The sequence below is a fragment of the Lygodium microphyllum genome, chromosome 12 (assembly GCF_053477565.2).
Source record: "Lygodium microphyllum isolate KBCC chromosome 12, Lygodium_microphyllum_v1.1.10, whole genome shotgun sequence".
Classification (NCBI taxonomy): domain Eukaryota; kingdom Viridiplantae; phylum Streptophyta; class Polypodiopsida; order Schizaeales; family Lygodiaceae; genus Lygodium; species Lygodium microphyllum.
This window is the reverse complement of record NC_141146.1, coordinates 76,571,522-76,643,610: the sequence shown is the minus strand read 5'-3', so window position 1 is coordinate 76,643,610 and position 72,089 is coordinate 76,571,522.

Below are 72,089 nucleotides of genomic sequence, written 5' to 3'. Positions count from 1 at the left end.
GGATTGCAATTTGAAGACTGCACAAACTAAGTTTATGACAAGTTTGAATCATCATGGAGGATTGATCACTTGGGAACAAGGAAGTACAACTTCATCTTCAATGGACAAGTGGTATGTGGAAGGGCATGGTATGAGATTCATGGAATCCCAAAGACATATTTTTACATGTACAAAACACAATTTGAGCATGGCGTGAGGAGAGCAATGCATAGAAACAGGGGGTAATAAGAGCAGCTTGGAATCACATAGAGATGGGAAGAGCTATCCTTAGAGAATTTGTCAAGAAGAATGCAGAGAAAATGCCACACGAGAGTAGAACAATACAAGATGGATCAAGGGAGACACAATTGGTCATCCTAAAATGGACTAGCAAAAGGCATCTATCCCTAGGTTAAGGCTTTGATCAGAAGAGACTGAAAGATCTACTCAACTACCATTATCTTTAACAGGAATGATTACACATGGACATGGAGAAGGAAGATATGGACATTTCTCACTTGATCTACAAGTAGATGGAATGCCAAGACCAACCTCTGTGATACTAAATGCCCTCAACTCGAAAAAAGCATTGGACCACCATTAAGGTGTTGCACAAAATAAATCATGCATGGAAGATAATACACCACATGATGGCCATCATCATTTCAAACGATTGACAAAGAACTTACTACTTCAACTTGATAATTGTGGATCAGAAAATAAAAATCACTATCTCTTCGCATATCTATCATTGGTTGTTGCACGAGGAACATTCAAGATGATCCAGCTTGGGTTTGTCATGTTGGGTCATACATATGAAGACATTGATGCAATGTTTAGCAAATTTTCAAAGAAACTAAGGATGAGCATGACCTTCACTTTTTCTCATCTTATGCAACATTTTCAATCATGCCAGATGATAAGTCCTACACCTTTCTTATTGACACATGTGCCTAGCTTTAAGAGATACATTGGGGGATACTTGTGTGATTCCAAAGATACACTTTTTGGTCACTCAAAACCTCTTCAATTTTGGTTTTATATGCAAGGAGATACACCTGTCATGCAATACAAGACACATCCAAAGTCCCCAAACTGATTACCAAGAGAATGCATCATTGAATTATGGAAGAGAGACTTTTCAGGAAAGCCTACTCTTCCAAAGGGTGTTCCAATATTGTTGCCCATGTTCGAGTACGTTAAGGATCATCAAGAAGTAGTAAGTGGAGTTAAAGATTATTTGCAGTATTGGAAAAGATGGTTACATGTACAAGGACCTGAAGTAGAGTTCACAAAGTTTATAACACCAATGGTTGATTATTAGAAACATATTATCTATGCTCTTCAAACTCCAAATGTCCAAGAGGATTTATTTTTCATAGATTTTTGGCCAAGAACACAAAGTGATGTAACCCATATAGTTGTAGATAATGCAGATGACTCTATTGGATTGGAAGATTTGAATGATCACTATTGTGGTCCTCTCAGTAAATGACTCAAACATGCATTTGAACCAATGCTTGATGTTAAGAAAGATGACTTTGTGCTTGTTATACCTTCAGATCTAGTATATCCAATATGGCTTGGTGTTGCACAAAGTGAGGAGGATACAAATAGAAATCCAAAAACTTCAACAAGGTACATATACAATATTGGGCACCAGTTTATAGTCATCAAAATGCTACAGATGCAGAGGTGTATTTTAATTGTTGAGATGAATATTGGATGTGCAACAAAAAAGATCCTGAACGATGGGAAACAATAGATAGCATTGTCTTCTCTTGGATGAAGAAAGGTATAAAATATCCCAAAATTTTTAAAATTCCCCCAAAGGTTGTATTGAAGGCCAAACAAAGTCTACAAGAATCCATCAACTAAAGATTTTCCTTGAAGATTTTCAAGGATATTGAAACTAAGGTATTTATTAACACCACCTTTTTGAGTTTTTTTCAATCTCTTGGAAACAACCATAAGCAATAATATGTTCCATTGCACCAAGTTCCAAATTAATGAAAATTCCAAAATTCTTGAAATCCATTTTTATTTGGAACTCCCATATTGATGGGAAATTCCCAAATTCCTGAATGTGGAGTTGTTATATCATTTTTGTGCCTCATGACAGGTTATGACTTGAAGTCCTATGAAGGTTTTGTAATAGTGGGTATCAAAGCAACTCTAGCACAAAGCATACTAGCTCAAGAGGGGAGTAAGATCATAGACACATGGAAGATCTTACCATGATACAATGCACAATGTGACATGACAACCTTGACATGAAATGATATGATGTGACATAATACACTGTTGGGACATACAAATGGCACGTGCAAATTGGTGAGAAAACAGGCGAGGGACAAGTAAGATTGTACTTGTAGACATTTTTTACACTTATAGTTTTGTTGAGAAACTACAAAGTATACATAAAACTATGATCATATCTATACAAGTAAATAGCGAGAATATGCAAAAGATAAATAGAGTCCAATAAATGACATCTATAAAAGGAAGTCAAAAAGCTTGCTTAAAATAAAAAAGAAAGCATTCACAGTGACTCCATATAGATGAGCCTTCAATGAATCCAGGGGCCAAGATTTTTGTTTAAGAAAAAAAGAAGATGTGGATTATCTTTTTCAAGTTTCTTTGAACAAAAAAGACAACATCCAAGATGTTCATGGTCTAGTAGATTGCAACTTGAGAGGTACATCAAAGGCATGCAGATAGCTACTTAAGAGCTTGATATAGTTCCCATGTAGTAAATGCAAATAGATGTATGAATTTATGCACTCCTACATCAAGTTCCAATACCTTTGTGAATAGTATAGGTGTTTACATGGCATGTACTTTCTTCCTCACTCCACTCAAATTTTGAAGTTTGTGCAAGTGCATGATGGAAATCTTGATACAACAACTTTGTATGTCTCTCCCCTTCTTTGGATACCTTTAGAAGATATAATGTACTCCATGTGCTCATATTTGGTAATCACTTTTTTGCTATGCACAACACATTTCATTTGACTAGCAGAGTTCATTCTTGTAGTCATTTTGTTTTTCATAGCCTTTGTCAAAACAATAGGTTTATTCCCACAATGCGAGGGTCTCACATCTAAGCTTGTAGTAGTTGATCCCAAACTCTCCACTCTAGCAAGCCATACTCTTTTGCTGGCTTCTTATTTAAACTTAAATCCCCCTTGCTCAAAATCTTGTATTTCTTGTGCTGTCAAATTAGTGCCCCTTGCAATTGACCACTCTTGACGAGACCTCCTAGGATGACCTTCAACAATATTGGATAGTGTCCATGTATAATGTACATTATCACCACAAAACCCTACCATATGCCTCCTAGAACCATGCACATTGACTTTTCCCCAAAAGTTGAGAGTTGGGACACATCAAACCAATCTTGCCCTTTTTATCAATTATCTTATTACACTTTTTTCCTGTGTCCTCAAGGTAGCCTTGACATCTCACCTCACTGCCAACATTGGTTCTACGAATCACCCACATTGTTTTGTGAACATCCTCCTCAATGATAAGGAAGGGATCCACCCTATGGATGCTTCTTTTACAATTTTTGACTAGCTGATCAGTTACATGCTCATGCTTTGATAGATGGCAATTATTGTCTCCTATTGCACATTGTATATGAGCAAGAGGATTCTTAATGGATGCTCTTCTTTTTTAAGGCATTCAATACCAAAGCCACTACCAATATGTTCACCCTTCAAGAAGGAAACATGTATTGCACTTTGAAGCAAGGCCATTGTCAAATCAAAGGTGCATGCATTGTAAAGAAGTAACATATTTAACACCATCATGGGAGACCATCCAACTTCCATGCATAAACTCTAAAATATTTGTACATGGAACAAGGTATTTGTCATCACCATCGAGTGCCTACATTAGGACAAAGTCAAAAGGTTAGAAGGATATAAAAAACCAAGAGTGATACCAATGAAGTTGGTTTATAGTTATGCATTACCTTGATCATATATTCACCTCAATGCCCAACTCTTGCATGCCACCACATGAGCCAAGATTCAAGCATTGGCAATTGCGAATTATCTGCATGGCCATCTTTCAACCAACTACTCAAAGAGCCTGCAGCTCAAACATAGTAGCTTGCTCCGAGGGAGCATTTTTCCAAATTCTACACTTTAATTTGAACTCTCCTTGATTATGAGCTAGAATCCACTTTTGGGCATGATGACAAAGACTTTTCTTCCAATGGAAGGAACATTATCTTTCTCTCTCAACAATAATCTTGTTGGGATCACCACTGAAAACAACCCTAACTGCATGCTAGTTAGCCTAAGCCTCATCATCCATAAATCCTCTAAAGTTTGTTTTCTCATAGTCTTCCTTCTCCATGACCCTATTGAGAAATTCCCAAAACAAAGTTTGGGCCTCTTTGTCCTCCACCTTAAAATTCCCAATGGCTATTGTTTGGAGCTCATATATATGTGGATTGTAAACATGGTAGGCCATAATGTTTCAACACTTCATTCTTTTCACAAAACATTAGGGGAGTTTTGAGGTCTCAAAAATGCCTTTTAGGAGATAAAAAGAGAGTGCTCTAGACCAATAGGAGCAAAGCCTCTGTAATGGAACTTCTATTTCTAAAAAGGAAAAAATTTATTTTACAAAAAGATACATATATAATAATATTACGAATTTGTATTATCAATATCTATTTTTAACCTCTTATATTCATGATTATGACATTCTTTGCATTAATGATATACAATCCTAACCTCTTTTATTTAATGATATGTCTAAATTAATGATAATGACATGTTTACTCTAAATTCAAATTAGTAAGAAGCTTGGCACATATTTTTTTCCCTCCTTTCTTTTGTCCCTCTCGTGGTAGCCTAGTCTTCTTTCTCTCTCTCTCTCTCTCTCTCTCTCTCTCTCTCTCTCTCTCTCTCTCTCTCTCTCTCTCTCTCTCTCTCTCTCTCTCTTTGTGTGTGTGTGTGTGTGTGCGCTATGGATACAAAAATTCGACCTTTAACAAGGCATCCAAGCTTCCAAATCACATCCATATCAGTATTTAACTCATTCCAAAAAGATGGAATATGAATTCTTACAATCATTAGCAAAGGCAGTTGGATCACCATGCAACAGGCAAAACATGGGAAAAGGAAAAGATATGAGAGCTCATTCATCTCTGCTTGGAGGGTAGAATCCGAGATTTTAAGCTTGGAGTAAATAAGAATAGCATAAAAGAGGTTTTGGTGCAACATGTGTTTATGCATAGAGAGCTATATTTGGAACCTGAAAGTTCAAATCTTCCAATGCATAAACCAAATTGTAAGGATTTCATTCTTAAAGTCTTTCTTTTTGGTGCACAAATCGGATGATATATGCGTATATAGCGAGCGCCGAAAGGTCCCCAAGAACAAAGAACTCTACTTTTTGCTCAAAATCCAAGAGAATAGACTTGCACGGCATGAAGCAAAAAGACCAATTGGGTACAATCCCCCCCCATGCCTTGTGTGAGTGCTCCACAAAGCATGTATTTAATATTTTATTCATCTCCAAGCTCAATTAAAATAGCCCAAATTTACAATTAGCATGCTTTAGCTTTTGTTTTTGCTTTTGTCCAAATAAAGAATAAAGCGGTTGGGCGTCCTAAGAGTCGAGAAGTACTCAAATACAAGGACCAATATTCAATATTTAAATCATGCGCCTATGTGCATACAAAATAATAAATATATGTCAAGCGCTTCAAAAAATAAGTGCGTCAAAATAAATATTGGCGCCACGACTAAGACGCACGCCCATAAAAAATGATAATTTCTTCTAAATAGCTTGGATACACATTATCGCCCAGTGCTTCCCAGTGCCACCGCTGCCTACTCTACACATCAATTGAAGCATTCACAATTGTTAAAAAATAATAGAATTAAACCAAAAAAAGTGAATACCTAGTAGTCTTCAGCTACAAAATAAATAAATAGGTTGAAACTTTCTCCTAACCTTAATTTAATACAAGTGCACACTCTAAACTCATAAATGTCTATTAATTTAAATATGTATTTTGTGGAATCACCCGCTATGGAATCACCCACTTGCACATTAAATTAACATGACGCCCAAAAAGGACAGGTGTCACCATCAACTTTTTGCACAAGGAATCCTCCTTGTGTACGAGCCCCGGGCAAATAAATATAATTTTACAGAATCCAGTGTGGAATATGCATCATCGCATCATACCCCCATGGTGGGATAGCAATTGTTCTCAATTGCTATTAGCTTAATGTGGAACGGGCAGTGAGGGGTAAGCACTTGGGTCGTGAGTGTGCAACCATTGGGCCTCTTCAACAGGATGATTTTGAAATTTCACCAAATATCTAGAATATATACGGCCAGTTCTAGTGGTCATAAAGCCGGTATCTAGAATAGTCTCAAGTTCAAGGATTTCAGTTTCTTCTTTTAACAAAGGAGGATTTTCATAGACAAGGTGGACAGGTAATTGGCCTTTGAAAGGTTATAACAAACTGATATGAAAATTATTGTGGATTTTCCAGTATTTGGGGTAGTTCTAATTTAAAGGCATTGTCATTGATTTTGTGAATGATTTTGAAAGGTCCATAAAATCTAGGAGCTAACTTTACAACAAGGTGTTTCTCAACACTTTGTAGTCTTTGCTTTTTAGTTCGTAACCAAACATAATCATCAATTGTGAAATTCATAGCTTGTCTTTTCTTGTTTGCTTGTTTAGTATATGATTGCTAGGCTTTCGCAATCATATCTTTAACTTCATAAAAAATAGTAGTATGCATATTGGCAATATCATTAGTAGCTTTAACTTTGTTTAACAATGAAGTAATAGGTGTAGGCAATCTATATCCATAAATGATTTCAAAAGGTGCTTTTCATATAGCTGTATGTGGAGTGTTATTGTATGCAAACTGAAGTAAATGCAAGTGTGTATCCCATGTTTGTGGTTTTGAAATTGTGTATGCACGTAAAAGATCCAAGATTGTACTGTTTGTAGCTTCTGTTTGTCCATTTGTTTCAGGATGAAATGCAAATGAAAAATCAATCTTTGTTTCCAAGTTTGCAAACAAAGTAGTCCAAAAATTATTGAGAATCTAGAATCATGATCAGAAATAATAACTTTTGGTAAACTGTGGTTAGTGAAAACAATTTTCAGAAACAATTGAGTAGCTTGAGATGTAGTTAATGTTTTCTTGCATGGAATGAAATATGCATGTTTGCTAAACCGATCCACAATAGTCCGAATCATATTATGTTTAGCTTGAGTGTTAGGAAAACCAGTAATAAGATCCATTGAAATATGTTCCCATGGTCTTTCAGGAATTGGTAAAGGCATTAACAAACCATATTGCTTACCATGGTGTCACTTAACTCTTTGAAAAATTAAACACTCAAATACAAAGTTAGAAACATTAGATTCCATCTATGGCCATTAAAAAATCTTTAATTAATATACGTAAAGTGGAAATAATGTTGAGATATCGAGCTCCACTCGTGATATGCCAGGGTGACCGTTGTGCATTTATGTCACCGACTTGTCAGTTGTAGATGCGGTTGGTACACCGCCCATGAATAATAGCTACATGATAGCTATCCTTATCTACTCTAGTTCGTGGCTCAGTTAGTATGCCACCTTAGTTAGTTGAGTTTGGTTTTGAGACCCATATATAGGGTTCTTCTATTTCTTTGTATGAGAGTTCTTTTGGCTTACACAACTAAGAAGAGAAAAATTGTTTTCAGCCTCCACCTCTGTGTGTATTCCCCCATTGTGCAAGCAAGAAAGCTACAAGTGAGACTCCTTCCTTCTCTCCCAAAATCTTGACATGGTATCAGAGCCTTGTTCGTGATAAGGAGCTCAAGAAAGCAAGCCAAGCTCGCGGTGTTCTGGTAAGAGGAGCAGTGTTGCTTTCATTTTCTATTTTGGGAGCAGATCTCTGCACCAGGTAGCACAGTCGAAAATTGCAAGAGTGCATTGTCTCAGGTTGAGACGCCCTTCACGGTGAAGCAGTATTTGAGGCCATTTCGGGGCCTGTTTTGGAGGTGGAAGTTTTCTGCACGCACTCAGGAAAAGACCCAGTTTTATGCTGTGCGACCACTGTTCTACAGGTCGATAAAAAGTTACTGTAGAAATTGCATCGTCTGCCTGTGTGCAGAGACATTGGAAGTTACAAAATCATCCTTGTTGCTTGTTGATGGAAAATCGTCACTAGGAAGTGACTGTGTGGTCAAATACCACTTTCGTCAGTTTTGCAGATTTGCCCTTGTGAGGCTGAAGCTGTGTTTTTTGCACTGACAGAATTTTTTACAGTATTCTGTAATGGCGTCTGATTCTCTCTCACAGATTGTCACTGAAAAGCTTGACAAGAACAACTTCCAAGCATGGAAGTTTAGAATGACGAATTTCCTTATGGAAAAAGGATATTGGGAATTTGTTGCAGGAAATGAAGAAGAACCAGTTCTTCCTGATGTTCCCAATCAACAGCAAATGCAGGCATTTAAAGCATGGTATGAGAGAGCCAGGAAAGTTATGTACTGGCTATCTATCAGTATTTCAGACTCTATGATTGTGCATATTCAGGATGCTAGTACGCCAAAGGAGGCATGGGATCCTTTGTCAAAAATGTATAGCACAAATACGCAAGCCAGGAAAATGCAGCTCAAGCAAGAGTTGCATAATATGCAAAGAGAAAATATGAGCATCAATGACTACCACATGAAGGTGAAGAAGATTACAGATGCACTTGCTTCCATTGGGTCGCCAGTGGAAGATGATGATTTAGTTTCTGTGACCTTGAATGGTCTAGGAAAGGATTATGCACAGTTACAAACATCCATTTCCGTCCGTGAAAGATTTTCTGATTTTGAGGAATTGATTGCTCTTTTAATTTCTGAGGAGCAGAGAAATGGTGGTGCATCTTCTTCAGGAGAAACTTCAAAAGAAATTGTCTTCTACTCAAATGCTGGAAGAGGTAGAGGCAGAGGTAGAGGAGGCCGATCTGGAGGCCGTGCTAGAAATCAGAATATGCAGCCAACTCAAGAAAACCAGTCTTATGGAGGAGGACGTGGTAACTCTAGAGGCAGGGGGAGCCAAAGAGGTCGTGGTGGATGGCAAAGAGGTCAAAATGCAAACAGCAATGTTGAATGCTACTACTGTGGTAAAATGGGTCATATGGCTAAAGACTGCTATAAAAAGCAGAATGACATCATGAATGGGAAATTGCAACAAGGGAATTATGCATCTTCTAGTAGACAGGGTGAAGATAGAAATGAGCACTTGTTTATGGTGCAGCACATGAACAATTCTGTGACAAGTGCAGAAGAAAGCAATGATGTATGGTATGTTGACTTAAGTGCATCAAACCACATGACAGGTCATGCAGAATGGATGGAGGATGCAAGGAAAATGGAAAAACCAGAATTTGTGGAGACTGGTGATGATACTGCACATCCTATTGTGCAGATTGGAAAAATTCTTTTGTCTATGCAGGATGGGAAAAAGAAATACATGTCCGATGTATTTCATGTCCCGAATATCACCAAGAATCTGGTTTCTGTTGGTCAAATGGTTGAGCAGGACTTGCAGGTCAGATTTAATCCTCATGGATGCTTGTTGAGGATATAAAAAATAAAGGTCGCTTGATAGCAAAAGGAAAGAAGAAGGGTAGAATGTTTACGTTGGATGCAGACATGTCTGAATTGAGTGCAGCAATGTTTGCACATGGGACCGGTGTAGTTGCAGATATTGATATCTGGCATAAACGCATTGGTCATGTTAATGTACATCGACTTAAATCAATGCAGGCCCAAAATATTGTTGTAGGATTTCCAAAATTCAAGGTTGCAGAAATGCATAAGATATGTGAAGCCTGTCAATTTGGAAAATAGACAAGGAAACCATTTCCTAGACATGTTCAAGAGAGTAAGAAGCCATTGGAATTAATCCACTCTGATGTGTGGACTACTAAAGCTGCATCTCTTAGAGGCTATCATTATTTTGTCACTTTTATTGATGACTATAGCAGAAAAGTTTGGATGTATTTTATGAAAAAGAAAAGTGAAGTTTTTGGGCATTTCAAAACTCTTAAAGCTATGGTTGAAAAAGAAACAGGCTTGCAAATAAAATGCCTAAGGTCAGATGGAGGGGGAGAGTACCTCTCAAATGAGTTTGCAAGGTTCCTGCAGGAGCATGGCATAAAGTAACAATATTCATGCAGTCATACCCCACAACAAAATGGAATTGCAGAAAGGAAAAACAGGCATATTGGAGAGGTATCTCGTGCCATGCTCAACGAAAAAGACTTGCCAGATTTTTACTGGGCTGAAGCAGTTGCTACAGCAGTCTATATAATGAACAGGACTCCCACTGCAGCAATACATGGGATGACTCCAGAGGAGAGGTATACTGGTAGGAAACCAGATGTTTCTCATTTGAAAATTTTTGGTTGCATTGTCTATGTACATGTGCCAGATGAGTTGAGATCCAAGTTGGATCCAAAAGCTGAAAAGTGCATCTTTATTGGTTACTCTCTGCAGCAGAAAGGGTATAGATGCTATAATCCTTCTACTCGTAAGTTTACAGTGAGCAGAGATGTTGTTTTTTATGAGATGAGTAGCTGGTATAAACCAGTAAATGTGATTGATGATGTAGATGCACAAAATGGTAATGCTGCACAGAATTCACAGCAGCAGTCACAAAATATTAGTGGACCTGGAGTGTCCTCTAGCAGTGGTTCATATTCTTTGCCATGGACAGGCAGATTGAGATCAGGAGAATCTCCTCAAAACAATGCAGATAGTGGTATGCAGGTTTCACGAAAAGGAAAAGAGAAGGTAGATCAGCCCATGTTTGATGTGAATGCAGGTCACTCTTATGTGGATGGTGAATCCAGTGGCTCAGAACAGAGCATTGATGATGAGTTGGGTATTCCTTATATTGTTACACCTGGAGTAAGGAAGACCAGGGATGTTTTGAGAGCACCTGGGAGTGAACCTACTTTGCGCAGGTCTACCAGAGCTAGGTATCCTATGGATAGGCTGAAATATGATGGATTTACAGCCATTCACTATGCATATATGGTCAAAGTGATACAGGAACCAGAACCCACTTCTTTTGAGCAAGCCATGGGAAAAGAAAAATGGGAGAAAGCCATGGATGAAGAAATGGATGCCTTAGAAGCAAATGCTACATGGGAGTTAGTAGCTTTGCCTAAAGGTAAGAATGCAATTGGCTGTAAGTGGATTTATAAGGTGAAGCACAATGCAGATGGTTCTGTGAACAGATACAAGGCAATATTAGTAGTCAAGGGGTATGCACAAGCATATGGCATTGACTACGAAGAAACATTCAGTCCGATTGCAAGGATGGCAACCGTAAGAGCAGTCATTGCTATGGCTGCATCAAAGGGATGGTCTTTACATCAGATGGATGTAAAGAATGCCTTCTTGCATGGTGATTTGCAAGAAGAGGTCTATATGGAGCAGCCACCAGGTTATGTGTATGCTGTTCATCCTGAGTTTGTTTGCAGGCTGAAGAAAGCCTTGTATGGCTTGAAGCAAGCACCTAGAGCATGGTCTGACAAGATAGGACAGTATCTTGTCACTATTGGCTTTCAGATTTCCAAGGCAGATTTCTCACTTTATGTGAGAAAAACAGAGAAAGGTATTATGCTACTTGTCATTTATGTTGATGATTTGATTATGACAGGTGACAGTGATGAAGATATCCTTCATGTGAAAATGCTATTGAAGCAGAAGTTTGAGATGAAGGATTTGGGAGAGCTGCGTTATTTCTTGGACATTGAGGTGATTAGATCACCAAGTGGGATACAGCTCTTGCAGAGGCAGTATGGATTGGAAATGCTGTCTAAATATGGGATGACAGGCTGTAAGCCTATTTCAGTTCCTTTGGAGCAGAATGTGAAGCTGAGCACAGATGCAGATGAGCTTCTGGAAGACCCTACTATGTACAGATGCATAGTAGGAAGTTTGATTTATATGACTATTACCAGGCCAGATTTGAGCTATGCTGTTGGATTGGTAAGTCAGTTTATGCAGGCTCCAAGGAAACCGCATTTGGATGCGGCTAGACACATACTCAGGTATGTGAAGTCCACATTGCAATATGGACTGTTTTATGAGACTGGGGTTCAGATACAGTTGCATGGATACACTGATGCTGATTGGGCTGGTAGTATTTCTGATAGACGATCTACCAGTGGATATGTGTTCTCTTTTGGGAGTGCTGCAGTCACTTGGAGCAGCAAGAAACAACCTACAGTTGCCTTGTTGAGCACAGAGGCTGAGTATAGGGGTGCAGCAATGGCTGCATGTGAGGTAGCTTGGTTGCATAAGCTACTTTATGATATGCATTAGCCTACAGATGGGCCAGTTGTCATTTATTGTGACAACATGAGCAGTATACACTTGGCAAATAACCCAGTCTATCATGCTAGAATAAAGCACATTGAGGTGCATTATCACTATGTGCGGGAGAGGGTTTTACTAGGTCTTATTGATCTAGTTTATGTCAGCATAGAGGATCAGGTAGCAGACATATTTACGAAGGCATTGGGCGCAGAGAAGCTGCGCAAGTTCAGAGACCTGCTTGGTGTGCAGGAATTGGGATTGAGCTCGAGGGGGAGTGTTGAGATATCGAGCTCCACTCGTGATATGCCAGGGTGACCGTTGTGCATTTATGTCACCGACTTGTCAGTTGTAGATGCGGTTGGTACACCGCCCATGAATAATAGCTACATGATAGCTATCCTTATCTACTCTAGTTCGTGGCTCAGTTAGTATGCCACCTTAGTTAGTTGAGTTTGGTTTTGAGACCCATATATAGGGTTCTTCTATTTCTTTGTATGAGAGTTCTTTTGGCTTACACAACTAAGAAGAGAAAAATTGTTTTCAGCCTCCACCTCTGTGTGTATTCCCCCATTGTGCAAGCAAGAAAGCTACAAGTGAGACTCCTTCCTTCTCTCCCAAAATCTTGACAAATAATACCTCTATGGCCTTGATATGGGGGACAATGAATTTCATGCAACACAAATGATCTAAATGGAACAGTTACACATAACCTTTTCTCATAAAACATAAATCCATCAGCATAAGACAATGAATAAATTGGAACCCAGTTATTAGAAATTAATTTATTTCAATCAGCTTGAAAACTAGATTCTTGTTCATAGGTATCTTTCATAGGGATAAATCAAAAGATATCACAGAGATATTATAAATAGTTGGTCTTCTACTCAAGGCATCGGCAACAACATTTTCTTTTTCGGTTTGATATTGGATAAGTGGATGAAAACTTTGAATAAAAGCAGCCCATTTAATATCTCGGTCAAAGATTTGTGGCTGACTAAGGAGATGTTTTATACTTTGTTGGTCAGTTTTAATCATGAATTCAGATCCCATTAGATAGTGTTTCCATTGACGTAAAGCTTGTACTACAACTAGCAATTCCTTATCATAGGTAGAATACTTAATTTTAGAGGGTTCAAGCTTACAACTAGAGATCCAGATCCACTAGCGTCAATGACTACTAGGAAAAATGGTCTATTACAGTTATGGAGTTGCAATATAGGCGCATGTGTTAAGGCATGTTTCAGTAACTTAAAAGACTTTTTTTTTATTTTCAGACCAATGATACACAATACATTTCTTTAATAATTTTGTCAAAATTAATGCAAGCAATGAAAAATTTCTGACAATTTTTTTTATAAAAGCTAGCAAGACCTAGGAAAGAACGTAATTCATGCACATTTTTAGGTATCGGCCAATTCAAAATTGCTTCTATCTTTTTAAGGTCACCTTTAATACCTTCAGATGAAACAATATATCCTAAGTATTCAATGTGAGTTTGGAAAAATTCACTCTTTTCAGGGTTTGCATATAATTGATGCTCTTTCAATAATTTGAAAACCAAATATAAATGTTCATAATGCTTGTTCTCATTCTTACTGAGAAACAATGTGTCATCAAAGAAAACAATGACACAATGCTGATGCTTCAAAAATATGTGATTTATCATATGAATAAATGTGATTGGTGCATTAGTTAAACCAAATGGCCTAACAAGGAATAGATATGTCCAAATTGAGTTCTAAATGCAGTTTTGAAAATGTCAGATGTGTCGGTCGTACTTGATGGTATCCAGATTTAAGATCTATTTTGCTAAATATTGCAGTCCCTTGTAGTTTATCCATGAGATCATCTACCCTAGGGATCTGATATCTATTATTGATAGTGATCTTATTTAGGGCAGGATAATCAATGCACATCCTATAGGTGTTGTTTTTCTTTTTAACTAATAGGACAGGTGTACCAAATGGAGAACTAATGGGCCTAATGAGTCCTTAGGTTAACAATTCTTCAACTTGAGTTTGAATTTCTTTCTGTTCAATTTGATTATATCGATAAGGTGCTTTACATAGTGGTTGAGAACATGGAATTAAGTCTATTTTATGATCTTCAGGACGTGTGGGTGGTAAACCAGGTGGTAAGTCAGTAGCAAAATAGTCTTTAAATTGTGAAAAAATTTGTATGTGCCTAGGATGCATCTTATTTTCCTTAACTTCAATTTCATTCACCCAGATTAAGTAGGATTTGCTACCTTGTCTTAATGCACGTTGTTTAGCCTATGTATGACTAAGCAATGGAAAATTATCAAAAGTGTGCATACCATGCAATGTGATTTGTTTTCCATGAGAATGAATCTTCATTAAATGCATGGAATAATCTATATTGGGATTATACTGATGACGCCAAGGCATTCCTAAGATAATATCACTAGATTGCAAAGGCATAACTAAGAAATTTCTACGTTCAACATAATCACCAATTTTAATTTCTAAGTCATGCATTTCTTGTGTTCCATTGTATCTAGTGCCTAAGAATGCAGCCTTGATGCGATAATGAGTGGAAATAGTATGTAAATTCAATTCTTTGACCAACTTGGGAGAAATAAAATCGTGTGTGCTCCCATCATCATGTAAAACAATCTTTTCTTTACCATGCACAATATATTTCATCGTTAATAAAAAATGAGGATTTGGTATACCTGGTAAAGTATCTGAAGTAGTGTCGTTATCGTCATCATCTTCCATAAAATATGGCATTTCTTCATATTCATCTTCAGTTGCTCCCAAATAGTTGATGTGAACAGTTGTCTTTTTGGATTGAGAATTCACCACTAGATGTCCAGGTTGATGGCATTTATAATAGACTATGGATTTGGCTTTAGAAACATTATTGGTAATAGTGGGAAGTTTAGGAATGTTGGGATTCGGCTAAAGAGACGGCTTAGGATTTGGATTTGTGTTTGATGGTAAAGCAAGTGGTTGTGTCCAAGATTTACGGAATGAAGATGGAACAAACCAATTTTTATTGAATCTTTGAAAGTTAGGATTGAATTGCTTTGTACCGAAGTTACCATTGTTTGAGAATTGTTGTGGTCACTTCTCTCGTCCTCGAATTTTGTCTTCAGCATCATGGGCCAAGGAAAATCGCATCCTCGAGAGTCGTTGGCTTGAACATGTTCATTTCCGCATAGAAGTGACCAAGCAAACCAGACATAGACTTGCACTTATGGGTCGCCTTAGGTACATCTTCAAGCATTCGAAGTTGCAATAAAGCATTCCAAAAACGCTTGATATATTGTGAAATAGGCTCGTGATCTCTTTCTTGCAGAAGATCCCAATGTTTGATTGCTTTTTCGTGGAATTGGGGTGGAAGAAAATTCTGCAAAAATTTCTTTTAGAAAGTCTCCCAAGTAATAGGACAATCAATGCTTTTACGGACAATAGTCCACCATAGCGATGCTCTGTCCACTAAATGATTAGTGACACACTTAATTTTGCCTTTTTCGACATACTATTCTTCATGAAAATAATCATCACATTGACTAATAAAAGCAAGTATAGTATTTCCATTGCGTAACCCATTGAAAGTACAAAATTTGAAAATTCTTTTACTTATCTTGGCTTGTTTTCGAATAGATTGTGCTTCAAGTGTCGCATCAATCATACGTCGTATAATATCTTCAGGTTGCGGTCCATCTTGATCGGCACTAGATTGTTGAAGACTGGTCAATTGAGCTTGCAAAGTTTGTTGTGCTCTTCATTCCTCTTGAAGCTGCATCATAATTAGGTCCAGTTTTTGCTCCATCGTTGGTTTCGGTAAATCACATTCGGCCATAAAATCTTCCATATTTTGATCGGTCATCCTACAAAATTTTAAACAACCTCACACACTCGAAATCCTGTTAACGGGATGAGCGTAGCTCAAGGTCGGGTTTACAAGGCTTGCTTTTTTTTTATAGTGCCTTTTTAGCAATCTTTCTTATTCACAGTTACAGAAATTGATGTCGGCCTTCTTCCAAGCGGATACGTCTTCCATATAGTGCGCGTGTGATTCTCTGATTACTGGAATTCGTCTCTGTCGCAACGCAGGTGTGAACAGGGGCTTGCAGAGAGGTTAAAAACTGGTTTGGGAGTTGTTGTGCGTGAACTCTTGCTATGGGAGAAATTGGAGTTTTGAAAGTTTAAGCTTAAAAGCTTAAAGAGTTTTAAGCTTTATCTTTTAAAGCTTAATTAAAACGTTTTTTTTTCTGAATCAACACAACCAAGACAAGAGGACGTCGGCGCTGAATTCGGCATCGTTTAGCACATCCTGCCACCGCCATTCATCGAATTAGTGGAGCTTAGGCTTATTTTAAGCTTTTGTTAAAGCTTAAACTCAAACTTAATAAAATTCTCATCTATTCTCTGTTTTACTAAGAGACTAACAAAGGATCTTCCATCAGTAGAGAATGGTTCTTCGCGATCCGATTGCATAGCAGGGGGTTCTTCACCGCCAGGAATGCGCTAGTATTGACGGATTGTTGTGAGACTGACTGTAGAGCCTATTCATTCCAGGAGCTTTGCCTTTGCGCGAGATGGTAAGCGATCGGAAGCCCTCAATCTTAGCTTCGCTTTGATACCACTGATGTACAAATCGGATGTTGTATGCGTACGTAGCGAGCGTTGGAAGATCCCCAAGAACAAAGAACTCTACTTTTTGCTCAAAATCCAAGAGTGATGGGACCTAAAATGGGCCGGCACTAGCTATAGCACTAGCCAGACCTCTGACATGCATAAGACAACCCCACTGCCTCACGGTCAGGAGCGTCTATAGGACACATTGCCCTGCCATCGTATGTATATTTTGTGTTTTATATCGTGTTTTGTAGTCCAACCCTTAACCTTCTCAGACTCCTCAAAGGGAGACCCTACACATTTTGGTGTAATTCACCACGTAGAACAACATAGGAGGCACCCCTCGGCTGATTGCCGTGGCCCCATTGCAACCCTCCTACACCTTGGGGATTGGCCCCTCGATGAGTCGCTAATACATATAACACATATGAAACAAACTCCACTCTTGGTACCAATATTATATCATTCCAGGAATGTACCACTCCTCATTTACTTGCCCCCTTGGACCCACAGTCTAGACCTATAGCTTGGGTGCCTTACTCTCTCTCCAGCGTGGGTCATTTATGCTTCAACCAATTGCTATGTATGCCAGGAATAGATACCATGTGTATGATTCATGCAATGGTGGATGCCTTATTGTGCACAACCAATTATGGTTTGAAATCAGCCTATGTGTTGTGCAAAACAGCCCTTTTAATGAATTTCTGCTAATTCGCAGTGCTTTGTTGCAGGTACTTAGCACCAAGGTGAACCTCGTAATGCTAGATCCATTATTTTTAAATAAACCGCATCCTAAATGTTATGCATAAAGAGAATAATCAAACTTTTTATTATTTCACCGCTTAAACTATTGTATAACATCATCCTTCACCTCATCGTTTTAATTTTGCTGCAGTGCATAGGTGTAGAGGTTTTTTAATGTCATTTTTTGTATATAAAAGCAATAAATACACACTTTAACACAAAGAACAAGGGCTAAACTGAGGCTTAACATAATGCTTCAGCCCTATTAGACATTCACATACATAGATCTCATTTTTTCATTTTTTTTTAAACGTAAGAAACCCATTTTTTTCCAATTTTCTCTATTTTTCTTATTTTTTAAATAGAAAATAGGTATTTTCTGGTTTATTTCTTATGACTGATCATTGGAACTAAAACTCAGTAATTTTTCAAATTTTATTCCATGTCCACTCATTTTTTTCCACTCAAAATCAAAGAAACTATTAATTTCCATCAAAATTAGTATTTTTTGGGTTTTGAAAATTTATAATTACTGCAAATCAATACGGGTTCTACATAACAGTGATTGCAACCCTCAAACATAATGCAAGGAACTTTCAAATAAAATTTCAGCTCATGCGCACACCATTTAGACCATGAATGATAAAAAACAAGCAAAATTCTTTCATAAAATAGAGCATACTACCTTTCTGTGTGTTTCGGGTTTTTAAAACGACCAATCAGCCATGGATTTCAGCATATATCTTCAGCCTTCAGCCTCCTCAACCTCTTGGAACAATCCAGTGCCCCCCGGACAAGCATCCTTCTCCCAGTTCTCTTCCTGATTCTTGCTACATGAAGTATCTCTATGTAGAAGAGAGAAAGAGGAGAGAGAAAGACTGAAACTGCATCTCCACAACCGGGTAGCCATCTTTGAAGCCGAAGGTGGCGATGGAGAGCAAAGACACTAGGAGAATCAACCATGTAATCAGAAGGGGGGGTTGTTTGTAAGTGCCATAGCCCCCCTCCTCCACCAAATAGAATAATGGCGCCTTCTTCTGCCTGCGCCAAAAAAAATGGACGTCCCCCCCTCCCCCACATTTTTGATTTTTTGGGAGCCCCCAAAAGGCACATATTTTGGGCTCTCTTAAGTCCTTTCCCACTTGCCCTTTGGCCTTGGTCTCCCGAGCACTCCCATTTCTATGTCCGATACCCGATTCGAAGTGTGAAAAAACTTGGCAGTCCACCTTGAAGTTTCGCACTGTTGGGCATCTCCTAGGGTCTCGTCTGACATGCCAAAAATTTATGAAAATTCACCAACTGTCGTCCACTAGGTCTTTTAAGCACTTTCAAGCATTACCGCTTAAAATCGTACTAATTGCAACCACCGCCTTCGACGAAGTCTATTTTTTCCCTGAAATTCAAAAAAATTTGCTATTTTTAAGCACTTCTTCGCATCAAAAATCATCCGTCAAAGAAAATAGACTTATACGACATGAAGCAAAAAGACCAATTGGATACAATCTCTCCCCATGCCTTGTGTGAGCACTCCACAAAGCTTGTATTTAATATTTTATTCATCTCTAAGCTCAAAAATAGGCCAAATTTACAATTAGCATGCTTTAGCTTTTGTCTTTACTTTTTTCCAAATAAAGAATAAAGCGGTTGGATGCCCCAAGAGTGGGGATGTGCCCAAATACAATGACGATATTGAATATTTAAATTGTGCACCCATACACATACAAAATAATAAATATATGTCAAACATTTCAATAAATAAGCATGCCAAAATAAATATTGATGCCACGCCTAAGACACGCACCCATTAAAAATGGTAATTTCTTCTAAATAACTTGAATACACGCTATCGCCTAGTGCTTCCCAGCACCAGCGCCGCCTGCTCTACACATCAACTAAAGTATTCATAATTGTTAGAAAATAATAAAATTAAACCGACAAAAGTGAATACCTAGCAGTCTTCAACTACAAAATAAATAAATAGGTTGGAACTCTGTCCTAACCTTAAATTAATACGAATGCGCACTCTAAACTCATAAATGTCCATTAATTTAAATATGTATTTACGGAATCACCCACTTGCACATTAAATTAACATGATGCCCAAAAAGGATAGGCATACCTATCAACTTTTGCACAAAGAATCCACCTTGTGTACAAGCCCCAACAAATAAATATAATTTTATAAAATCCACCGCAAAATCTCACAGAATCCACCGTGGAATATGCCTCCTAGCATCACTTTTCTTGAACTTGGTTTAAGGTTTTCCATTATAACATTTGTTCATTTGTCTTGTAGATGTCTATTCCTCTAATCTTGAGGAATGGAAACCGGTTAAGTCTATTGTTGATTGATTGATGTGGTGCATGGCTTGATTGGAGAATAGATGTATAAAGGTAGAAAGAAGAAAGAGCTTGCAGAGAGAATGGAATATTCTTCTATGACCATTCTTATATTTTTCCCATGAAGCATAGCCAATGGGGATCAATATCCTCCCTTCCTTTGCCAGATTTTTCAAGCTTTGAGTGGTCTTTGCCAAGTACAGCTACTAGTGAGGGCTATAGATGTAAAATATTTTCTGAGATATAGAGAGCATTAAGACATAGTATCTCAAGTAGGCTAAGAAAAGTTACTTTGTTCATGCCTATTAATATATTTGCTGACTTCTTTTCTAATGCTGAGATAAGAAAATCAAAGGCTATGCTTTCAATGAAGAGACTAACACATGATCATGTTATGCAATTTGTTGATGAGGGATGGGACACTACGACAGAAGGGAAAATTATATGTAAGATAGATCAAGACTCTATATCTTGTAAATATATGATTGCTACTCAAAATTTCATCATTAGCTTTTATTACAGTAGATGGCATTATGTTGGCGGTAGTCTGGTTTTTAGACCAAAATCTTCATAATTTTAGCAAAGTTCCTATAGTGGATCTTGATGTTTAGTACAATGAGGACATTATTGCAATCCTAAAGGTTAGATCATCATGTATACTACATCAAGTGAGGATGGATTTATAGAATGAAGATATTGAACTACCATACTCATTTGTGTTCCAACTTAATAACAAACGAGAAACTTTTTATTTCATATTATATTCATTTAGGTGTATATTTGATTTCATTTCCTGATTAATAAACATTTGTAACTTTTTTTTTTACAGATATCAACCAGGAGAGAGAAGAATTATATACAATGCAATGATATTGAAGAAAATATCTCTTTACTATCAATATAAAATACATGTACAAATTTTTGTCAGCCATCTCCATGACTTATACACAAGGGCTTACAATCTGAGGCAAAAGCTACTTTTTTTTAGAAGGAACATCCTTTCTAGGAGTCCTTTTGCCTATCTTTGATACTTTGGTTTGTTGAAGGCATAGCTTCACCTACTGTAGCTACATGCACCTCCTCTCCTTCAATGTCCAAGCCCTTACTTGTCAATTGTATACAATTGGTCAGTATGTACTTCAAGAGCTTTGCTCTTACATTCCAAATGTGCTCACTTGTATAGCAATCCCTTGTAAACTTTCATACATTTGTAAAAACATATTTTTAGTCATTTTGATTTTTTACAATGGACTATTTTGCAATAAAACTCTATCTTAAAGTTTAGTATGTTTCACATTACCTTTATAAGTTTATCATCATTGAGATAAATCTCGGGGGGGTCCACTAGGGTTTACCACATGGTACCACCACGTGAGTGTAAGGGAGGGGGGTTTTTTAAGGGAAGGTATGTACATTTTATAAGGTAAGGTTCCATAAATAGGGGTAGATAAGGGGTATTTTCATATATTTCTTGCACACAGATGACGCCTCCTTATTACTACTAGTGAATCCCCCGTGAGATAAATAAACTAAACCAATCTTATGGCATTTATAATTACTCTCTAGTCACAAGAGTAACTATCATCCTCATGAGGACACTGTAATCAACAAGAGTAACTTGTTTATGGTAGTTTTTAGAATAAATTTTCTTAGTATATTCCAACCATATTAATCAAGAACTTACCGCAACTTGTCTATATTGCATTGTTGCAAGTAACTCAGAAGGCATGGGAGATCTTTTCTCTAGTACTTCAATCAATCTTTTTCAAACTGTGTACCAAAAAGGCAATAAAATTTATAGTTATTACAAAAGAAAGATCAAAATATTTAGATTACCTACAATAAAAAGATCAAAATATCAAGGAGACCCTAGATTATATAACTTATAACTTGGCATTTCCATGACTTCCTTTTATAAAATTAATGAGGAAACATTGCCTCTCCACACAGTCTATTCCAATTAGGCTCCAATGAGAACTGAAAACAAAAATATTTCAATAATCAAACAAAATAAGATCTAATAAAATCTTTAAAAATATCAAATTACTTACTTTTCATTGTATGGAATTAGAAGAAGCTCCAAAGATTCAAAGTCAATTGAATTGAATCAATGGTCAAAGGCACTTGCATCAAGCTCACTCCTCATATAGTATGAGATGGATGAATCAAGAACCTCAATCTTTTGTTGTATATCGAAGGGGAGCTCATGCATTATACACCTAGCAAAGGAATGGAGATAGTAAGCATCAACATGAAAGTCTATTGCTAGAAAAATATGATGAGTTTAAACAAATTTTGATAAACTATACCTCATCCCAACAAGAAGAATCGAGCCATTTACTTCTGTCACTTTATTTTGGAGAATTTGAACACAATCAGAGTCCAAAAATATCATATCAGATCTCTTGTTAATATCAGCAAGTAAAAGCAAGAAACATTGAAGCCCTTAGGATCAGCCCTTTCAAGAAGGGTAAATAAGTCCTCTTCAAAAGATGGGAGTTTTTCTGCTTCATTTTCTTCTTCCTTCTTTCTTTTAAACTTCCTCCATTCATCTCCCTGATCTACTCTGGAATTTTCCTCTTTCTCATGTTGTCTTGTGTCATTTTCATGCGTAACATCTTTAACCCTCAAACCAGTATCATTTTTCTTCTTTCTATATGGACGCACATTTAAAATATTGAAAGCCTTAACATCAGAAAGAGGAACTGGCTCAAGGACCTTTGAAAACCTGTATCTCAATCTCCTAAGAATAATCATGTCTTTATCCATGAGCGTAAGCCTATATGCATGAGCCGCACAGATATAAGAATCTTGGAAAAACTCAATTAAAAAATCCTCTGTAGCCTCTTGAATACAGTTGAGACATGCCCTAGTCCATCTAAAACTCTGTAGACTATGCTTGTCACAGATTTCTCTGACAAGCCTCTGAAAAGACACATTTGGAATTGCATTATTCAGAGCCTTCATTGCACTTCTAATCTCCTTAAGGCACCTCATATGCTGTGAGAACCTTCTTCTTGGCTTTGATTTACTTGAAAGTTTGGAAGGCTTGGAGGACTAATGTATCTTTGAAGCAAGACCTCTAGGATCAACTTTCTACTTCCTTGTAGTGGACTTAGTTCTAGCCATCTGGAACATCCAAAAAGCCAAATAATACTAACAAATTAGGAAATATAATCTCTCATATCAATATATCTACAATCACGAAGCAACAAGCAAACAGTAATCACAAAGTCTAAATACAATCTCAATAAACCAGTACGAAGACATATGAAACACGAGTAGGCCTTGAAGATAGAGGGAACTCAACATCACATCGCGTTTCATACAGCACAAGGGCGTATGAAGAGAGAGGGAACTCAACACCATATCACGTTTCATACGACACAAGGGGGAAAATGGAGGCTCAAGTCGGATGAAACACGATATGGCCTTACTCGAAAAAAAGAACATAACACCGTTTGTGTTTCATACATCACATGACAAACATCGCAATCCTAGTTGTGTTCAGCTTGTCTATTCTACGAGAATCAACTCATCCCTTAGACTACTTTTTGGGGAAAATTATTTACCCTAAACATCTTGATCCTTCTTGATTGATAATGTTTTTAAAATTTCAACTTTGCAGTATATGTTTTTCCAATAGACACACATGCATTTGAAAGATTAAAAGAGATTCTTTCATTTCAACTTAGTTATTTACTTAAAGCTTGAAGTTCTATAATTTATTAAACTTAAAAGAGATTCAAAGTTCTATAACCTGCATCAAATTAAAAGCATGAAATGTGATTATGGCTTTAATGGACAAAAGAAACCTAGCACCCACGTTACAACAAAAACTTGTAGGCCTTAGTCGTATGAAACACGAGGAGGTCTCATGTGGACAAGAGAAACCTAGCACTGAAACATGAGAATCCCCAAAAATGCCCCACGAAAAAAAGAACATAACACCGTTTGTGTTTCATACATCACATGACAAACATCGCAATCCTAGTCGTGTTCAGCTCGTCTATTCTACGAGAATCAACTCATCCCTTAGACTACTTTTTGGGAAAATTTATTTACCCTAAACATCTTGATCCTTATTGATTGATAATGTTTTTAAATTTCGACTTTGTAGTATATGTTTTTCCAATAGACACACATGCATTTGAAAGATTAAAAGAGATTCTTTCATTTCAACTTAGTTATTTACTTAAAGCTTGAAGTTCTATAATTTATGAAACTTAAAAGAGATTCAAAGTTCTATAACCTGCATCAAGTTAAAAGCATGAAACGTGATTATGGCTTTAATGGACAAAAGAAACCTAGCACCCACGTTACAACAAAAACTTGTAGGCCTTAGTCGTATGAAACACGAGGAGGTCTCATGTGGACAAGAGAAACCTAGCGACGGAAGATTGTTTTGCCTAGGAAGTTGTGCCACATGCCACTTACTTTTTTGGCATGATAGCGCTTTTATAGCTCCGATTTTAAGTTTTTTTCTTTTTCTTTTGCATTTTAAGCGCACATCCTTCGAATTAGTGCAATATACTTTTTGATCAAATGTGCGGTGACCGTTGGCATATATATATGAACACTTAGGTTGGGGTCTTGGTTATTATTTCTTTCATCTATCTCGTCTTGTCTTCAACAAGCTTTTTATCTTGTAATCACAATAATCACAAGCCAAACCAAGCATATGCTTACAAGAAACCATTTATTCTCAAGAGCAAGGCTTGCAAATATCAAGTATCACACTTTTCTCAATATTTTTATTTGCAACCTTGAATTTTGAGGCATTGAAGATGTTAGTTGGTTTAAAAGGAGAAAGATACATCAGGGACTTAGAAATTCTATATTGGTTTTACTTTATTTTTCTAGCAATATTGGTTTGATAAACATGTAAAATGATGGGGTTTTGATGTTCTTGAAGCATTGTTTTGTTTAAATTTTCCGGATCTATGAAACGCAAATTCGTCAAGTTTTTTTTATAAGTGACGTGTGAAATGTGGTTTTGTGAACTGTGAGGCAGTCTGAATCATTGTTTTTGCATTTCATGAGTCGAAAATGTTAAACAAAGTTTGATCAATGAGACTCGGAATTTCATGCTTTCTCTGCTGCATAAAATTTTAATTTATTTCTTTCATATTGTGTTTCCTTAATTTTCTTAGCAATCTTTCTTTAGTCTACTGCATATGAGCAAATGTGGATTTGTATATTATGACCCTTATTTTTGTTTTTTGGATTTTCTTTTGTGAGTAATCATGACGACTAAAAGGAAGTTTTCATTAGAGGGAATGGAGGAGGAGGATTTGGAGGTCACCTGTGATGAAAAGCTGTTTGATTTTCTTCATGCAACTAGAAATTCATCTAGATTTATTTACATCAGAGATATGCTCAATGTTCCCTTTGACTTGCAAGAGCTTTTGAAGGATCTTGAAGATAAACTGAAGGAATTTTAGGTGTTTTACGATAAACATATGGAAGGCCTAGAGATTGAGGGATTTGTCCATTATAGCGATGTAATGGAAGCTTGTAATGCTTCTAAAACAACTTTGCAAACAAGGTTTAGCCTTATTGATGAGGAATTCAAGAAGTGGAAAGTGGATTGCCCTTTTAATCAAAATAGGCAACAATGTCTTCTTGTACAGAAGGATGTTGGATTTCTTGTATATCTTCAATATATGGATAGTTGTTCTTCAGATACAATACAAGAGAAGAAGATGGAGGATATTACATGCAAAGACAAAGAAGTTGAAGAGAAGGGTGAAATGTTTCAGGAGGATATTGAGAACCAATTAGTAGAGGGATTTGATGTTGCTTTGTTTAAAAGTGAGAACATTACAAAAGTGGAAGAAAAGAAGATAGAGTTGAGTGCAAAGATTGAAACAGGTCCTGTTGAATGTGTCCCAACATTTCCTAGTTATCTCATCAACAAAAAGAGATATGTGTTGCTAAATGATATTCAACGCCTTTTTGATCTTAGAGAAGATTACTGCTTGGCAATCCTTGTTGCATGGGATCTAAATGATAATAATTTTACAGGTTATGAAGAGAAATTGCTAGCAACTCTTGATGTTGAGCAAGAGAATTTTCAAGGCAGTTATGTAGCCTTGCATTCTTGTATTAATCAGATCATGGAATATGAAAAGGGGGGGAAGCCTTGAGAGGAAGAGTACTTGCAAATTCAATAGAGACTTGGTATCGATAACATGGGGTATGAAGAGAAACTGAAGTCTCCATTAGACGAGAAACCAAAAAGTTCAATAAATCTATATGATAATAGTCTTTTTGAAGAAGATGAAAACCCTAAGGTATGAAAGAAAATTCTAAGATATCCATTATGATTTATATTAGAGCATGTTGAATGTTTATCTACTGACATGCTATACTATTGTGGTTCATTGTGCAGATAGAAATTGAAGATGCAGACAACTTTCTTGGAAGAGCCAAGGGCTCAAGGCCATTGAAGCTTGGCAAAAGTCAAAGGCCGCCTTGGTCACTATATTGGAAGCTTAAATAATCAGACAGTTGCAATTTATCATAGCAGGTTGTCAAGCTGTCCAAGCTTACCAATAATGGCTTTAAAAGCTATCTCCAAGGTAATTGGATCCCAAGCTTTCAATAGAGGTTCAGATAAGATAATTTTAGTGGAGAAGGAAGAAGTTGTAAGATTTTTTAGCTTCATGCCTAGATATTGTAGATCTAGGGTAGGATACTTTGGAGTTCTTGTCTCTTATTTGCTCTCCCATGTAGAAGATGCCAAGAATTTGAAGCTCCTTCCAGGCTATAGGAAACAAGAGTTCCTAAAATGTAGAGGTCTCATCGAGTGGGATGAAACAAAAGATCCCCTTAGAGGACCCAATGAATTCCTTGAAACTAAAGACTCTTTTGCAATAGAGTCAGACTAAAAGATGTTAAGGGTTTCTTGAAATTCATCTTTTTCCATATCTTTGTCTAGTTTGTAACCATTCAGAATATCTTTGCTTTGCACAAGAGTTTAAATATCCCTCTTTTCTTCTTTGGGTAATAGTGGATATAATCCTTGCTAAAGATGATGTATTACATGATGTGATTGTGTCTTTGAGGTTGAATTTGTTTTAAATTTGTCTGTAGAACCATTGAAAGAACTCTAATAAAGTGTTTGCTTTGTATCTTCCACCTCCATATCGTGTGTTTAAAGTATTTTGTTGTTGCTTGATAATGTGATTTTTCCATACCTTGGGTTGACCAAATAGATAGAGATCCATATTTCTTGATAAAATATGGAGCATGGTTTTATAAAATATACTGCATAGTTAACAAATAAGGAAATTCAATTGGAAAACCCTATATGAGTCAGACAATAAAGAGACATACATATGCAAACTTCTTACCATATAGTGAGTAAAGTGTTGATTACCTTGAGCTTCTATCATTGCCTTTTTAAAAAGGTTCAATTGGTTTTTGAAGTCTTTGAGATCATCATCATTCCACTCTTTTTATCACAATAAAAGAATACTTTATCTAGTGTTTCCCAAACATTGGCTTTTCTATTCCGAGCTTATCCATTATCAACATGATCCTTAATTGCATTATGTAGGCACTTTCATTGATTGTATCTAATAGTTGAGCCACCATTCCTAGAGTTTATCTTACCAAGTCTCCCATGAAAGTCTAAGAACCTGCTAGCCTTCACTCCACTAAGAGATGTCTTTTTGGAGACACAATTGCCATCCTTAGACCTTTGAAGATGTGGTTCAATAACAACATTACCACCATGCAAACCAATTGTTGCAGATAAGACTTTTTCAATATTTGCTATAGCATCTGTTCTAGCTGATAATGGCTTCAGCTTCCATGAAAATCCTATATAAATATGAACGAGATTTTCAATTATCCTACAAAGCGCATGAAGTGTATAGATATGGGCATTCACTAAGGGAATATCTAGGACTGGCTTAAACTATGGATCCTTGTTATGCCTAGAGGGAGGTCTATTCCAATTGCTTGAGTTCAACTCTCTGGATGGGGACATGTAATATAGGCAAGGAGATCTAGAGTTGGCTCCCTTTGATACATTGTACATACATTTAAGTGTCTTTAAGTCACCAGCTATGTGCCACTCAATCTTATAGTTCCCAAATCCTTCAACAAATAGCTTTTCTCCTACTTGTTGTCTCTTAATAACATCAGGTATTGGTGTTCGATGAAAAATCCACTACAATATATCAAAATCCTCTATATCTACTTTGAATGCTCCTAGCCACCAGATGTTGTGTTCCAATTGAACACAGAATGACATTGAGCAATTGTAATGATCTGATGAAAGTGCTCTATTCATCAAGGTAATAGAGACCCTCTCTAGTTTTGTACATTTTAGAATCTCACTTTTATCAAGTTTAACCACAAATCTAGCCATTCCTTGTGCCTCTTCTAGTGACAAGTCGTAGAATCTAATCATCAGGCAATGTAGGGTGGGCAAGTCAAGGAAAATATTGTTAAATTCATTGAATACAACTTCCTTTTTCTTGCTCTTGGCTAGCCTTAATATGGAAAGGCTCACCCAAAATCTCCATTACCTTGTTATTCACTCTTTGTCTAATAGTTCTAATCACAGATGGCCTTAGAAGTATGCAATTATATACTTGTCCTTGCTTCATATTTAACTGTAAAAGCTAGAAAAGTTGTATATAAGCATCTCGACTGATACCTATATTATCTAGTGTCTTCTGTACTAACTCAGTATCCAAAGAGAGATCCTTTATAAATGACTCCAAGCATTGTTTCTTTGCCTTTTTAAATTTCTTCTTTTCCTAAATATATTTTGGAACTACTAAAGGAAGAAGATGATAATAAAACTGAGATGCTTTGAAAGAATCTCTTTCACTTGCATTCAGTTGAAGAATAGACCTAAACAAAATCAACATCACAAATCAATACAATTAATTATAAACAAAGTTATATTTTATATTTTTAAATTGGAACAAAAATGTACCTTGCTACTTGGATTCTTTGACTATAACCACCGCCTCCTCATCTGAGACTCTCAATATTTCTAAGAGCCCTTTGTCGATTTCGAAGTCCTAAAATAGTTTGCTTTCGTTGATAAGATTTGATGCATTTCTCCAACAAATGAATCCTTTGTTGATAGCCTTCTAGCTTTTGTAGTAACTCATTGTTATATTTTGATAAAAGATGGTTCTCTAATTTGAGAACATCCTTTTCTGCAACCAAGTTAAGTGTATAGCCTAGAAACCCATTATAACCATCACCAAAATGAACCTCAACAATGAAGAGCTATTATAGAAAGGTAGAGTGCTATTTTTTCTAGGATCTTTGGGATATAGCCTGCCATCTAACCAAAGATCAAGATTCTTCTTTCCTTCAAACCTGAGCATATGTTTTGTAGACTCTGTAACGGTAATGGGTTTTGTTCTCCTCGTTATCGGTTCATACTCACTATCCAACTCAATATGAAGATGATAGAGAGGCCTTTTACTGGATCTACATAGATCATTGGATGGCTGATCCATAGCTAAGGATGTGATTAGAAGATTGGATTGAAAAAGTATGTGAATTAGAAATAAAAAGGAAAACGAAGAAGAAACTAGTAAGGACGGGAAAGAAAGAAGAGAGTGAGAATGGAGGGATGTAATCAAATATCAAACAAAATTCAAATTGAATATTAGTTTTCACTTTAATGAGGATGAGTAAGATATTGATTATAACAATCTTTGTCACCTTTATGGCGGCCTAGATTTCTAGGTTTGATGTGACTACGAGAATATCGCGACAATGACTTATCAACAATTTTTTATTTATTTACTTATCAAAATATAAAAGTTTTTAAAAATAAAAAAACAAGTTTATGTTGAGATATCGAGCTCCACTCGTGATACGCCAGGGTGACCGTTGTGTATTTATGTCACTGACTTTCAGTTGCAGACGCGGTTGGTACACCGCCCATGAATAATAGCTACATGATAGCTATCCTTATCTACTCTAGTTCGTGGCTCAGTTAGTATGCCACCGTAGTTAGTTGTCTTTGGTTTGAGACCCATATATAGGGTTCTTCTATTTCTTTGTAAGTGAGTTCTTTTTGGCTTACACAACTAAGAAGAGGAAAACTGTTTTCAGCCTCCACCCTTGTGTGTATTCCCCCATTGTGCAAGCAAGAAAGCTTCAAGTGAGACTCCTTCCTTCTCTCCCACAATCTTGACATGGTATCAGAGCCTTGTTCGTGGTAAGGAGCTCAAGAAAGTAAGCCAAGCTCGCGGTGTTCTGATAAGAGGAGCAGTGTTGCTTTCATTTTCTGTTTTGGAAGCAGATCTCTGCAGGCAGCACAGTCGGAAATTGCAAGAGTGCATTGTCTCAGGTTGAGACACCCTTCGCGGTGAGGGCATTTCGGGGCCTGTTTTGGAGGCGGAAGTTTTCTGCACGCACTCAGGAAAAGGCCCTGTTTTATGCTGTGCAGCCACTGTTCTACAGGTCGGTGAAAAGTTACTGTAGAAATTGCATCGTATGCTTGTGCGCAGAGACATTGGGAGTTACAGAATCATCCCTGTTGCCTGTTGATGCAAAATCGTCACTAGGAAGTGACTGTGTGGTCAAATACCACTTTCGCCAGTTTTGCAGATTTTCCCTTGTGAGGGTGAAGCTGTGTTTTTTGCAGTGACAGAATTTTTTGCAGTGTTCTGTAATGGCATCTGATTCTCTTTCACAGATTGTCACTGAAAAGCTTGACAAGAACAACTTCCAAGCATGGAAGTTTAGAATGACGAATTTCCTTATGGGAAAAGGATATTGGGAATTTGTTGCAGGAAATGAAGAAGAACCAGTTCTTCCTGATGTTCCCAATCAACAGCAAATGCAGGTATTTAAAGCATGGCATGAGAGAGCCAGGAAAGTTATGTATTGGCTGTCTATCAGCATTTCAGACTCTATGATTGTGCATATTCAAGATGCAAGTACGCCAAAGGAGGCATGGGATACTTTGTCAAAAATGTATAGCACAAATACGCAAGCTAGGAAAATGCAGCTCAAGCAAGAGTTGCATAATGTGCAAAGAGAAAGTATGAGCATCAATGACTACCACATGAAGGTGAAGAAGATTGCAGATGCACTTGCTTCCATTGGGTTGCCAGTGGAAGATGATGATTTAGTTTCTGTGACCTTGAATGGTCTAGGAAAGGATTATGCACAGTTTTGGACATCCATTTCAGTTCGTGAAAGATTTCCTGATTTTGAGGAGTTGATTGCTCTTCTAATTTCTGAGGAGCAGAGAAATGGTGGTGCATCTTCTTCAGGAGGAACTTCAAAAGAAGCTGTCTTCTACTCAAATGCTGGAAGAGATAGAGGCAGAGGTAGAGGAGGCCGATTTGGAGGCCGTGGCAGAAATCAGAATATGCAGCAAACTCAAGAAAACCAGTCCTATGGAGGAGGACATGGTAACTCTAGAGGCAGGGGGAGCCAAAGAGGTCGTGGTAGATGGCAAAGAGGCCAAAATGCAAACAGTAATGTTGAATGCTACTACTGTGGTAAAATGGGTCATATGGCTAAAGACTGCTATAAAAAGCAGAATGACATCATGAATGGAAAACTGCAACAAGGGAATTATGCATCTTCTAGTAGACAGGGTGATGACAGAAATGAGCATTTGTTTATGGTGCAGCACATGAATAATTCTGTGACAAGTGCAGAAGAAAGCAATGATGTATGGTATGTTGACTCAGGTGCATCAAACCACATGACAGGTCATGCAGAATGGATGGAGGATGCAAGGAAAATGGAAAAACCAGGATTTGTGGAGACTGGTGATGATACTGCACATCCTATTGTGCAGATTGAAAAAATTCCTTTGTCTATGCAGGATGGGAAGAAGAAATACCTGTCTGATGTATTTCATGTCCCAAACATCACCAAGAATCTGGTTTCTGTTGGTCAAATGGTTGAGCAGGGCTTGCAGGTCAGATTTAATCCTCATGGATGCTTTGTTGAGGATATGAAAAATAAAGGTCGCTTGATAGCAAAAGGAAAGAAGAAGGGCAGAATGTTTACATTGGATGCAGACATGTCTGAATTGAGTGCAGCAATGTTTGCACATGGGACCGGTGTAGTTGCAGATATTGATATCTGGCATAAACGCATTGGTCATGTTAATGTACAGCAACTTAAATCAATGCAGGCCCAAAATATTGTTGCAGGATTGCCCAAATTCAAGGTTGCAGAAATGCATAAGATATGTGAAGCCTGTCAGTTTGGAAAACAGGCAAGGAAACCATTTCCTAGACATGTTCAAGAGAGTGAGAAGCCATTGGACTTAATCCACTCTGATGTGTGGACTACTAAAGCTGCATCTCTTGGAGGCTATCATTATTTTGTCACTTTTATTGATGACTATAGCAGAAAAGTTTGGGTGTATTTTATGAAAAAGAAAAGTGAAGTTTTTGGGCATTTCAAAACTCTTAAAGCTATGGTTGAAAAAGAAACAGGCCTGCAGATAAAATGCCTAAGGTCAGATGGAGGGGGAGAGTACCTCTCAAATGAGTTTGCAAGGTTCCTGCAGGACCATGGCATAAAGTAGCAATATTCATACAGTCATACCCCACAACAAAATGGAATTGCAGAAAGGAAAAACAGGCATATTGGAGAGGTATCTCGTGCCATGCTCAATGAAAAAGACTTGCCAGATTTTTATTGGGCTGAAGCAGTTGCTACAGCAGTCTACATAATGAACATGACTCCCACTGCAGCAATACATGGAATGACTCCAGAGGAGAGGTATACTGGTAGGAAACCAGATATTTCTCATTTGAAAATTTTTGGTTGCATTGCCTATGTACATGTACCAGATGAGCTGAGATCCAAGTTGGATCCAAAAGCTGAGAAGTGCATCTTTATTGGTTACTCTCTGCAGCAAAAAGGGTATAGATACTATAACCCTTCTACTCGTAAGTTTACAGTGAGCAGAGATGTTGTTTTTGATGAGATGAGTAGCTGGTATAAACCAGTAAATGTGATTGATGATGTAGATGCACAAAATGGTAATGCTGCACAGAATTCACAGCAGCAGTCACAAAATATTAGTGGACCTGGAGCATCCTCTAGCAGTGGTTCACATTCTTCGCCATGGACAGGCAGATTGAGATCAGGAGAATCTTCTCAAAGCAATGCAGATAGTGGTATGCAGGTATCACGAAAAGGAAAAGAGAAGGTTGATCAGCCCATGTTTGATGTGAATGCAGGTCACTCTTATGTGGATGGTGAATCGAGTGGCTCAGAACAGAGCATTGATGATGAGTTGGGTATTCCTTCTATTGTTACACCTGGAGTAAGGAAGACCAGGGATGTTTTGAGAGCACCTGGGAGTGAACCTACTTTGCGCAGGTCTACCAGAGCTAGGTATCCTGTGGATAGGCTGAAATATGATGGATTTACAGCCATTCATTATGCATATATGGTGAAAGTGATACAGGAACCAGAACCCACTTCTTTTGAGGAAGCCATGGAAAAAGAAAAATGGGAGAAAGCCATGGATGAAGAAATGGATGCCTTGGAAGCAAATGCTACATGGGAATTGGTACCTTTGCCTAAAGGTAAGAATGCAATTGGTTGTAAGTGGGTTTATAAGGTGAAGCATAATGCAGATGGTTCTGTGAACAGATACAAGGCAAGATTAGTAGTCAAGGGGTATGCACAAACATATGGCATTGACTATGGAGAAACATTCAGTCCGGTTGTAAGGATGGCAACCGTAAGAGCAGTCATTGCTATGGCTGCATCAAAGGGATGGTCTTTACATCAGATGGAAGTAAAGAATGCCTTCTTGCATGGTGATTTGCAAGAAGAGGTCTATATGGAGCAGCCACCAGGTTATGTGCATGCTGTTCATCCTGAGTTTGTTTGCAGGTTGAAGAAAGCCTTGTATGGCTTGAAGCAAGCACCTAGAGCATGGTCTGACAAGATAGGATAGTATCTTGTCACTATTGGCTTTCAGATTTCCAAGGTAGATTTCTCACTTTATGTGAGAAAAATAGAGAAAGGTATTATGCTACTTGTCATTTATGTTGATGATTTGATTATGACAGGTGACAGTGATGAAGATATCCTTCATGTGAAAATGCTATTGAAGCAGAAGTTTGAGATGAAGGATTTGGGAGAGCTGCGTTATTTCTTGGGCATTGAGGTGATTAGATCACCAAGTGGGATACAGCTCTTGCAGAGGCAGTATGGATTGGACATGCTGTCCAAATATGGGATGACAGGCTGTAAGCCTATTTCAGTTCCTTTGGAGCAGAATGTGAAGTTGAGCGCAGATACATGTGAGCTTCTCGAAGACCCTACTATGTACAGACGCATAGTAGGAAGTTTTATTTATATGACTATTACCAGGCCAGATTTGAGCTATGTTGTTGGATTAGTCAGTCAGTTTATGCAGGCTCCAAGGAAACCGCATTTAGATGCGGCTAGACACATACTCAGGTATGTGAAGTCCACATTGCAGTATGTACTATTTTATGAGACTGGGTTCAGATACAGTTGCATGGATACACTGATGCTGATTGGGCTGGTAGTCTTTCTGATAGACGATCTACCAGTGGATATGTGTTCTCTTTTGGGAGTGCTGCAGTCACTTGGAGTAGCAAGAAACAACCTACAGTTGCCTTGTTGAGCAGCACAGAGGCTGAGTACAGGGGTGCAGCAATGGCTGCTTGTGAGGTAGCTTGGCTACATAAGCTGCTTTATGATATGCATCAGCCTACAGATGGGCCAGTTGTCATTTATTGTGACAACATGAGCAGTATACACTTGGCAAATAACCCAGTCTATCATGCTAGAACAAAGCACATTGAGGTGCATTATCACTATGTGCGGGAGAGGGTTTTACTAGGTCTTATTGATCTAGTTTATATCAGCACAGAGGATCAGGTAGCTGACATATTCACGAAGGCATTGGGCGCAGAGAAGCTGCGCAAGTTCAGAGATCTGCTTGGTATGCAGGAATTGGGATTGAGCTCGAGGGGGAGTGTTGAGATATCGAGCTCCACTCGTGATATGCCAGGGTGATCGTTGTGCATTTATGTCACCGACTTGTTAGTTGTTGCAGATGCGGTTGGTACACCGCCCATGAATAATAGCTACATGACAGCTATCCTTGTTTACTCTAGTTCGTGGCTTAGTTAGTATGCCACCTTAGTTAGTTGAGTTTGGTTTGAGACCCATATATAGGGTTCTTCTATTTCTATGTACTTGAGTTCTTTTGGCTTACACAAACTAAGAAGAGAAAAACAGTTTTTCAATCTCCACCTCTGTGTGTATTCCTCCATTGTGCAAGCAAGAAAGCTACAAGTGAGACTCCTTCCTTCTCTCCCACAATCTTGACATATATGGATGAGCAGGGCTTGCAGGTCAGATTTAATCCTCATGGATGCTTTGTTGAGGATATGAAAAATAAAGGTCGCTTGATAGCAAAAGGAAAGAAGAAGGGCAGAATGTTTACATTGGATGCAGACATGTCTGAATTGAGTGCAGCAATGTTTGCACATGGGACCGGTGTAGTTGCAGATATTGATATCTGGCATAAACGCATTGGTCATGTTAATGTACAGCAACTTAAATCAATGCAGGCCCAAAATATTGTTGCAGGATTGCCCAAATTCAAGGTTGCAGAAATGCATAAGATATGTGAAGCCTGTCAGTTTGGAAAACAGGCAAGGAAACCATTTCCTAGACATGTTCAAGAGAGTGAGAAGCCATTGGACTTAATCCACTCTGATGTGTGGACTACTAAAGCTGCATCTCTTGGAGGCTATCATTATTTTGTCACTTTTATTGATGACTATAGCAGAAAAGTTTGGGTGTATTTTATGAAAAAGAAAAGTGAAGTTTTTGGGCATTTCAAAACTCTTAAAGCTATGGTTGAAAAAGAAACAGGCCTGCAGATAAAATGCCTAAGGTCAGATGGAGGGGGAGAGTACCTCTCAAATGAGTTTGCAAGGTTCCTGCAGGACCATGGCATAAAGTAGCAATATTCATGCAGTCATACCCCACAACAAAATGGAATTGCAGAAAGGAAAAACAGGCATATTGGAGAGGTATCTCGTGCCATGCTCAATGAAAAAGACTTGCCAGATTTTTATTGGGCTGAAGCAGTTGCTACAGCAGTCTACATAATGAACATGACTCCCACTGCAGCAATACATGGAATGACTCCAGAGGAGAGGTATACTGGTAGGAAACCAGATATTTCTCATTTGAAAATTTTTGGTTGCATTGCCTATGTACATGTACCAGATGAGCTGAGATCCAAGTTGGATCCAAAAGCTGAGAAGTGCATCTTTATTGGTTACTCTCTGCAGCAAAAAGGGTATAGATGCTATAACCCTTCTACTCGTAAGTTTACAGTGAGCAGAGATGTTGTTTTTGATGAGATGAGTAGCTGGTATAAACCAGTAAATGTGATTGATGATGTAGATGCACAAAATGGTAATGCTGCACAGAATTCACAGCAGCAGTCACAAAATATTAGTGGACCTGGAGCATCCTCTAGCAGTGGTTCACATTCTTCGCCATGGACAGGCAGATTGAGATCAGGAGAATCTTCTCAAAGCAATGCAGATAGTGGTATGCAGGTATCACGAAAAGGAAAAGAGAAGGTTGATCAGCCCATGTTTGATGTGAATGCAGGTCACTCTTATGTGGATGGTGAATCGAGTGGCTCAGAACAGAGCATTGATGATGAGTTGGGTATTCCTTCTATTGTTACACCTGGAGTAAGGAAGACCAGGGATGTTTTGAGAGCACCTGGGAGTGAACCTACTTTGTGCAGGTCTACCAGAGCTAGGTATCCTGTGGATAGGCTGAAATATGATGGATTTACAGCCATTCATTATGCATATATGGTGAAAGTGATACAGGAACCAGAACCCACTTCTTTTGAGGAAGCCATGGAAAAAGAAAAATGGGAGAAAGCCATGGATGAAGAAATGGATGCCTTGGAAGCAAATGCTACATGGGAATTGGTACCTTTGCCTAAAGGTAAGAATGCAATTGGTTGTAAGTGGGTTTATAAGGTGAAGCATAATGCAGATGGTTCTGTGAACAGATACAAGGCAAGATTAGTAGTCAAGGGGTATGCACAAACATATGGCATTGACTATGGAGAAACATTCAGTCCGGTTGTAAGGATGGCAACCGTAAGAGCAGTCATTGCTATGGCTGCATCAAAGGGATGGTCTTTACATCAGATGGAAGTAAAGAATGCCTTCTTGCATGGTGATTTGCAAGAAGAGGTCTATATGGAGCAGCCACCAGGTTATGTGCATGCTGTTCATCCTGAGTTTGTTTGCAGGTTGAAGAAAGCCTTGTATGGCTTGAAGCAAGCACCTAGAGCATGGTCTGACAAGATAGGATAGTATCTTGTCACTATTGGCTTTCAGATTTCCAAGGTAGATTTCTCACTTTATGTGAGAAAAATAGAGAAAGGTATTATGCTACTTGTCATTTATGTTGATGATTTGATTATGACAGGTGACAGTGATGAAGATATCCTTCATGTGAAAATGCTATTGAAGCAGAAGTTTGAGATGAAGGATTTGGGAGAGCTGCGTTATTTCTTGGGCATTGAGGTGATTAGATCACCAAGTGGGATACAGCTCTTGCAGAGGCAGTATGGATTGGACATGCTGTCCAAATATGGGATGACAGGCTGTAAGCCTATTTCAGTTCCTTTGGAGCAGAATGTGAAGTTGAGCGCAGATACATGTGAGCTTCTCGAAGACCCTACTATGTACAGACGCATAGTAGGAAGTTTTATTTATATGACTATTACCAGGCCAGATTTGAGCTATGTTGTTGGATTAGTCAGTCAGTTTATGCAGGCTCCAAGGAAACCGCATTTAGATGCGGCTAGACACATACTCAGGTATGTGAAGTCCACATTGCAGTATGTACTATTTTATGAGACTGGGTTCAGATACAGTTGCATGGATACACTGATGCTGATTGGGCTGGTAGTCTTTCTGATAGACGATCTACCAGTGGATATGTGTTCTCTTTTGGGAGTGCTGCAGTCACTTGGAGTAGCAAGAAACAACCTACAGTTGCCTTGTTGAGCAGCACAGAGGCTGAGTACAGGGGTGCAGCAATGGCTGCTTGTGAGGTAGCTTGGCTACATAAGCTGCTTTATGATATGCATCAGCCTACAGATGGGCCAGTTGTCATTTATTGTGACAACATGAGCAGTATACACTTGGCAAATAACCCAGTCTATCATGCTAGAACAAAGCACATTGAGGTGCATTATCACTATGTGCGGGAGAGGGTTTTACTAGGTCTTATTGATCTAGTTTATATCAGCACAGAGGATCAGGTAGCTGACATATTCACGAAGGCATTGGGCGCAGAGAAGCTGCGCAAGTTCAGAGATCTGCTTGGTATGCAGAAAAAGAACTCACTTACAAAGAAATAGAAGAACCCTATATATGGGTCTCAAACCAAAGACAACTAAGAAGAGGAAAACTGTTTTCAGCCTCCACCCTTGTGTGTATTCCCCCATTGTGCAAGCAAGAAAGCTTCAAGTGAGACTCCTTCCTTCTCTCCCACAATCTTGACAGTTTATTTTCTAAAATATTTTCTCTCTCTAGGATTGCTTACAGGGCATTTTCGAGACCTCAAAGCTCCCCTAATGATCAAAACACACCCAACACATGGAAAGCTCTCTCCCTGGATACATTTTGTTTACTTGGTCAATACTACTTATAAGGCCTTGGGTTGATATCTTGAAGATATGGCATCTCTAAAAAGATCAAAACTCAAGCTACCCAAGAAAGACCATGCTTTGGAAGTAGTCATAGGAACTTCTTTTTAAAAAGCTGAAGCAAATCATCATACCATCAATGGTTTTCCCAACCCAACATCTCCATGGACTTTCTTTCTCCATTGTGATATTTTTATTGTATCAAGAGTAGGTTTCAACTGACAAAGTAGCTCACCTGGGTATTCCTCAAATAGTTTTGTGGCTCAAGTAGATGTACTTGATAGAATTGACTCCATCGTGTCTTTTGTAAGGACTTTCAACATCCTTGCCTATCTTGTTGCACATACTATTGGACCTTATCCTTAATACCCTTCATGGCTAGGTTGGAAAAACCTTTTCCAATAGGGTGTAAATGATACCCCAAATGAATGACTCCTCTTATGATTCTCTTGTTTTCTTCTCCAAAGGGAAAACATAGCAATAGTTTGCATGGACAAGTCAAAATACATATTGGAGGGACATTGCAAAAGAAAAAATTCAAGCTCCTACAAGATTGAATGGTCGAGTTTGATTCATAAACTTTGGTCAAACAACCTTGCCAATGCAACTCATTTCTTTAGTCTATTCTCAAGAATCCCGAATAGAGAGGATTTACACATTATAAATAGCCTACACATTTTCTTTGCCTGACAACTTTAGCAAATGTAGAAATATTTGCTAGTTATAGCAGTAGTCCATATGTGCCCATCAAATTTATTTTCTAGGCCCACCAACCGTGATGTAGGTTCCACATAGGGAAGTTTAAATAAGATATTACCATCATATCTCTTTGGTAACTTCTCCACTCGTATAATCTCCTTTACCATTGCAAATGTTTGTTTCAAGAAGCACTTGTCTGGAAGGTGCCTTAACAATGTTAAAATACTACTAGTGGATTTGGCTAAAATTAGGCGAGGGTGAAGCAATACTTGCATCACTTGTTATACCATTCACAACAAAGGTCCTTCCAAACTGAGTATCCAAATAGTAGATGCGATTTATACTAACTGCCATTGTGCAAGGTAACTCAAAAGATAGGTCACTAGATTGTGGATTAGACATTTGATACACATTGACACGTCTCTTATTTGATAAGTCCAAACATTGGAACAACTTTCTCTCTAGAGACAATGACATAACCATTATCTAATGTACACTCCACTCTCTTGAGTTTTTGTCCATCCATTAGCAGTGTTGTCTCTATCCCTTAGTGAAAGCTAGCCAGCTCAAGCTAGTTTTGGTTTTCTCCTTTATCATAATCTATGTTGTTTTGCATATGATCAATATTTGCATTGATGGTCCAATTAATGATGTGAGATGACAGTAATTTTAAATAGCTTCAAGAACATCAGAATTAAATAGCTCCCACTTAGAAGAATCCTACAAGATTTTGACACATTGGCACTATTTATAACAATAACCTCTTTCTATTCGTAAACATTTTTATCACCTCTCTTTCTCTCTCTATATTACTCTTTTGCCACACAGATAAAGTAGCATCAATATTTTCACCTCTTAAAGTATCTCATCATATTGGTAATCATCTCAGTGACATCTCTCTATCATTTTTTCGCTATTGAAAGTACCATCGTCAAAATCACTCCTCTATATATATATATATATCTCTCTCTCTCTCTCTCTCTCTTTGTGATGGATCGCTCCTCAATGCCCAATTAATGAAACCATGCCCTATTAGTTAAACCTTACCCAAACTAATTATTCTAGTTTCACCGACAAAACTAAGAAATGCAATCAAGATATTGGATCCAATCAATAGGCCTCTTTTCGTATGCTTTCTCTCCTATGTCAAGATTCAAAGCACGTATTGAGACACTCCATGCATATTTACATGGATGTGCATGTAACAAACCTAACGAGACAATTCAACGTAACAAACTTAACAAATGGATGCGGACTAACCAAACAAACCTAACAAACGAACGAATGTGAACACGGACTATCAAACCTAACGAACAAATGAATGTGAACGCGGACTACCAAACCTAACAAGTGAACAAACGAACGTGAACGCGGACCACCAAACCTAACAAATGAACGAACACAAATGAGATACATGGATGTGGACAAACGAACAAATCTGGTAGGGGAGCTCGTCCGGGACCTGAGGCACGGTCTCATGCGCCGGGCTGATGTGGCGATAGCCGACAGTGTCATTGTCCAATACTCATGCAGCGGTGACTGTAGACACGTGGCCGCATGACGTGCATTGAGCGGCGCCATGGTCCCCCAGCAGCTGGCTCTCAAGGCTGTAGTCTCGTCTGCATCAAGCAACCTGGCCTCACGCATCTGCAAGAATCTCGAGTACTAGCATGAGCGAGCCTTTACTTGTAACTGCACCATGTCCATCTCCGCCACCATCTTTGAGTGTGATAACGTAGACCTCCATGGGGCTCTCCCCTCCTATGCTAACATGAGTGTCTTGAGGTAGTTGCCCAGTACGAGAATGCTTCACTAACATTCTACCAATCTGCGCTTTGGTAGCAGCTACTGTTAGATATGATCAATGCCCCACCCTCATTAGGTGCTACCAATAATCTATGGTGTTGAATGTTGTAAGGCCCCCATTATGAAGAGAAGCCAAATATGAGCCCGGACATTGGTTGAGTCTTAACTTGTATATCAAATGAGGTCTATGTGACCGGATGGCAAAAAGGTGACCATTGTGGGTCTAATCTTTGGGTTAGATGGAGTGGTTAAGCTTGTAGCAACTCGAGGTGCATTGCATCGAGTTGCGGGATAAGAGAGTTAAAAGGGGTCCCTATTGTGGGGTTTGGGGGCTGCGGAAGCAGCCCCTGGCTGGGGGGTCCCAGGGGGGCCACTGGCCCCCCTGGCGGGGTTTCGAGGGCAGCGCCCCCAGCCCGATGGTAAAGGGAATATTCCCTGGCCGATTAGTGGAGGCTTATATGGTAGGTCGGTCAGGCCAACCTAACAGCCTTTGCAGGCTATAAAAGCTAAATCCCTTCACAGCCATCGATCACTCATCTTTCACCCAATCAGAGTTGTTGTTCCAGCTAGCATTAAGCTCTTCATCTATCTTCTGTCTAGATCGCCATCTAAGCTTCACACAGTGGAAGTGCACGGGTGGACAGAGCCATCTTTGTCTCAGTTGTTTGGAGTTAAAGAATTCACTGATTCTCCTCTTATCTGTTGTGTACTCTCTATCTCTTTCTCAGATTCTGTTTGCTGTGCTGTGTAATATTTTACATGGTATCAGAGCCCAGGGGACTCTAGAGATCAGAGAGTGTGCAAGAGACAAAGGCTTCAACAACAAAGAGAAACTATATTGACTTTCGGAAGCAGTTCTAGCGCATCAAGAAGCGGTGCAGGAGGTGGTGTTGCTGTACCGGCTATTCAAACACTGAGGATTCGTCCACCAACCTTCATCGAAGGCAAGTTAGATGGTACAAACTACACCTTGTGGAAGTTCAAAATTACAACTATCCTTGATTCTTATGAGCTTCTGGAGACTGTGCTGGGGACTGACGCAGAACCACAGCCTATCCCCGACCCATCAAATCCTAGTGTGATGATTCCTCCAAATGCAGATCTTCTACGAGCTTGGAAACGAAGGAATTCAGATGCATTGTGTGCCTTAGTTACAAGCTGTTCTGACAGTGTTCTGACTTTGATTCAGCATACAACCAAAGCATCAGAGGCTTGGAATGTACTAAGGAGTCAGTATGAAACACGAAACCAAACAAGGATTCAAAACTTGGAGAATCAACTAGCAGCGGAGAAGTTTGCTGAATAAGAGACGGTTGAAGCATTCATCACTCGGATTAAGAATCTGCGCGACCAGATGGCTGGCGCTGGGATACAAAAGACTAGCGAAGAGCTAGCTCGGAGGTGTCCAGATTTGTCCACAAAAGTTTGATGGACTAGTAACTACCCTTAATACTCAGGTGAGGCCTCAAGCTTTGACTTTTGAGGAGTTTTGTGCATTATTAATGAAGGAGGAGTTGAGGTTGAAAGCCCGAGAAGGAAGCAACAATGAAGATGCTGCATTCTCTGCCAATACAAAAGGCAAAGGTGGTTCCTCCATAAAAAAATGATGGTGACAAAAAGAAGGGTGGAAAGAAGAAGTTTCAAGGAGAGTGCTTCTACTACAAGAAGAAAGGACATGCAATTGCAGATTGTCGTGTCAAGAAGGCAGATGAAAAGAATGGTACCGTTAAAAGTAAAGGGAAAGAGACAGCCAATACGGCTGAAGCAGAGCTGGAATTATTCATGGCGACCATTGAGGAAGTGTGCTCCTCGGCGCAAGAAGAATCTACCACTGACTCATGGGTGTTGGATAGTGGGGCCTCCCGCCGTCACATGACCAACCGTCACATGACCAACAAGAAATGTCTATACAGTTCTATGCAGCCTCTACAAGAATCCATCACTGTGACGGTTGGAAATGATACTAAATGCCCTGCTACGGGCACAGATACTATTTCTTTTGTTGCTGCAAATGGTAAAGCCAAAAAGCTTTCAAATGTGTTGTATGTTCCTGAAATCAAGAGAAATCTCTTACCAGTTTGCTGCCATAACTGATCTTGGTCATGAAGTGAGGTTCAAGAAGACAGGTGCAGAAATTCTTGATAGTGATGGCACAATTGTTGGCAAAGGAGAAAGAAGGAACAACCTGTATGAGCTAAATGCTCTTACAATAACCGCTGGAGTGGGCACAAGTAAGCTTTGGCATGAAAGGTTTGGACACATCGGATTTGCAGTGTTGAAGGAGATGCAAAAGCAAGATATGGTTGCTCACCTACCTACAATAACTGAATTGAGGGAACCATGTGAAGCTTGTATGATGGGCAAGTAACAGAGAAAGGTATTTCCACAAGAAAGCAAGAATAGAGCACATGCTCCTCTAGAGTTGGTGCATACTGACTTGTGTGGTAAGACGCCTACACAGGCCTTGGGGGGAATTTTATTTTATGTTGATTGTCGACGACTACAGTAGGAAGATGTGGGTGTACTTCCTTCGTGATGAGGCTCAAGCTTTTGGTAAATTTAAAGAATGGCTAAAACTTGTTGAGAATGAAACAGGAAAAAGTGTGAAGAAATTTAGAACAGATGGTGGTGGTCAGCTCAACTTAAAGAAGTTTGAAGGCTTTTGCAAGATCAAAGGGATCAAGCGTCAATTGACAACGCCTCACACACCTCAACAGAACGGTGTTGTCGAACGTAGGAATCACACCATTGTGGAGATGGCAAGATGCATGCTAAAGGGCAAGGGATTGCCTAACCATTTTTGGGCTGAAGCTGTTAATACTGCAGTCTACATTCTAAATTGGAGCTACCCAAAGGCTCTCAAGGGAAAAATACCTCATGAGGCTTACACTGGTAAGAAACCATCTATCTCACATTTCAGAATTTTTGGATGTGAATGTTATGCACATGTTCCAGATGAGAAGAGAAACAAGTTAAAACCAACAAGCAGAAAATGTATCTTCTTGGGTTATAGTGATGAGCAGAAGGCTTACAAATTATATGACCAAGAGGCAAAGAAGATCATCGTGAGCCGTGATGTGGTATTCAAGGTGGAGCCGCATACAGTGGAGGAGGAGAAGGCAAGTTCTTCCACTTTAACATCAAGCGAAGAAGTAGTCCACTATGAACATGCATCGAGAGCTATCCCTATCCTTAAGGAGGAGGAAGCATCATCTTCAGATGATGAGGAAAAAGTTCACCAACCTGACATCACCCCAGCGGAAAATCCATTGCCGCGCTGGGTGAAGCAGCTCTATGACCACAATAATCCTATGCCTGCATCTGTTGAGGAGAAGGCAGATGGACCAAGGAGGTCTCAGAGAATAGAGGAGCAAAGGAGGGCTTCTGCTCACATAGTCAATATGGCCTTGATGGTTGAGATTATGAGAGAAGTAAAGGAGCCAACCGACTTAGAAGAAGCACTTGCAGATCCATCATGGGAGGTTGCTATACAGGCGGAGTATGACAGCATAATGAAGAATGACACTTGGGAGCTAGTGGATCGACCAGCAAAGCGGAAGGTTATTGGTACCAAGTGGATCTGGAAGGTAAAGTACAAGGCTGATGGTACCTTAGAAAAGTACAAAGCTAGACTGGTTGCCCAAGGATTTTCACAAGTTGAAGGGTTTGATTTTCAAGAGTCATTTGCCCCAACTGCCAGAATGACCACTATTCACACGGTACTTGCAGTGGCTACCTACAAGAAGTGGCCAGTGAACCAATGGATGTTAAGTCAGCATTCTTAAATGGTAACCTCAAGGAGGAGGTGTACATGGCTCAGCCACTAGGGTTTGAGGCCCCCCATTCTAAGAACAAAGTGTGTAAGCTGAAGAAGGCATTATATGGGCTGAAATAAGCCCCCAGAGCATGGTACCAGTGGATAGATAAGTTCTTTTTAAACCTAAACTTCAAAAGATGTGCCTCAGATGCTAACTTGTATGTTTACAGGGATGGTAAAAAGTCTGTGGTGATTGTCCTATATGTGGACGACCTTCTTATTACAGGTGACTATGAAGATATGATCAACCAAACTCGAAAGGCTTTGAGTTCTGAGTTTGAAATGACAGACTTGGGCTTGCTGCACTATTGTTTAGGGATTGAAGTCTGATAAGAGCCAAGAAAGATCTTCATCTCTCAGAAGAAGTATGCATGGGAGATCTTGAAAGCATTTGGCATGACCGAGTGCAAGGAGATAGCTACACCTATGGAGGTGAATGCAAAGTTATCCGTTGAGGATACATCAGCACTAGCAAACTTTGGGAGGTATAGGAGGTTGATCTACTTGTGTAACACCAGACCAGATATAAGTTTTGATGTTGGTGTTTTGAGCAGGTTCTCAAACAAACCTCATGAGAGTCATTGGAAGGCTGGGATGCGGGTGCTCAGATACTTGAAGAAAACTCTTGACTATGGTATCACATACAGTTTCGGAACTTCTCTTGTGGGGAATTGTGACTCAGATTGGACAGGAGATAGTGATTCCAAGAAGCCAGTTTCTGGTTATTGTTTCTCTTTGGGTTCATGAATTTTCTCTTGGATTAGTAAGAAGCAGCCAACAGTGGCATTTTCTTCTACCGAAGCAGAGTACAAGGCAGCTTGTTTTGCTGCATGTGAAGCAGTATGGTTGAGAAGGATTCTATGGCATATGGGAGTGCAAGGTGAAGAACCAACTGTGCTGAGAAGTGACAATCAGAGTTGCATGGCCATTGCCAAAAATCCAGTGTTTCATGCACGCACCAAACATATAGAGATCTAGTATCACTATGTGCGTGATTTGATGGAGGATGGGATAGTGGAACTAGTCTACTGTCCAACAGAGGAGAATGGAGCACATATCTTCACCAAAGCACTTACGAAGGATCTGTTTCAAGTTCATCTTCAGAGACTCGGCATTGGGCCGAGGAGATAGTTCACCTATGGGTGGACATTGAGGGGGGGTGTTAGATATGATCAATGCCCCACCCTCATTAGCTACTACCAATGATCCATGGTGCTCAATGTTGTAAGGCCCCCATTATGAGGAGAAGCCAAATGTGAGCCTGGACATTGGTTGAGTCCTGACTTGTATATTAGATGAGGTCTATGTGACCGGATGGCAAAAAGGTGACCATTGTGGGTCTAATCTTTGGGTTAGATGGAGTGGTTAAGTTGGTAGCAACTCGAGGCACATTGCATCGAGTTGCAGGGTAAGAGAGTTAAAAGGGGCCCCTATTGTGGGGTCCGGGAGTTGCGGAAGCGGCCCTGGCTGGAAGGGAATATTCCCTGGCCGACTAGTGGAGGCTTATATGGTAGGTCGGTCACACCAACCTAACGGCCTTTGCAGGCTATAAAAGCTAAACCCCTTCACATCCTATCAATCACTCATCTTTCACCCAGTCAGAGTTGTTGTTCCAGCTAGCATTAAGCTCTTCATCTATCTTCTGTCTAGATCGCCATCTAAGCTTCACACAGTGGAAGCGCACAGGTGGACAAAGCCATCTTTCTATCAGTTTTTTGGAGTTAAAGAATTTACTGATTCTCCTCTTATCTGTTGTGTACTCTCTATCTCTTTCTCAGATTCTGTTCGCTACGATGTGTAATATTTTACAGCTACTTGGTATTCTTACAACATACATGGAATCAAATACCTCAACCTCATATAAGGAGCGGCTAACAAAAATCATTTATTATGATAGATCCACAGTTTGTAACACGCCTTACCAATGAAGTGTAACTGATGCCAGGAGGCATATTTCACGGTGGATTCCATGCCACAGTGAATTCCGTGAGGTTTTACGGTGGATTTCATAAACTTTGTGACCGGGGCTCATGCAAAAAGTGGATTCTTTGTGCAAGAAGTTGATGGGGACGCCTATCCTTTTCGGGCGTTTCATTAATTTAGTGTGTACATGGGTGATTCCATAGCGGGTGATTCCGCAAAATGCATATTAAATTCATAAACGTTTATGAGTTTAGAGTGCGCACTCGTAATAAATTAAGGTTAGGATTGATTTCTTACCAGTTAATTTATTTATGTAGCTGAAGACTGCTAGGTATTCACTTTTGTCGGTTTAATTGTATTATTTTACTAACGATTGTGAATGCTTCAGTTGATGTGTAGAGATAGTAGCAGTGGCGGAGGAAAGCATTGGAGGATAGCGAGTATTCGATTTATCACTTATATTTTGATGGGTGCATACCTTAGGTATGGCGCTTATATTTTGTCGCGCCTATTTATTGAGGCGTTGGATATTTATTTATTATTTTGTATGTGCATGGTCGCACGATTATGTTATTTGTACTTGGACATTGTATTGGGTATGCCTGACTCTTTGGGCACCGCCCATTACCTTTATTTCTATTTTGTGCTAAAGCAAACTCAAAAGCTAAAAGCTTGCTATTTTGTAATTTGGGCTATTATTTGAGCTTGAAGATGATTAATACATAAAATATATGCTTTGTGGAGCGCTCACATAAGGCATGGGGGGAGATTGCACCCAATTGGTCTCTTGTTCATGTCGTGCATGCTTTTTACCTTGAGTTTTGTGCAAAAAGTAGAGTTCTTTTGTTCTTGGGGACCTTCCGGCATTCACTAGGCGAGCGTAGAGCATCCGATCTGCACACCAGGGGTATCAGAGCGAAGCTGAGATCAATAGCTTCTAATCGCTATCCATCTTGTGCGAAGGCGGAGCTCCTGGAACGATCGAGCTCTACGATCAATCTTATCGCGAACGGTCGATACGGTTGGATTCCTGGTGATCAAGAACCTCTATTTCCATCTTCAGATCGCAAAGGACTAGCCTGCACAGCGGAGGACCACTCCTACATCCTCTTATACAAGTCGTGGAGTTACAGAGATAAGTCTCAATTTCCATAGACCTAAAAGCTTAAAAACTAAAGCTTACAAAGCTTAAAGAAGCTTTAAGCTTCAAAAAATTTCAATTCGGCGCCTCAGAATATGTCCGCGGAATTTTCGGCAGCTGAAAAAACGGCCCCCCCTCCCCACGATTCGACGTTTTTTATTACTAAGCTTAAAAGCTTAGTTACTTAAGTTCTAAATCATATTCAGCTTCACAAACTCTGCAAAGTACTGCAAGTCTACAAAGTCTAAATCCTGCAAGTCTGATAAATCAACCAAGTTCTGCAAGTCTTGGTACTCTGTAAGTCACATAAGTCTGCAACTCTACAAGTCAGACAAGTCACCTGAAGTCAGAACTGACTTCTGTTCAAAACTCATAGAAGGGCTGTTCCTGCGCAGAAACTCCAAACTGCAAAGTTGTTCATTGGAAGGTACTATTCGTATACGCAGGTTTGCTGAACCATTTTCAGCACGCACAGAAGATTAAAACGTAGATTTTTCAAAGCTTACAAATCCCGCAATAGCCAAAGACAAAGATTATGAAAGCCACACACAAAAATATATAAGCCTTGTACACCCGATCTTGAGCTACGCTCATCCCACTAATTGGATTTTGAGAGTGTGAGGTTTTTTGAAGTTTTGCAGGATGACGGAATCACATATGGATGATTTAATGGCTGAAGGCAATCTTCCTGAACCTACGATGGAGCAAAAGCTGGACTTAATTATGATGCAGTTGGATAAAGAACGACGAGCTAGGCAAGCATTGCAAGTTCAATTGGCAAATTTACAAAGATCGACTACCGACAAAGAGGAACCTCAATCTGAAGACCTTATTCGACGTACCATCGACGCGACTCTCGAAGCTCAATCCATCCGCAAGGAAACAAAGATAAGTAAAAGAAATTTCAAATTCCGTACTTTCAATGGCACTCGAGAGGGAAAAACTGTTCTTGCATTCATTAGTCAGTTTGATGACTACTTTCATGAGGAAACATATGCAGAAAAAGATAAAATCAAGTGTGTCACTAATCATTTAGTGGATAGAGTATCTCTTTGGTGAACCGTGGTTCGTAAGAGTATAGATTGTCCCACTACCTGGGAGAATTTCAAGAAGAAGTCTATGCAGAATTTCCTTCCTCCACAATTCCATGAAAAAGCCATAAAGCAATGGGACCTTCTTCAGCAATGAGATCGTGAGCCTATTCCTCAGTACACTGAGCGCTTTTGGAATTCATTACTTCAGTTACACATGCTTGAAGACGTACCTGAAGCGACACACAAGCGCAAGTATATGTCTGGATTACTTGGGCATTACTATGCTGAAGTTAATATGTTCAAGTCTGCAACTCTTGAAGATGCAATTTCATTAGCTCATGACACTAAAGACAAGCTGCGAGGAAGAGACAAGCGTCCATAGCAATTCCAAACCAATGGTAACTATGGATCTAAGCAATTCAACTCAAATTTTAGAAGATTTAATCAAGGTTATTTTCCTTCATCATCTTTTCATAAATCTTGGGCAAAGCCACTTGCTTTACAATCCAATACCAATCAAAACCCTAAGCCTATTCCACCGTCAAATCCTAATATCCCTAGACTTCCTGCCATTGCAAACAATGTAACCAAAGCCAAGTCTATAGTGTGTTATAAATGCCACCAACCTGGACATCTAGCAGCCAATTGCCATTCGAAGAAGCTACCTGTCCATATCAGCTACCTTGGAGCAATGGAAGATGACGAACATGAAGAAATGCCTGATTTCACGGAAGATGAAGATGACATTATTACTCCTTCGGATACTTTACCAGGTATGCCAACTCCGCATGGAAAGGAAAAGATTATTTTGCATGATGATGGTAGTACTCATGATTTTATTTCTGCAAAGTTAGTGAAAGAATTGAAGTTACAAATTGTTCCTACGCATTATCGCATTAAAGCAACATTCTTAGGCACTAGGTATAATGGAACACAGGAAGTGCATGATTTAGAAATTCAAATTGGTGAATACACTGAAAGAAGAAATTTTCTAGTTGTACCATTACAGTCCAGTGATATTATTTTAGGTATGCCTTGGCGTCATCAGCATAACCCTGATATAGATTATTCCACACATTCGATTAATATTCAATTTCAAGGAAAACATATTACATTGTATGGTATGCATGCATCTAATGCTTTTCCACTGCTTTCGCATACTCAAGCAAAACGTGCATTATGAAAAAGTAGTAAATCTTATCTCATTTGGGTGAATGAACTACAAGTTAAAGAAAATCATATGCACCCTAGGCATAAAGAGTTTCTTGCACACTTTAAAGACTGTTTTGCAGAAGATCTACCACCTGGTTTACCTCCTTCACGTCCAGAAGATCATAAAATAGATTTGATTCCTTGTACACAACCACCTTGCAAAGCACCATATAGGCACAACCAGATAGAGCAAAAAGAAATTCAAAATCAAGTTGAGGAATTACTAAATAGAGGATTGATTAGACCTAGTAGTTCTCCATTTGGTGCACCTATTTTGTTAGTAAAGAAGAAAAATAATACCTATCATATATGCATTGACTATCGTGCTTTTAATAAGATCACAGTAAAGAATAAGTATCCAATTCCTAGAGTCGATGACCTTATGGATAAACTGCAAGGTTCTGCCATATTTAGTAAAATAGACCTTAAATCTGGTTATCATCAGGTGAGATTAGATAAGTCAGACATATTCAAGACTGCATTTAGGACACAATTTGGTCATTATGAATTTTTAGTAATGCCTTTCGGATTGACTAATGCACCTGCTACATTTAGTAGAATGATGAACCGTATATTTTTGAAATATCAGCATTGTGTTATTGTATTCTTTGATGATATTTTGGTATTGAGTCAAAATGAGAAAGAACATTATGAACATTTGTCCTTGGTTTTCCAGTTATTAAAAGATAATCAATTGTATGCCAATCCGGAAAAGAGTGAGTTCTTTAAAACAGAAATTGAATATTTAGGTCATATTGTATCATCTGAAGGTATTAAGGTTGACCCTAAGAAAATAGAAGCAATATTGAACTGGCCTATACCTAAAAATGTGCATGAGTTACGATCATTCCTAGGTCTTGCTAGTTTCTACAGGAAATTTGTGTGTAATTTTTCATTACTTGCTTTTCCATTGACTAAACTTTTGAAGAAATGTATTGTTTATCATTGGTTCGATAATCAACATAAATCCTTTGACTTATTGAAACATGCATTAACCCATGCTCCTGTTTTACAACTACGTGATTTTAATAGACCATTCTTTTTAGTTGTGACTGATGCTAGCGGATCTGGAATAGGAGCCGTACTTATGCAGGACAATCATCCCATAGCCTATTCTAGTTGTAAACTGAAACCCTCCGAACTTAAATATTCCACATATGATAAAGAATTATTAGCTATAGTACAAGCTTTAAGACAATGGAAACACTATTTAATGGGTTCTGAATTTATGATTAAGACCGATCAACAAAGTATTAGACATTTACGTAGCCAACCCCAAATATCTGATCGACATATCAAATGGGCAGCCTTTATTCAGAGTTTTCATCTGATTATTCAATATCAACCCGGTAAAGAAAATGTAGTGGCCGATGCATTAAGTAGAAGACCTGCCATTCATAATATTTCTGTTATATCATTTGATTCTCTAACTCCTATAAAAGATACTTATCATCAAGACATTACTTGTCATGCTGATTGGAATAAATTAGTTCAAAATAACTGGATTCCTATTGATTCACTGTCTTATAATGATGGATTCATGTTTTATGAAAAGAGATTATGTGTTACAGTTCCATTCAGATCTTTTGTTTTGAATAAGATTCATTGTCCTCCATATCAAGGTCATAGACGTATTATATCTACTTTACGTACATTAATTGAAGATTTTTATTGGCCGCATATGGACACTGATGTATCTAACTTTGTTTCTGAATGTTTGATTTGTCAAAGAGTTAAGAGACATCATGGTAAACAGTATGGATTACTTATGCCTTTATCTATTCCATCGAGACCATGGGAACAAATTTCTATGGATTTCATTATTGGTTTACCTAATACTAAAGCTAATCATGATATGATTTGGACAGTAGTAGATAGGTTTAGTAAACAAGCATATTTCATTCCATGTAAGAAAACTTTAACAGCATCACAGATAGCACAATTGTTTTTGAAAACTGTTTTCACTAACCATGGATTACCAAAAGTTATTATTTCTGATCGTGATTCTAGATTTTGTAACAACTTTTGGATTACTTTGTTTGCTAACCTAGGAACAAAAATTAATTTCTCATCTGCATTTCATCCTGAAACTAACGGACAAACAGAAGCCACTAATAGTACTATTTTAGATCTTTTACGTGCTTACACTATTTCTAAACCATAGACATGGGATACACATTTGCATTTATTACAGTTTGCATATAACAATACACCACACACATCTACAAAGAAAGCACCGTTTGAAGTGATTTATGATTATAGATTGTCTACACCTGTTGCATCTTTATCAAATAGAATTCAAAGTGCTGATGATATTGCTAGTATGCACGCTACTATTTTTGATGAGGTTAAAAACATGATTGCCAAAGCCCAGCAATCATATACCAAGCAAGCCAATAAGAAAAGACAAGCAATGAATTTCAAAGTTGATGACTATGTTTGGTTGAGAATAGAAAAACATAGATTACAAAGTGTAGATAGACACCCAGTTGTGAAATTAGCCCCTAGATTCTATGGACCATTTAAGATCATTCACAAAATTAATGACAATGCATTCAAGTTAGAATTACCACCTCACTGGAAAATTCACAACACATTTCACATTAGTTTATTACGACCCTTTAGAGGCCAGTTACATGTACACCCTGTTTATGAAAACCCACCTTTGTTAGAGGAAGAGACTGAAATACTTGAACCTGAAGCTATCATAGACACTGACTTTATGACCACTAGAACTGGCCAAAGATATTCTAGATATCTAGTCAAATTTAAGAACCATCATGTAGAAGAAGCCCAATGGATGCACGCTAGAGACTTAAATGCTTTCCCCACTCTGTTAGCTCCACATTGAGCTAATAACAATTGAGGTCAATTGCTATCCCACCCCGGGGGTATGATGCCAGGAGGCATATTTCACGGTGGATTCCGTGCCACCATGGTTTCCGTGAGGTTTTACGGTTGATTCTATAAACTTTGATGACCGGGGCTCATACACAAAGTGGATTCTTTGTGCGAGAAGTTGATGGGGACGCCTATCCTTTTTGGGCGTTTCATTAATTTAGTGTGTACATGGGTGATTCCATAGTGGGTGATTCCACAAAATGCATATTAAATTAATAAATGTTTATGAGTTTAGAGTGCGCACTCATAATAAATTAAGGTTAGGATTGATTTCTAACCAGTTGATTTATTTATGTAGCTGAAGACTGCTAGGTATTCACTTTTGTTGGTTTAATTGTATTATTTTACTAACGATTGTGAATGCTTCAGTTGATGTGTAGAGATAGCAGCAGTGGCGGAGGAAAGCATTGGAGGATAGCGAGTATTCGATTTATCACTTATATTTTGATGGGCGCATACCTTAGGCATGGCACCTATATTTTGTCGCACCTATTTATTGAGGCGTTGGATATTTATTTATTATTTTGTATGCGCATGGGCGCACGATTATGTTATTTGTACTTGGATATTGTATTGGGTATGCCTGACTCTTTGGGCACCACCCATTAGCTTTATTTCTATTTTGTGCTAAAGAAAACTCAAAAGCTAAAAGCTTGCTATTTTATAATTTGGGCTATTATTTGAGCTTGAAGATGATTAATACATAAAATACAGACTTTGTGGAGCGCTCACACAAGGCATGGGGGGAGATTGCACCCAATTGGTCTCTTGTTCATGTCGTGCATGCTTTTTACCTTGAGTTTTGTGCAAAAAGTAGAGTTCTTTTGTTCTTGGGGACCTTTCAACATTCACTATGCGAGCGTACAACATTTGATCTGCGCACCAGTAACAAACAAACAAATGATTGTAACTAGCCAAATGAATGAACGAATGCAAACGAATGAAGGAAGCCTTACGACCGAAGTGTGAATTCAACGGCCACAATAAACAAGACGATGAGGATTGAGCACTATTTTACTGGTGAAAAGGCATCGCTTCACCGACAAAACCCTAATGCCCCCTACTCATGTCCCCCTGCTCACGGCCATATCCAGAGAGAGAGAGAGAGAGAGAGAGAGAGAGAGAGCGCATTATCGTTCGTGCTCATTGTTTTGCCGATGAAACCAGGCTGCTAGAGAGAGAGAGACCATCATCAGTTTTTCTATTTTCAAAGAATATAAACAATATTTCACTGATAAAATGAGGCAGGGAGAGAGAGACCATTCGTGCGGTGTAGATCAGGTAGGCATTTCTGGTCTATTTCAATGGCAAAACCAACGAAGGTGTCTTTTTTGTTCCATGGTTTTCTTGAGAAGGGATATATATATATATATTAGTGAACCTTTTCCATCAACTCAACAAGGTCAATTACAGTGGCAAATCCTCATTTCCTATTTTTCCTATTGAAGGCAAATAACTATGCCTTGGAAAAGAAGTATATTAGATTGATCTCATTTCTATAATTTGACTTGTATGATATTAACCTTGATTCTGATGGGCTCCTCTCTACACTACTACTAAACATAGATGGAAGAATGAATATTCTAATCCTGTTTTATTTTTCTAATACTATCTTTAATAGCATTAGATAGTGTTTATCTAATGAGACTACTTCTAGTAATATATAGCTATTTTAAAAAAAGAGGTTTATGGGCAAGGTTAGATATAGGTTCTTTATTTGAAGAATCAATTGCCTTTTGTGGATGGCCCCAAGTTCACAATTCTAGTAGGCTAAGTCAAACATATCTATAGTATCAAAATAGAAGGGCCTTGTATTTGTTGAGGTCATTTTAATGATACATCAAACCCTCAAATGTCAACAAATCATTAGGAAATACAAAAAGCCATGAAGCCCATCTTTTATAGCTATATGTTTAGAATACAAATTCCTACTTACCTCAAATATCATGAGACAATGCTAAGAGAGAAACAATGCTAGATACAAAGTTTTAATGTGTTTGTATGGCTCAAAGGGATTTATATCATATGTGTTTAAGAATTTGTGTCTAAAATGTGCTTCTATGGCTCAACAAGATTTATTGCAGGCATGGTCAAAAGAATGGGTTCCTCAACATCAAGTTGGGTGAAGAAGAAAAAAAACTTACGAAGAGAAATGTTGAGCAAGACAAAAGGATTGATATTACTCCAATTGAGGTATGTGATGATACTCCCAATCCAGAAGAAAATGAAATAGGTGACAATTAAGATACTAGTGCGTCCAATGCTAGGGAAACAAAGAGTAGGAGGATTAAGATAATGATTGCATTCACTACAAGGAAATGGGGACATAGTGATGTCAGTTTGCGATGCAAAATAGCAATGTCATTATTTGCGTTGCAAATAGCATCGCTAAATTAGGGGAGGGATAGAGAGAATAAAAGAAGGAAGAAGGGAGGCAAATAAAAAAAGAGAAAGAGGGGTGAGGAGTGAAACAAAGAAGGATGAAGGGAGCCAAATGGACAAAGAGAGATGGATGTAGGGAGATAAATAAAGGGAAAGAGAGAGAAAAAGAAGTGGAGATTACAATGGAGGAAGATCACGAATGAGGGAAAAAAAAAACCTATTGTTTGCTATAGCATAGACCAAATGGAAAACGATGATGGTCATGATATCCAAGAGATCACGAGGCATATCTTAATCAACATGTCCCGTGTCCTTGCACTCAATGCAAGCTGGCAATCAGACAAAAGTGTCACTTGTCCATAGAACACACATGACACTTTGGTGAGTTTCAATCGAAGATCATTGACTAGGCAATCTCAAACTTTGAGCAAATTGTAAAAAAATTGTGTATCATTCATGCTTTACATTCGCAAAGTAATTGAATATCATATATAAAAATATTAGATGTGCCCATGAAATTTGTACATAGAGGTAATACTTCATCCCAAGGAATGCACCTATTGTGGCCCAATAGAAAAGTTTGTGGGCGTGCTATGGATGGATTTCCTAAGCTAATACACCAATTGGAGGGCACGCCGTAGATGACACCCTTGATACCAGAGGGGACAATGGGCCTTTCGAACCTTGTTGCAATCTTGGAATCTAAGATGGAGGCAATGATCGATGCTTTAATGCCTATGGATGCTGAATCATCTGATCCATTGAGAGAAGAAGCATCTATACTATTATATGATAGGTGCCGAGTATCTTGCTTGAAGACAATGCTTGCGATCCTAAGTGTGTAGGTAAAGTACAAGTGGAGCGATGCGAATGTAACAAAGTTGTTTAGGTACATTCTGCGCTTTGTTGATTTTTTTGACTTATTATAAAATAAAAAATACTTCTTTACTCTTCAAGGCATCTTCTGATTTTCTTTTACGTTGCTAAAGTATCATATATTACCACCTGAAAACATGATACCTAAGTTATGTGATGATGCATGATTGGTATTATGAAAGCTTGGCATGGACTATAACATTATCCATGCACATGCCAACAATTGTGTGCTGTTTCGAGGGGACTACGGGACTATGGAGACATGTCCAAAGTGTGGTGCTCACATGTATCGACAGGACTTGCAAGGGTAAACTATCTCTTAGAAGGTTCTTAGATACTTTTCACTTATATCTTGTGTACGTCACATGTTTCATACATCGAGAATAGTGAGCTTGAGAGCGTGGCATGTGCGCAATATATCCACAGATGGAGTCCAATGAATATAAGCATATTCATGTGCAGCATGGAGCCACATTGACTCCACCTTTCCAAGCTTTGCACGAGAGCCTAAGAATCTTCAGCTTAGTCTTGCTATGGATGGTGTGAATCCATTTGGTCTCCGCTCAACTTCTTACAATGTGTGGCATGTAGATCTTCTTAACTACAACATCCCGCCATGGCTTTCTACGAAGAAATGACACATGATTCTTAGCTTGCTTGTTTCTGGGCACTACAAAGCCAAGAACATGGACGTCTACCTCCATCCATTATTTGATGAGCTCAAGATTTTGTGGGAGGAGGGGATCACTGTGGAAGACATGAGCAAGCATGATGGATGATGGTTCACTAATATACGAGCCTTCTCATGTGGACCCATGCATGACTTTCCAAGGATTCGGGGAGTGCTCAGGTAAGTGGGCTCATTCAAGTTTCTCATATCTAACATAGCTAATTCAACTTTGTGTTGACTAGATAGGGGTGGTGCAATAGTTCTAGTTACCTCAAGTTATCATGCATGTCCATTGTGTGGGCCATAGTTAGACTCTCGAAGGTCACAAACATGAAGAAGATGGTATATCAAGGACACACCGCTTTTTTGTCCATTGTGTGGGCCATAGTTAGACTCTCAAAGGTCACAAACATGAAGAAGATGGTATATCAAGGACACACCACTTTTTTTTGGAGGATCATGAACTGAGGGAAGGTTTTCTTGGATGATCTCCAACACGAATAAATGCCCAAAGCTGGTACCAATTAAAAATGGTCCAGAAGGAGTCACATCCAAGTGGAATGCCACGATTCTTGGTTTTCTATAAGTTGTCGTATTGGATCCTCTTACAAATCAACCATTTTTTGGATCTGATGCATATTTTCAAGAATGTGGGCAATTTATTATGGGACCATATCACAAGAAAAGAGAAACACTATAGGGGCATGAATGGATTTGAGGAAGGGATGTAAGATGGAGGCACTTTGGCCACAGTCAAGCACACTAATGGTCTCTTGCAACTACCTCACGCTCCTTGGGTCCTATTCACTAAACAAGAGTGCATCGTGAAGCAAATTATCATGTCTATCCACACCCTAATAGGTATGATGCTAAAATCGCATGATTAATATAAGATATTTCAAGTTTGCATTTATATTGATTGTAAGTAGCCTCAATATTTCGCTATTTAGTTTCTACTTGATATTCTAATGCTTTTTCATTTGTGATAGTTTGTACTGTCGATCGTGATAACAAGGTGCCTCACTATAGAAACACGGGAAGTGATTTACAAGTTGTCGAGGTTAGTGTAATGGATCTTACAAAAGGAGATCAAGATATCCTCTATTGAATTCGCAAGGCAGGGAGCGGTGGAGACAGCTTGTCTCTTTTAGAGGTACTTGTCCACAAGCATGCTCATGATACAAACTCACCTCCTAGTGCATCTTCTAGATGAAGTGGAGATTATGGGACCTATCCATACGCGATGGATGTTCTTCTTGGAGTGCTTCATGAAAACATTGAAGGGCTTTGTGTTAAAACGAGCTTAGTCGGAAGGTAGCATGGTTGAAGGTTGAGGCATTAGTGCTTATTTCAAAGTGGCTATCAACAATGGATTCAAAAACAACAATATGCTATGGTCATTGAAGGATGATAATAGACTGATCGGAGATGTGGTGTTTGGAAACAAATGAGAAAAAATGATAGATATTACCATGGAAGAGAAAGTTATTTATTTTTGTATATTGCAGCATGCATCCATGGAGAAGTGGCTCGCTAGATATGAACATGCTAGAAAAGATGGAGAAGAAGTGTGATCTGAATTTCAACACAATGCATGCCATCAACTGATTTGATACCCTGAGGGCATGGAGGAGATTCCATGGTCTATATCTATGTAGTGATTACATGGAGCTTTGATTGCAACTTCTTGCGAAGGGGTAGAGGTCTCTACCGAGAAGTGGGAATTATTGAGGGGATGTAGTCCAAAGGTGACTGCATACTTTATTTGCTATCATATCTAGATTTCATGTGCAACAACTAATCTAGTTATTTCAATATATAGAAAAAAATCTATAGTGCAACCTGATCATGTGGTTGACATTTCCATGTTGAGCGCATCAACAAAATGTGCTTCCACAATGGATTATGGTGTCATGAAAAAGTTTAAGTAAGAGAGTTGATGCAGGCCACGGATCTGAAAACCATGGTAGATGAGATGGAGTATTTTGGAAACTTGCAAAGTGTTATCTCAGTGGATTATTGTAGTTTCTCCATGATCATATTCGACAAATATTGGTTTAAACTGGTATTGGAAGGAGCTAGGGTAACCATTCAGCGAGGTCCATCTAGATTTCTAGAAATAGATTCCAAGAAAAGATGGATGGATCTGCGCAATACATTTGTCTTGCCGGGTCATTGTGAACACATGCATGACCTCTTTTTTGATTTTGAGATGATAGGAAATAATCCCGAATGTTGATTCACTCTTATATGTCATACTGATTAGGTAGTCTTCTATCCAAATCCTCGACAACCTCAATGGTGGTATGCTGTGCCGTCAACTTCTCGCAGTGTGCTAGTGTATGATGAAAGCAATGTTCCCAACAGAGACAAGGAGAGTATGTAGGTGAAGGAGTTGATATTGTAGGGTGAAGAGGGCTTGGAGCATGTAGGAGAGGCATGCATGTGTAATGTAGACGAAGAGACAAGAGGCCAATAATTTTTTGAGAATGAAGTGGACTCCTCTTTTCTATGGTGACCTATCTATAAACCTTCCAGTGTATGCCAAGCTGTACCGCCAGGAGATTAACATGGGACCATAGGCTGAGTTGTATTTGCATATGCTTACTCCTTCATTGATGATTCACTTTTAAGGTTACTTTAGTATATGCATTTTAATTGATAGTATTTTTTTTAGAGTTATATTATCATGCTTTACCTAAATCTTTATATTGATTATGCTAACATCGTTTTCTATCTGTGCAAGTTACCTCTGACGATACTCAAAGAGCAAGATGATTCAAGGGATGACCGATTGAGGAGTTGCAGGAGATATTCATATGTATGTCTCTAATTAGATTTTATAATTTAGAGGACAACGGACTAGGAGTTTTCATGCACGTCATTAGGTCATTCTGTGAGGTCGATACTCTTTGGCCTCGAATGGAGGGAGTGGTTTTGGGGGATGCTGCGAAGATGTGGATGTTGTGAGCCCATAGCCAAAAGAGGGTTGCTACTCCTCACTCTCATATCGGGCCCAAAGAGGGTGGCTCAAGTGGGTGTTGTGGAGGCACTGATATAGTGTCTCTGTCTCATCAATCTGCTGGATACTTATTGTCTCTAGGATTTGTCATGCCTATAGGGACATCTACTCCCATGACTCTAGGTTTTACTCAATTGTCCCCTATTGGTGCTACTCCAAGGGATAATACCCTTGTAGACATGCCAAATATACTACATGGGTCTCCTGGTTATGCCTAGGAGAGTGGCTGCAAAGATGGAAGAGACCATACCTTAGACATATCCTAATAGGATACAGCTACCTCCTAGATATTGGACATGTGCTACAATCATGAATGATGAGGGGAGAAGGGTGATGTCTTGCATGAGGGAGTTGTGGCAACAAGTATTTAGGCACAAGGTTCTAGACCACTGGAAGAATATACACAAGGGGAGCAAGGACTTTGTAGTGGCATCCTTGCATGAGGGGTGGTAGAGAAGTTCTCTACTGCGTGGATGATGTAGTGTATGCATGTATAAATGTCACACAAATGATCAGATGCATGCAAGGAAATTAAGAGTGGTGCCTCAAATCCCGAGTGGCTACAGATTAGCAAAGACTGAGGGAGGAGGTCATAGATTCTCTAGGACGATGTTGGTAGTAGTAAAGTAGGAGGCAACGAGGGTACGATTGGAGATAGGGGTCGTACATAATCTGGGCAGTGGTGACCACATGACTTATCTAAAGAACTTTGTAAGTTTTATTTTGGTTATTCTTACATTCTTATTTGGAATGTCACTTGTACTAACAATCGTGCTTTTAATAATGCTATTCTATTTTCTTTGTAGCACTCCATCACAAACCGTGATCCCATAGGTTTGGAGACTCGATATACAGAGAGACACGGTCTCACTACACTTATCAATAGATTGTACGTGTACGGTGGTCTAGTAAGTCAATCCTCTTTCTTGTCAATAGTCACTAGTTTTTTTAATGATGTATTATGTATAAGGGAGTAATTGTTTAGTTATTCATATTGTAGAGTCCGTTTGATGCTCCTTTGTGTCCGGATGAGCTTTCAGATGGCGAGGATTTATAACACGAGCTTAGATTTGTGGAGTGCACATCACCCTCTTTATTGTTCCTATGATTTGTGTAGGTCTCTCCCATCTCCCATATAGCATTCATTTTTTATGTACTTATTATTCTTTGTATAAATCTCAGGGGGTTCACTATATATATATCCTCTATCTAACGTGCGTTCATGGCCTATTTATAAATATCCTAATCTATGAATTTTTATTGAATAAAACCCAACCCTTTTCTATTCAATCTGTAAAAGTAACCCCTTTATATGACACCCTTCTATATGTAAAAAATGTATAAAAATGGTGTTTTAAAAACCCCTTATTTTGAACTCACGTTGTCGTGCTGCTGCGCATCCGAGTCGTATACACCTCCATTTCTTTTGTTGTGCATTTGTGTTATTTTCTGCGTGTGATTCATTGTGTGTGTGATGCATTACGATAATCCGCATCCAATGTATATATTCCCTTAGTGCATGTGTATGATTTTGTTTGGATGCATGATGTGTGTGTGTTAGAAAAATATGAAAAACTGATGCCAAAGGACATTATCAAGCTGATAATTTCAATGATGATCTCTAAGAAAAGTGCAGGGAATTATGGAATCAAAGGAAGGTTTGTGGAAGCGATCATCTTAGTTCAAAAGTTCCCATGACATAGAGTTGAAGGAAGTCTCTCAAACGTTCTGAAGCGAGCAAAGCGCTAGTGAAGCACCGAGGGAGTACTTTGCCATCCAATCTTCAAGGCCGAAGTCGCAGTTTGTGCGTAGATCACCCATCACAAAGCTGTCTGTTAATAGGGCAATTGATGACTCCAAAGATACCCTAAAAGAAAGGCTCAAAGGTGGATGGTGCTGCAGAAAAAGTAGTGAAAGGAGCCTTGAAGGTTAGCCCACAGAAAGAAATGAAAGACACCGTAAAGAGAAGTGGCAATGCATGGGAAGAAGAGAAAGAAACAAGTCCTAAATCAGACAGCAAGAAGTTGTTGAGTCATGAAGCTGGTGCTGAATCTTCAGATCTAAAACCATGCAGCACTGATCCCCATTTGGACCTCTCAAAGAGCAAACTGGCAGAATTGAAGACTATCGCCAAAGCTAAAGGTGTAAGAGGTTATTCAAGGATGAAGAGGGGAAACCTATTTTTGGGTTTTAAACCGCTTTTGGAGGGAAAAAGCAAGGAAAAAAGCAGGCTGTTTTGGGGGGGAATCTCGCCGTGAAGAAAAAGGAAGGAAATTACATGACAGAGGACGAGTGGAAGAATGGTTTTGATTCTGGATGGCTAGAATGATGCTGAGAGGCCCTATTTTCTCCTCGTATTTTGCACGCAGTTAACTGCATGGAAAACTAATAACAGAAGAAGTGGAGATCGAAAGGAAAAAGACGAAGGAGATTCACGAATCAGGAAGAAAGCAAGAATCAGAAGACAATGTTAAAGGAGGTGCTTTGCATACGAAGGCGGAGGAGTCTGAAGATGGATGAGGACGAGAGTTGAAGGTGACGACAAGGAGGAATGCCAGCCTGCAGTGAAAGAGGAGCATTGTATTCATCTCTACCCCATGAAAGAATGTCTGAAGCAAAGAATGGCAAAGGAAAAGTTGAAAACGACGAATGAAAAACTGGAGAACATCAGCTCTATGGAAGGGTGGTTGCTCTATGTCATATCTGCACCTTATGTGATCACTGCAAAATCCTGCCTTTCGACATCAATTCGTTGAGCAGAGAGGATTTGTTTAACTGGATTGCCTACTATCGAATAGTTGAGGACAAACAGGGGAAACATCGGTGAATACTGGAACGATGATGAAGGCATAGAAGAAGGTGAAATCAACGTGCTGAAGAAAGACATGTGACGCCGACACAACTGGATTCAACAGAACACCGCCTGTGGGATGCCTATGACAGAATTCTGATGAACCCATGGAGCTCAACGTGTTCGACTATGGCGACAGGGAGTAATCAATTGTAGGTACTCAGCGCGAGGAGGAGACGCGATGGTGGTCCGCGAATGCACTGCCGCCGACCTTCAGCAGTTCTTGCTCGTCGCTGTCGATGCTGCCAAGCAAGCTGGATGGGTCATCTCGAGCAACTTTCATGAGGCGAAGACAATCCAGATAAAGGACAAGTTGATCTTGTGACAGAGACTGACAAGGCCTGTGAAAAACTAATTTTCGAGGGCCAATACCAACTGTGGGAGTTGTCTACAATCCAATACTTGATGAGCTTTTTGCTGCTGTATAAGAATGTTGTGCCTATTCCTAAAGAAGAGTGCTCAAAAATCTACACAGCTTGCAGTTAGCTTTGCTGGTGGCTACATTACAGGAGTTTTCTGTGCCATTGTCTCACATCCAGCTGTCAATCTTGTGTCTTTCCTAAACAACTTTAAGGATGAACAGCCTGTTATAACTGCTTTTCATGTACGAAAGAGATGATCACTGAAATATATGCTGAATTGAAGAACAGGGTGCGTGGCTGAACTGAAATGTCTGAATCCTCCACATATACATGCTATGATACATTCATACATCATTTCTGGAAGAACAGGTCATGCTGGCAATTAAAGAACAGCTACTCTTATGCTTATACAATTCCAGAGGTGGATACTTGATACTCTAAAAACAGAGTTGTATTGTAGGTTCCAGCACATATAACCTTTCAGCTATCTTGCTCTTCTGAAAATCTCTGTTGATCAAGCAACTGTCATCATACACCTGAATGTAAACAGTTTATGAGAAACTTCAGATTATTCTGAACATGAACTTCTTGTAACTCATTTGACAAGGAATATAGTGAACTTTGGCATCAAATTTTTGAGTTCTTCTTGTTAGTCTCTTCCATTGCTGTACCTTGAACCCCGTGTTCTACAGCCCTTGCGTGAACTCTACGACATTTCTGGTGAACCCGACGTGAAAGTGTTGCGTCACTTTTCAGCAAGATGGGAGACTCGCAAGAAGAGATGACAGATGATAATGTCATGAAGAACATGTTTCAGTCATTTACCATTTATATGCAGTAGCAAGCTCACGCGAAACGTGACAGTGATGCTATGGATGCCTTGAAAGCTGTCCAATAGGAGATGAAGCAGTTTAATGGCCAGCAAGTGTCAACTTACCTGCATTTGTATGAAGAAAAGATGAAGTTTTTTGGGGTTTCTCAAGATGTTTGGAGCCGCTACTTCTTGCGGATCGTGGTGCGTGCTCTTGAAGTCCGAATTTCAGAAATTCAAGAAACACATGCAGGTTGGGCAGAATTTAAAAAGGCATTAAAAGATGAATATTTCCTGGAGGATACTGGTCTTATGAATCGCAAGAATTTCTTAGCATGGGTTTCTATGCCTAATAAGGGACTTTCTGTTACCGCTCTTCTGCGATAATTTGAGAGCCGCTATGATCAGTTGGATGGGACTGAGCAGCAAGATTTGGAGATGCAGAAAGTGGAGTTATTTTTACAAGCTGCAGATGCTGATTTACAGGAAAAGTTGGATGATCTTTTGGAAGATCAAGCTACTGATTCAGGTTTAAAGACCGAGTGGAGACATGTCATTGATGCTATGAATGCTCTTGTTAAGAAGCAGTGCAGGAGAGTACGATTGCATCGTAATACAGGATCAGTTCCTGAAAAATCCTTGGAGACTTCTTCTTCTACCCCTGCTGCAACTTCTTTGCCTAAGCCTACTCCTCCTGCTGTGAATCCACCAGTTCCTGCTGCTCCAGTGCCCTTATCTGTAGATGATGTTATTAAAGGCTTGGCAGATTTGACGATTGAAGCAGTCAAAGCTGAAGTTGGTAAGTTAAAGGAGCAACTTATGTCAGTACTACCTGCTGTAGCACCTGCTCCAGCGACTGCTTTTCCAGCTGGTCAAAGAAAAGGGAGACGATGTATTTGGTGCGATAGTACAGAGCACCAACACTGCAGAGATTGTGATGCTTTTCAGGAAGCGCGTAAGAAGAATGTAGTGTTCTGGGGACAAGATGGAAAGATATGGCTGACAGAGACTGGTGCTCCTCTTGACACGAACTTCGGTAAGGGAGGCATGAAGAAGCTTGTTGATGATATGGCTGCGCGATCAGCTTATGTGAGTGTTAGAGGAGATGCTTCAGCTTATGGAGTCCAGCTTGAGCAAAAATCTGATGGAGACTCTGCTTTATGGTCCTCTGCCTTGGAAATAGCAAGAAGAGGGAAAGTTCAGGCATCTACTATGACTTGTGTGGGCTCCAGCATCCGAGGAGAAATAGGATGGGATTCTCCTGTTGACAGGTATTCTATTTTTGCTTATATGGCTAAAACACAAGGTTTAGATGCCATGGTTGAGGAAAAGAGAAGAAGAGATGAGGAGGGTCCCAGCACCTCCAAAAAGACTAGAGGGGGTGACTTTATTTCACCACCTGATACAGCTCCACCTATGTCAAGTTCTCCAGCTCAAACAGGTCCTGAACAACCTATGGGAGACAAGCAGATGAAAGAAAAGAGGCAACCAAGAAAGGAGCCAGGATTCAAGCTCTTGTCAGATCTTGATATGCAGACGGATATGAGTAAGATTTTTCATGAAAGAATTTTGAATAGTGAAGTCACTTTTACTGTTGGAGAAGCTCTTGGGATTGCTAGAAGAGAAATACAGGATCAGATGCAAGATCTTTTGCGGAGGAAACGACATGCGATGGAAGGACCTGCTTTACAGGGATTGTGGCATGGAGCTCTTGGGGAAGAGCATGATGATGCAGTGATGGTTGAGAATGCTTCTGTTAATCCGCAATTGGAGAAAATAGTTTAGCCTATGCAGTATGAAGATGATGATACCCCTATTCTCATTCCTCGCAGCCATTTTTCACGAAGTCATTGGGCTAGAGCAACCACTGAAACAGTGGTAAGGATTGGAGAGAAACAAATTCCATTGGTCGCTTTAGTTGATCATGGTTCTGAGATTAATCTTATTGCTCGAGGTGTTTATGAGAGTGGCAAGTGGCCTATGGATGCAGAGCATGGCTGGCGCATGAGAGCCGCCAATAATACTTCTGGTGATATGTATGCTGCTTGTCCGAGTATCAGAATTTCTATTGGTAATGTTGAAGAGGATTATCATTGCTTTGTTTAGGATTCATGCTCTTATCCGATTATTCTTGGACAGCCTTTCATTAACAGAAGCAAGAATGGAAACGAAAGTGATGGATGACGGGTCAACTTATGCACGGATACGCAGTAAAGATGGTATGCGAGCTGTTCAGTTTATGACTGTTGGGTAAATCATCCGAGAAACAGGGACTCCTTGCGTGAGGCACCACTACCTGCGAAGGAGTTGGATTTTCATTAGGTACCGCTGTCTTGCGAGAGCCAGTGGTACGGAGCGGAGAAAAGAGAAGATCTCGCCTCCTGGCAGCTAGTCTTTCTCCAATAATTTTGTTGGTTTTTCTTCAGATAGTTCAGTGAGTTATCAGAAAATTTTAGATTTGCCTAGAGCTGCCAGCATTGGTCATAAGGAGAAAGAGTTGAAGAATGCATGTATTTTGCAAGCAGAAGAGCATGTAGATGGATTGTATGAAGGGATGTCTTATGCAGATACATTGTTTGAGATGGGAGTGATGCTGAAAACTGATGTATGTAAGGGTTCAAAGATCATACCTGTGCAAACCTTGGATATGTTTCAGGAAATTTCTGGTTTTATGCTGCAAACAGAGTTAGAGGCTGAGAAAACTCAGCAAACTGAATTTATGCCTGATCTTGATCAGCTAACAGAGCTACAGAGGTCTGAATTTATTCAGCCAACAGAGTTGAATGCAGAAAAGTTTCTGCATACAGAGTTTCAGGCTACACCCATGTAGTCCATAGAGCGAAAGGCTGAAATTTTTCAGCCAACAGAGTTGAAAGTTGCTAAAAATTTGCGGAAATTGCAGCAAAGAAAAGAGTGCTTGAATGATGCCAAGGTTGACACAAAATATAAAACAGTTGATAAGAAGGTTAAGCCGGTTGCAAGGCCGCTTCCTTCTGATAGTGATGAGCAGATTGAAAAAGCTATGAGGCGGCCTATGTTGAGAGATCTTGCAAATATTGGACATAAATTTACAGCTGAAACTCTTGCAGAATTGAAGATTGGAAATGATGATTTCTTGCTTCCAGTGGAAAAAGAATGTTTTAGAGAGATGCTTGGACGTCATGGTAAGGCATTTGCTTTCTTTCCACATGAAATTGGCTGCATTAGTCCCGAATTGGTTGCACCTATGGTCATCTTCACAGTTCCTCATGTACCATGGAATATACGTCCTATACCTGTGCCTAAAGCACACTTGCCAAAGCTGATAGAGTTGTTGAATGAGAAGATTAAAATGGGGATTTTGGAACCCTCTTCTGCACCCTATTCTAACAGGTGGTTTACTGTACCAAAGAAGAATGGTACTTTGAGATTTATTCAGGATATGCAGCCCGTGAACAAAGTGACAATCAGGAATGTGGGAACAGGTCCAGTTGTGGATGAATTTGCTGAGGCTTTTGTAGGATGAGCCATCTATTCCCTAGGTGACTTGTATTCAGGTTATGATCAGTTTCAGCTTGCCTTGGAAAGCAGGGATATTACTACTATGCGGACACCTATTGGTCTTGTGAGGATGTGTACCTTGCCTCAAGGTGCCACAAACTCAGTTGCTCATATGATGAATGCTATGCATAGAGTTCTACGAGACTATATTCCACAGTATACCATGCCTTTTCTAGATGATGTGCCTATTAAGGGTTGTGCAGAAGAAGAAAAGAATGAAAGTCTTGATTTGTGTGGATGTAGACAGTTTGTGGCTGACCACTTGGTTGCTTGTGAGCAAATATTGACACGATTAGAGGAGGTAAATTTGACTCTTTCAGGGCTGAAATCTGTCTTTGGTGTTAATGAAGTCATCATAGTTGGGCATATGGTTGGATATTATGGCAGGAAGCCTTCACCTGCAAAGGTGGATGCCATAAACAGGATTGCAGAGTATTGCTCGACTACTTCAGAGGTGCGGAGATTTGTGGGAGCTTGTGTATTTTACATGATTTGGATTCCTCATTTTGCTCATATAGCAGATGTTCTCTATCAGCTGCTTCGAAAGGGGCAAAAATTTCATTGGGATGAGAAGCATTCGAAAGCCATGCGTAAACTCAAGAAACTGTTGCAGTCAGCTCCTACTCTTCGCAAGGCGGATTATCAGTGTGGACGGCCGATCATGTTGACAGTTGATACTAGCCCTATTGGCATAGGTTGGGCAGTGGGACAGGATAATGCTGATGGAAATAGATATGCAATCCGCTTTGGAGCTAAAGTTCTTAATGAGCGACAGAGGAGGTATCCGCAGATTAAAAGAGAGTTGTGGGGAGTAGTCACTGCACTGAAGTGTGACAAAGGGTATTTTATTGGAGCTTCAGTTGTTGTGGAAATAGATTGTTTGCCTTTGCTTGGCATGATTACTAGTTGCTCGACTCCAGATATAGCGATGCTTCGGTGGATTGCCTATATCAAATCATTGAATCTAGAATTTCGACACATAGCAGGGAAAGATAATCCAGTTGCTGACATGCTATCTAGAGCGAGATATGAGGATGAGGAGTCAATGCTTGCAGAAGATGATGAGACAGAGCTTGCAGCTTCTGTTCTTGTTCATGATTGTCATGTATCTACTGTTGAAGCCTTTATTGAAGAACTTTATGTTGACGAGTGGCTGCAAATTGGACAGTATCTAAGTTCATTGACTCGAAGAGCTGATTGGACAGATGATGAATTCAAGAAAATCAGAAGAAAGGCTTATGGGTATTTCTTGAAAGATGGTTTTCTTTGGAAGCATCCAAAGAAGAGAGGAGGCTTTCCCTTGAGAGTAATTTGTGATGTAGTGATGTAGATACAGATTATGCGAGAGTTTCATGAGAGCTCATGGGCTGGACATAGAGGTGTGTGGGCTACCTATGAGAAAATCAAAGAAAGATACTGGTGGAAAGGGATGTATAAAGATGTTTCTCACTTTGTGGAGACTTGCAGGGACTGCCAGTTTTACTCTTTAGTGCGACATCGTGATGAGTTGCATCCGACTTATCCACTATGTATGCATTATAAGTGGGTGGTAGACTTGGTTACTTTGCCAGTGGGACTTTGGCAGATGAGATATCTTGTCTTGGCTAGGGAGGATCTTACAAACTATGTTGAAGGCAGATCTTTGTGGACAAAGACCACCACTACAGTATGTAAATTCTTGTTGGAAGAAATATTTTGCAGGTATGGATGTATAGGCAAGATTACAGCTGATCGTGGAGAGCTAGATGCAGATGAAGCTAGAGAATTTTTCTCACGGCTTGGGATTAAATTGGCTCTTACTACTGCCTATAATCCAGAGGGAAATGGCAAGAGTGAAAGAGGACATCCGCCGATAGTTAAAGCATTGGCAAAAGCTTGTAGAGGTCGGATTGGGGATTGGCCGAGATTACTACCTTTGTGTTCTGGGCTGATCGCTCTACACATAGTGTGACTACTAGATACATGCCTGCAGAGTTGATGTATGGGCAAAAACCTGTCATGCCTACAGAAATTTGTGCTCTCACTTGGAGTGTTCTTCCGTGGCATGAGAATTTATCAAGGGAAGAGCTTCTAGCTCTTCGGATTCGTCAACTAGAGAGAAGGACAGAGGATGTGCAGCTAGCCGTTGATCGTTTGAAGGCAGCCCGACTCAAAAACAAGGACAGGTTTGATTTAAGGCATCGCTTGAGGCCTAGAGCCATAAAAGAAGGAGATTGGGTTCTAGTCTACGACAGTAGTCTAGAGAATCAGCATAGTAGCATGAGAAAAATGGTTCAAAGATGGTTTGGACCGTATGAGGTGAAACAGGTTTTTGACAATGGTACCTATGAGTTGGCTGAATTAGATGGAACAGTACTGAGGGTGCCCATTGCTGGAAAACGAGTCAAGATTTTCAAGAGAAGAGAAGATGAAGAATATGCACTTGAAGCGTTGACAGAAGAAGAGCAGGTAGAAGAAAGACAAGCAGAAGAAGCAGAGAATATAGATGATGAAGCTGATGGAGAAACAGGTCTACTAGAAACAGAAGATGGACTCGATCGGTTTGTGGACTTGAATGATCCTGGATAGTTGGCACATCCGGAGGATGCGCAGGTTTAGAGGGGGTGGATGTCGCGCTGCTACGCATCCGAGTCGTATACACCTCCATTTCTTTTGTTATGCATTTGTGTTATTTTCTGCGTGTGATTCATTGTGTGTGTGATGCATTACGATAATCCACATCCAATGTATATATTCCCTTAGTGCATGTGTATGATTTTGTTTGGATGCATGATGTGTGTGTGTTAGAAAAATATGAAAAACTGATGCCAAAGGACATTATCAAGCTGATAATTTCAATGATGATCTCTAAGAAAAGTGCAGGGAATTATGGAATCAAAGGAAGGTTTGTGGAAGCGATCATCTTAGTTCAAAAGTTCCCATGACATAGAGTTGAAGGAAGTCTCTCAAAAGTTCTGAAGCGAGCAAAGCGCTAGTGAAGCACCGAGGGAGTACTTTGCCATCCAATCTTCAAGGCCGAAGTCGCAGTTTGTGCGTAGATCACCCATCACAAAGCTGTCTGTTAATAGGGCAATTGATGACTCCAAAGATACCCTAAAAGAAAGGCTCAAAGGTGGATGGTGCTGCAGAAAAAGTAGTGAAAGGAGCCTTGAAGGTTAGCCCACAGAAAGAAATGAAAGACACCGTAAAGAGAAGTGGCAATGCATGGGAAGAAGAGAAAGAAACAAGTCCTAAATCAGACAGCAAGAAGTTGTTGAGTCATGAAGCTGGTGCTGAATCTTCAGATCTAAAACCATGCAGCACTGATCCCCATTTGGACCTCTCAAAGAGCAAACTGGCAGAATTGAAGACTATCGCCAAAGCTAAAGGTGTAAGAGGTTATTCAAGGATGAAGAGGGGAAACCTATTTTTGGGTTTTAAACCGCTTTTGGAGGGAAAAAGCAAGGAAAAAAGCAGGCTGTTTTGGGGGGAAATCTCGCCGTGAAGAAAAAGGAAGGAAATTACGTGACAGAGGACGAGTGGAAGAATGGTTTTGATTCTGGATGGCTAGAATGATGCTGAGAGGCCCTATTTTCTCCTCGTATTTTGCACGCAGTTAACTGCATGGAAAACTAATAGAAGAGAGATCGAAAGGAAAAAGACAAAGGAGATTCACGAATCAGGAAGAAAGCAAGAATCAGAAGACAATGTTAAAGGAGGTGCTTTGCATACGAAGGCGGAGGAGTCTGAAGATGGATGAGGACGAGAGTTGAAGGTGAGGACAAGGAGGAATGCCAGCTTGCAGTGAAAGAGGAGCATTGTATTCATCTCTACCCCATGAAAGAATGTCTGAAGCAGAGAACAGCAAAGGAAAAGTTGAAAACGACGAATGAAAAACTGGAGAACATCAGCTCTATGGAAGGGTGGTTGCTCTCTGTCATATCTGCACCTTATGTGATCACTGCAAAATCCTGCCTTGCGACATCAATTCATTGAGCAGAGAGGATTTGTTTAACTGGATTGCCTACTATCGAATAGTTGAGGACAAACAGGAGAAACATCGGTGAATACTGGAACGATGATGAAGGCATAGAAGAAGGTGAAATCAACGTGCTGAAGAAAGACATGTGACGCCGACACAACTGGATTCAACAGAACACCACCTGTGGGATGCCTATGATAGAATTCTGATGAACCCATGGAGCTCAACGTGTTCGACTATGGCGACAGGGAGTAATCAATTGTAATTACTCAGCACGAGGAGGAGACGCGATGGTGGTCCACGAATGCACTGCCGCCG